The sequence below is a fragment of the Grampus griseus genome (assembly GCF_964374135.1).
Source record: "Grampus griseus genome assembly, chromosome: 9".
Taxonomy (NCBI): Eukaryota; Metazoa; Chordata; class Mammalia; order Artiodactyla; family Delphinidae; genus Grampus; species Grampus griseus.
This window is the reverse complement of record NC_139003.1, coordinates 77688300-77760388: the sequence shown is the minus strand read 5'-3', so window position 1 is coordinate 77760388 and position 72089 is coordinate 77688300.

Genomic DNA, 72089 nt, shown 5'->3' with positions numbered 1-72089 from the left:
TTATCTCTTTTCCTTCGTTCACACCCAAATGATGATTGGAAAGTGGCAACATTTTACATAAGGCTACCTCCTACAGACAAAGAACTATAAACAACAAACCAGTAACTGCAGAGGATACTATTAACATGAATACTTTTGATAAGAACATTTATTTTGGATTAAAGTCTACACTACAGTTGAATGGCTTGACAGAATTTTGTACCAGAGTTTCATATTTTAAAAATGTGGAAAAGACCCATCTCTGCCAGTATAATCTACCTATTACTTAGCATTTTGGTGGGGGGGGGCGGTATGTGCAGTTGGACACCAGTCCTTAACAAACAAGGGCGTGGTTGTTATGCAGATCTAAGTCTGTGGCCCTCTCCAGCAAAAAGAGTTTAAGATTCGGTTATCCTTCTCTTCCTGGTATGGAGTGGAAGACACCCTTACAAATGGATATTTCCTTTATAAATGTAAATTTCTCTTACAAAAGGGTAACTTCTATTAGATTTTCAGAGCTTCTCTTACACCTGTTGTCTCTTAAAAAGAACCAGGGCAAGATAAGCCTTATGCCAAAGAGGCAGTTTCAGAGGGTGACATATTTGTTCCCCTTCAGATATATGCATATATATGTATATATAAGAGTGTGTATACATGAATATATAGATAAAAAATTCTATAGCGCTAATATAAGGTATACTTTGATAAATGTACCCTTTTCTTTTTTAAATAATGAAAGTAGATCGAGATCAGGTCAAGTGCAGCTCCATAGCACTGGTGATCAGAACAGAGCTTTTGATTATCAGATAAGAAAATTAATATATTCTTTCAGAAATGGTCATGATTATGTGACTAGCAGTCATCACCCTGCCTGGATCTAAGTGTCGACAATTCTCGCAGAACGCATTAAATTTATTTTCTAAATCATCTGTCGACATCTGTAAAATGTAGGATGTCTGCCCCTCTAGGAGTGAAGAGACGTCAGCTATAAACTCAGCTTTGTGATGACTCAGTTGTGTGCCTCTGAACACACTACAACCAGTGTCTTATAGATGTGGATCATGAATTACTCAAGCCTGGGGCCATTCCTCTCCAAACATTCAGCACCAATTTTGAATACAGAAGTTGTTCTTTCATGTTTAAGGAAGGAAGTAAGGGAGAGAGGGAGGGAAGGAAGAATTCACATTACTTCATCCTCAGTCCTCTCTGTAAAATTAAGCAGCTGGACTAGACATTCTCTCAAGTTGGTTTTTTTTATTCTGAAATATCACAAGTCTATGAGACAAAAAATTATTTTACTATTTATCACTTTTTTAATTACAGGCATTTCAAAATAGGTATCCTGAGACTGACAATTTATCAGGTTTAACCTCTATTCCCCAGGCTGGAATTAAAACAAACAAACACACAAACAAACAAAAGCCCTCAGGTACTATTTCTCTTAAATACGTTTTAACAAAATACACCCATGTTGCAGAAATTCCAAAATTCCGTATTGGATATGCACAAATTCAATATACTTGTTAGCATGTAAAACTGAACTTTAGGAGTACTATTTCCTAAACTAACAGGTTGTCCGCTACTTTCACATAGTAATTTTTGTTCTTAACAGTCTTTCAAATGCAGGTAATCTAAAGCCAAAATAAACTGATAGTAAGGAGGCAAAATAGAGTACTTAAACCATTTCCATAGCTTATTGACTAAATGGTACACAAGGTTCAACTACTACCTAACATATCTTTTTTAATTAAATAACTACTATCCACGAGACTTATTTTAGATGTCTTTGATTAAGAGAAGAATAATCATTCTGTGATTTTCAGATGCTTTCTAAAATTAAAAAGAATAGCTGAAGTATCTATTTCATTATTTATTTAAACAAAATAATAGTTTGCTGATGCTACATCTGACTCAGGATCTTATTTTTGACTCTCACAGGTCTACTTTGATTTTTTCTTTTTTTTTTTCACTTGTAATTACAAATCAACAAAGACGGATTGCTATGCTAGGTGTCAAGGAGAATGAACCAGATGTGGACATACATCTCCACCCTAGGAGTGGATGGTTTGCTAGAGGTATAAAATGTATTTTAAATTAAAATAGTTTATTATAAAATGTGAGTATGTGTGACAGGGAAAATAAGTTACCGAACTGATTTATGTTTCATGAATTGTTATTCTGATGAAGAATGTGAGATTTGTATTAGCTTTTGAAAAATAGACAGGATACCAAAAGATTAAAAAAAAAAAAAGACAAAAGAATGAACAGCATGAGAAATAACGGATGCTAAATGTTAAATATACATGACAACAAAATAAGGACTCACTATTTTATTTCACAAACTAAATATTTAGTTAAGATAGTCATTGGCTTATATTTCCAGTTCCGTGATATCTCCCTGAAAGTTGCTGTCTACACAAACTCTCCATCCTCTGTATCTAAAGATTATTTTCGCAACCTGAAATATTTAAAACTTCCTTTAGCAGGAAAAAATTCATGAGATATGTTATATCCTGCTGAGATCAAGTGTGACCTCAGACCTTATACGTGGGAAGATATTGTGAATTCTGGAAACAATATACATTGGTTTCAAAAAGCATAACATCAATGAGAAAGTTTTAACGCTAACACATCTATGCTCTGAGAGGAATATAAAACAGTTCTGAGTCAGGCTGAAAGCAAAGTTCCCATCATAATAATAATGCTTTGACTATACAGGGCAAAATCGTGAAATACATAAATAACAAACAGTAAAAGTCTGATACGATAGCCTTGTATTTCTCTAGTACCCTTATTTTCTATTCTCATCACCGGCGTGTTAGTCCAGACCTTATTTTATCTATAAAGAGTCTCTTAGCTGGTCTCCTTGAAAATTATTCCTAGGTTCATCTTCCTAAAATATTAATTCTTGGGTTATTTCATGGTTCAAAAACTTTTAGTGGCTCCCAGTTGCCTGCAGAATAAAATCCAAAGTCTGTATCCTGGCATTTCAAGGCTTTTGTAAACAGTAAAACACGCTTAATGAATATTGGTGAGAAGAAATAAAACTATTAGTGTTGATTTATTAAATAACAAGGGTGTCAGGCACTGGGAGAGATTCTTTATTTACATTTTCTCATTTAATACTCACATGTGTTTTGAATACAGCGCTGTCATTTACCCCACTCCAATATATGAGTATACCAAAGCTGGTAGAGTTAAATAACAACGACTTTTCCCAAATAATAAATTGTGACTCTAAAGTGTGCTCTCTTTCCACCACGAGATAGTGTAAACACTTGTGTGTACAAAATCACAGCCATAATAGAAGAAACTACATGATGAGATCATAGTAAGAATTTAAACTGCTTGTTAAGTGGATGATCAATTGCCTTAGACTGGGGTTTACTGGAAAAAGCACTGGCAGAGGGATCAAGACCATGAGAGAGGTCAGGATTAATAATTTATGTGTCTTTCTCATTTAAATAATAACGAAAATGAGGACAGTGAATGGACCAGGGAGGAAAGTCTGTAGAGAGACAAGAACAGAACTGTCGGCAAACTGCAATTAGTGGGAGGAAGAGAAAGGGGAACCAGTGACGGAGCTAGAGAAGGAGCGAGCCATCAGATACAACCCAGGAATTATAGGGGCCCCCAAAGAAGAAGATGCCCGAGAACCTCAGGACTGTTCCACCTTCCCTGTCTTCAGTCCTGAGCTACAGACCTGGAACAGGAGGTGCTACCTTGGCCCGGGTCACACTTTTTTAATGACCTTGGATCTACCCAGAAAACTACTATTAGCCTGGCTGGTCCCCATAAATGACACTTAAAAGTAATCATTTGAAAAAAAGACTCCCCTGCCCCAGCAAAATACGTATTTAGAAAAGTAATATAAATAATCTCCCTTACTTAAAATCTCATCAAGAGACGAGCCAGGAGGTTTATAAATACTCACGAAAGAAATAAAAAACGGACAGGAGTAAGAGTGAATTGACAAAAGCAAAACAAACAAACTAAATTGACTCTGGGTTCTAGTTTTTAAAATTGTTCCTTCTCTTAATTTGCTCTAATAAAATCATCCTTAAGAACCCATGGAATAGAAAATGCCACATACTAAAGATATATCTATCTATCTATATAGACAGGTAGAGATGAAACATTTTACATCCATTTACATCAATCTATTTGCAACCACAGGAAAATATTTAATATTCCTGGGATGAGTACTGTGAGAGGCTTTATAATTATTTAGAAAATATTTAGACATTATTTCAAGTAAACTTATTTATCCTATCTCTGAAACATTTCACTTTCTGTGAAATAGACATAGGGTCTTACATATTGTTATAACTATGATATATATAACATACATAATTAATTTAAGATATATAAAACAATTTATAAATTATTATTCATATAAAGTATATTGATGAACATTCATAAGCAAAAGTGGCGATTACGGGAACAGACTAATCTGAAACAATACCAAGAATGGCATTAGAAAAGTATTTTCCCATAAAATAACTAGAACATTATTCAGTTTCACTTCCACTTGCTCAGAAGCTGAAGTGACCTTTAAGTTCAATTTCTGGAAAATATCACTGATTAACATACTTTCTGCTGTCACTAGTTATATTGCAGAGAACTGCCGAGAAGGTGAGGCAGCATGGGACAAAGGTGTTCTTCGTGTATTAGATTGCTTATATCTAGATGCAGGAGCTACCCATTTATCTCTGGGCTCTTCTGAAACTTCCTCCTTGAGAGATGCCTCACTTATGGAACTTGATTCCATAAGTGCTGTACTGCAGGTTCCTGCAAGGTCCCCTGAAGCCCAACATTTAGGGAGCAAAAATCCAGGGACCTCTTTGTAGCTGGTTGAGGGCACCAAGTTCAGCACTGGTATAGAATCTAGAAAAAGTCTAGTCCCCTGGGAATGAGACTGCCCTACAAGAGACTGTCACTGGGCCAATTTCCACATCCTCTAGTGGATGGAGAGCAAATCAGGTCACTGTGTTTCCCTTCACTCCTTATAAACGGGACCAACATGGAATATTCTGAAACCACACAATAGTGAGAGCATTTAATAAGAGGTTTCAAGAGCAATAACTGGTTAGCAGAGGTACAGGGACAAGGTGGTGATCAAACAGTGGAAGTAATCTGTGGGCAAGGGGATTAGAATGACAGTAGGCCCACACTGGAGGGCTAGAGAAGTATCTGTGCATTGGGTGAAAAAAGTCAGGGGCAGGGGGATGTGCAAGTTGTTGAACATATCTGTATTGTTTATTTGGGGACAGAGCACTTCATTAAGGAAATACGCAGTGTTATAAATCCAGTAGTAGATAGCTAAGGAACGGTGGGATGCTACAAAATAAACCTGGAAATTTAGATGGGGCCTCAAAGGATTTTATTACTTGCTGTTTAGCCTCTATAAGTAGCTGCTGCTTCTGAGACAGCTGGTATTGAAGGGTTCCTTTGCCCTGGATTCTCCCTCACATCCCTATAGCATGGTCTGTTGCACTGTGCCCCCAAATGATGTCTCTTTAAAAGGTGGTAATAGCCAATCCTAATGTGTCATTCTCTTACCCAGGAATATACCTGAAGGTCACCAAAGGACTTTTTTTTTTTTTTAACATCTTTATTGGAGTATAATTGCTTTACAATGGTGTGTTAGTTTCTGCTTTACAACAAAATGAATGTTATATATATACATACGTTACCGTATCTCTTCCCTCTTGCGTCTCCCTCCCTCCCACCCTCCCTATCCCACCCCTCCAGGCGGTCACAAAGCACCGAGCTGATCTCCCTGTGCTATGCGGCTGCTTCCCACTATCTACCTTGCGTTTGGTAGTGTATATAGGTCCATGCCTCTCTCTCGCTTTGTCACAGCTTACCCTTCCCCCTCCCCATATCGTGAGGTGGATAGACCTAGAGTCTTTCATACAGAGTGAAGTAAGTCAGAAAGAGAGAGACAAATACCGTATGCTAACACATATATATGGAATTTAAGAAAAAAAAATGTCATGAAGAGCCTAGGGGTAAGACAGGAATAAAGGACTTTTTTTGAATGAGGTGAATGTAACTCAGCAGATAAAGAAGAAGGCAGTAGAACAGTGGGTAGGTGGTGTGAGAATCTGACCTATGTGTAATTTGCATCATCTGTGTAAGGATAACAGAAAGATAACACACAGACACTGTAATGTGTCACACAGATTTTGATTGTTAACCTATATTAACCTATTTATTTCTCACAATAACCCTATGAGGTTAGTGCCTTCATGAACCCCCAGTTAAAAGACAGGAGACAGATATAGAAACGTCAAGTAACTTGTCTAAACCACACAGCTCAGCGGTGACAGAGCTAGGATCTGAATCCAAGCTGTCTGCTTTCATAGGGCATAGTCTTTTTTTTTTCATTAATTTTGATTGGAGTATACTTGATTTACAATGTTGTTAGTTTCAGGTGTACAGCAGAGTGAATCAGTTACACATATACATATATCCACTCTTTTTTATATTCTTTTCCTATATAGGTCATTACAGAGTATTGAGTAGAGTTCCTGTGCTATACAGTAGGTCCTTATTAGTCATGTATTTTATATATAGTAGGGTGTGTATGTCATAGTCCTAACCATTGCACCACATTTCCCCCCGCACTTGAAAGCCTCAGTTTAAAGTTACAGTAATCAAAGATTCTTTCAGTTACCAGAGTGACCTCCTTTATAAGTATACAGTGTTGAGCAATGAACACTAGCCCACAGGTGTTGTAGTGGTGTGGTGACATACCTGGGATCCCAGAGAGAAGTCAGGGATGGCAACAATACTCTAAGCATAATCTCCACATAGATAAAAGTAGAGGTTAGGGAAGAAGGTGACATAATGAAAAAGGCTGCAGAGAGAAAAGGCCAAGACTATGAATAGGACCCTTTGTTTTTGGTTTTAAAGAGATTTGATTTGACCCAGGATGCTAATGAGCTCCTTTACAATCATCTACTTCATGATTGCAGCCAAGGTTTCTCAACTGTATTTTGTCAGTGACTCTTACAGTGCCCAGTACATGGCAGGCACTCAACAAATACTTCGTGAATTAAAGAAAAGATGAAAAGGGAATTCAAGATAGGAAGGCATCAAGAATAAGATGAATATGTGTGAAATAACCTTTACAAAAAAGGAATGCACGTGCGACATAACCTTTATGATGAATTACACATCTAAAGTAGTTACAAGAGGAAAAAACAGGTAAGGGATACTGAATAGATTAATTTATATTCATGTATTATAGATGGTGTACTTATTATATACAAGATTAGGTGATATGCATGGAAGTATGAAGAAAGCTGTCAAGGTAGCAACCATTTGATCCTTATTCTTGAGAAACTTAGTCCAACTAAGAGAGAGAGAGTAATAGTTATTGAAACTGAAAAAGATCTTACAAAGAGGAGGGCAGAATTTGAGTGAAAAACACTTTTCCAAGCAAGATTTAGTGGACATAAGTGAGGGTGGCTAGGGGAGTGGGCATTGGTTGGGGGCCAGGAGAAGTGATGGCAGTAAAAGACAAAATTGTCCAAGTGAAAGGAGAAATCACTGCAAAGCCCCGCGAGGAAAGAGTACAGAAATGGTAGGCCCATGTGGTTGATGCTAGTTTGTCCTGTTTATTAATTTGGGGAATTTACGAGACTTAGTTTTGGCTCATCCTAATACATTATCCACTTAAAGCACACTTTTTAACACCACTTGTACACAATAAAGGAAAAACGGGAAAGTCTAAATTGTCATTTCTGATTAACAGAACTAACCAAGGGTTACAAATATATAAAAGAATGATTGGTGGCTATCATGAAGATGATGGTTATGTGTTCGATAAATACTAGGGGAAAGCAGATCTGAATGCAATTCTTATTCTTACTAAGTCTCAAGTGAAAGTGCACAGGATATGAATGACTATTCACTGTACTCTAATAACTTTTGATATATGGATCAAAAGTACCATTTTCTGGAATATGAAAATATGTGATAATGACACAACAAAAGAAGGGCTCCAAACAATCAACACCCAGAGACTGAGGGTAGGGTCAAGTGAGGAATCCTACTATCTCAGCCCAAGCTCTTTGAAGGGTTTTATTGAGTGCACATGGGTAAACATAGCATTCCTCTTCTATGTAAGTTATTTCTGCCAAAAACTTGCCCTTTTTAAATTTATTTATTTTATTTATTTTGGGCTGCATTTGGTCTTCGTTGCTGTGTGCGGGCTTCTCACTGAGGTAGTTTCTCTTTGTTGCAGAGCACCAGCTCTAGGTGCACGGGCTTCAGTAGTTGTGGCTTGCGGACTCAGTTGCTCCACGGCATGTGGGATCTTCCCGGACCAGGGCTTGAACCCGTGGCCCCTGCATCGGCAGGTGGATTCTTAACCACTGTGCCACCAGGGAAGCCCAACTTGCCCTTTTTAAAACCTGAACAATGAACAGTCTCTGCCAAACCTTATCACAGTGTAGTCTCACACAACAATCCCCAGGGCTCTGTGAAATATGAATCAAGCCAAAGAAAGGAAAATGTTATTCTCTCATCTGTATATCCAGTACAAATGCTTTTGAACAGCTACTTTACTGGTGATAAAAGTCTTCATAAGTTGATACAATAATTTATTGATTTATATCAATTTTCCATTTTAAAATTATACGTAACTCATCTTACACTGTTTCATCATGAAAATACTTTTGCAGACAGAATAGTCTGGCTACTTTAACCTTCTACCAACCTGCTCGGAAAGCAACTTACAACACCCTAATTTGATTATGATAAGGAAATATCTGAAGCTACAAGACAGAAGCTATGTGGCCAAAAGAATGAATTTTGAATCAAAACATATGTCAAGGGTAAAGTTAATAGGTATACAATTTCACTATTTAAAAAACTTGTCTTCTGATAAGGAGAGTCAAACCTCAAAATTGATGAGATTTGAGATGATTATTTTCATTTGAAACGATTTTTTAAAAAATACTCGTTATAATTATGTATTCATAAGTCACCAATTACTTGAAAATATGTTGATATGAAATAAAAAAGGAGACAATGGTAGTCCATGCAAAAATGTAGATCACACATATCTCTACTATACAAATTAGGTATGTGCATTTCTAAAGGTTTTGGTCAGAATTTTATATTTCTTCGTTCCTTTTTTTGATTGAGTTAAATTATCACAGGCAGGATCTCTCTTTTCAAAATTGTACTCAATTCTCCTGTGTAACAAAAATGAAAACCTTGTATCTAAGATTCCAATGATATTCCAGAGCATATTAGTTGTATTGATCTGAGTCTTTTTCAGATACTTATTATTATTATTATTATTATTATTATTATTTCAGGAAGTTCAATGGGGTATCACCAAAAAAGAGGCCCTTTAGTCACATATTCTGGGATTGAATTCCATGGCTTTTCCCGAACAAGTTGTTGAAATGTGTTTTTTGTGTGCTATGATTCACAAAGTAAAAACGGTGGGGGGGGGGGGGAAGCAAGTTTAAACTTTTCAACAACTGCCACGGTAGAGCACAAATTCAACAAAAAGTAGTTAAGTGTAAAGCACAGAGTCAGGAAATTGTTAAATAATTATAAATATGAGATAACAGTAAAAAAATGACATCAGCATGTATAAAAGCTTCAATAAGAAAGGTGAAATGACAGGACTTTTGGTCCAACAGTAAGCAAGACAGCTTATTACTAAAAGAGAATAAAACTCAGATTTAAAAAAAATATGCAACGATTTGTAACACAGGGAATAGAAGGAATAATATGTGATTTTTATATATAGAAAGTATATACATAAAGTGAGGGAAAGCATTGAAAACACACACACAGACACACACACAAACACACACACACGTAGAAAGGAAAATGGCAGCCCATATCTACATTTCTAGAACACATCTAAGTCTCAGCTTCTAGGAATTTGAGGGGATGTAGAAGCCTCCTAGGTATATTTTTAATTTTCAAAATAGCAATGGTAAGTGTATTATACATATAACATTTGATAGGAAATAATCTTTAACATACTTAATGTAGTAGATGTCCTTGGGATTCAAAGAGGAGAAACAAGAATACATAGTCATTGAGCCATTTTGGCAAGAATTTTGAAAGCACAATCATCATGTAGAACTGAAGACATCTGGCACAGAGGATGGATCTTGTCAATATCAATAAAATAGCAAAGACTGAAGTAGAAAAAAAGTGTGCCTTCTCTTTTAATATTTAAGATTGATTTATAAGACATGACTGATACATAGCTTTCTTTGCATGAGAACCTCCCACAATGGTGATCTGAAAATTTTTATTAATCCAAGTAATACATTTTATTTTCAAAAATAAGTAATTATGAGAACTAATTCAACATACATGTTTATTATAATGAGAACTACTATATTTAGTATCAACAGAAAAAAAAAAGGTAAAATAGTTGCACCTTGAACTAGGAGAATAAATTGAATGGCATTAACCTTTCTGACCAGAGAATGGTTCACCTTTTATACAGTTTCTCACCATGGTTAATCTATATGCTTTCAAATACAAGTTTTAAAAATAGACTTTATTTTTCAGAACAGTTTTAGATTTACAAAAACATTGAGAAGATAGTACAGAGAGTTCCCCGAGAACCCACATCTAGTTTCCCCTATTATTTTTACATCTTACATTAGTATGGACATTTGTTACAATGAATAAACCAATATTGACTTTTTATTATTAACTAAACTCCATAATTTATTCTGATTTCACTAGTGTTTATCTAATGTCCTTTTTCTTTTCACGGATCCCATCCAGGACACCACATTACATTTAGTTCGTGTCTCTCTGGCTTCTTCTTGCTTCTAATAGTTTCTCAGGCTCACTTTGGTTTTGATGATCTTGATAGGTTTGAGGAGTACTGGTCAAGCATATTGTAGACTGTCCCTCTACTGGAATCTGTCTGATGTTTTTCACATGGTTTTATGGGGGTTATAGGTTTTTGGGAGAGAGATTGAGAGGGACAGTGTTCTTTTCATCCCTCATATCAAGGGCACATATTATCAACATGCTTTAGGACTACTGAGGTTGACCATGATCACCTGGCTGAGACAGTCTCTGCTAGGTTTATTCACTGTAAAGTATTCTCTCCCTCCTTACCATCCTGAGTACTCTTTAGAGGAAGTGACCATGCTCAACTCATTTCAGAAGTAAGGAGTTTTATGTTCCCCTTCCTTGAGGGCAGAGTATCTACATAAATTGTTTTGAAATTCTACTGGATGGGAGATTTGTCTCTTCTCCTTCATTTATTAATTTATTCATCATTTACTTATAGCAGCATGGTCTCGTGGATATTTATTTTATACCTTGGGTTATAATCAATAATACTTTTTTTTTTTTTTTGCTCATATTATTCCAGCTTTGGCCATTGGGAGCTTTTTTAATTGGCTCCTATGACCCTTTGACATACCTCTGTCATTGTGCATATGTGGTGTGGTGAGAGTATGTGGGTGTCTGGAACACTTATTTTTTGGCACAAGATGATCCAGGCTCACATACATTTCCTGCCCCAGTCCTAGAATCAGCTATTTCTCTGAGGATCCCTGGTTCCTTTCACTGGAAAATAATGTTAGAAAATGAGATCTAGGCACTAGCTGTCACATACAAAATTTATTTTTAAAATAAATTTCATGTTTAAGCTAAGAATTAATATATATATTTGTGTGTAGTACATTCATGGATAAATTCTTACTAGCCCTTACTCTATGCTTATCTGTGTTTACTAGTCGTTCAGCAATGATCATGAATTTTATCTGTAATGAAAATCATTACTATAAAAATAAAAGCTCTAAAAGAATGTACACCCCATTTCAACAAGAAAATGCAAATTATTCGGTGGGCCAAAAAGTGCCTTCGGTTTTTTAAGTAAAAATAAAAGACACATTTTTCATTTTCACCAAGAACTTTATTGAACAACGTATTCACCCTTTTGTTCCACTACCTTCTGCCATTTTCCAGGCAACTTCATAATTCCATCTTCCCAAAACTTTTTATCTTTTTGAGCAAAGAACTGTTTCAGGTCCCTTTTACAGTCTTCCAGGGAATTGAAATTTTTTCCATTAAGAAAATTTTGTAAAGACCTAAATAAATGGAAATCTGAAGGTGCAATGTCTGGTGAATATGGCCGACAAGTCAGAACTTCCCAGCCAAGCTGTAACAGTTTTTGTCTGATCATAAAGAAACATGCGGTCTTGCATTCTCCTGATGCAAGATTATGCATTTTCTGTTGACTAATTCTGGATGCTTCTCGTCGAGTGCCGCTTTCAGTTGGTCTAATTGGGAGCAGTACTTGGAATTAATCATTTGGTTTTCCGGAAGGAGCTCACAATAGAGGACTCCCTTCCAATCCCACCATAAACACAACATTGCCTTCTTTGGATGAAGACCAGCCTTTGGTGTAGTTGGTGGTGGTTCATTTCGCTTGTCCCATGATCTCTTCCATTCCACATTGTTGTACAGTATCTCCTTTCCATCACCCGTCACAATTTGTTTTTAAAACAGAATGTTTTCATTACGTTTCAGTAGAGAATCGCATGCAAAAATATGGTCAAGAAGGTTTTTTTCGCTCAACTTATGTGGAACCCAGACATCAAAAAGATTCACATAACCAAGCTGGTGCAAATGATTTTCAATGCTTGATTTGGATATTTTGAGCATGTTGGCTATCTCCAGCATGGTATAACGTTGATTGTTCTCAATTATTGTTTCGATTTGATCACTATTAACTTCAACTGGGCCACCCGACCATGGAGCATTGTCCAGCGAGAAATCTCCAGCACGCAACTTCGCAAACCACTTTTGACACGATCAGTCACAGCTCCTTCTCTATACACTGCACAAATCTTTTTGTGCGTTTCAGTTGCATTTTTACCTTTCTTGAAATGGTAAAGAATAATATGCCAAAAATGTTGCTTTCTTCTTCCGTCTTCAATATTAAAATGGCTATGCAAAATTCACCAATTTTGATAAGTCTTTTTCTAAATGCACGCTGATATCACAGCTGTCACACACAATCTAACAAAATTGTTTTGAATGAAGTTAAAGACAACTAAGTGCTACTAGAGTCATCTTATGGAAAAAAAGGAACAAACCTTTTGGCCTACCCAATGATATCAACTTCTACTGACCTCGTATTTAGTATTACAAGTAAACTGAGAATTCTGAGAGTTCCAAATAGTTATCATTGAAATGAAGTGTTATATTTCAAAATTGAAAGCGTTCCTCCAAGTAAAAATGGTGTTCATTTTTTACCTTAGAAAACACTTCTTTCTTTCGTAGAACAACCATTTCAGATGTAAAAAACAAAGATTTATCTGAAAGCAACAACAGCAAATACCAAAACACAAGAAATGCCTGAATGTCTTATGTATGGACTGCTCTTTATGAGAAGGATAAAAAACAAAAAAAGGAGGAGTAAAAGCCTAACACTGATTTTATACATTCCATCAAAAAAAAAAAAAAAAGCCAACAGATTAGTTAGACATAACTTGAGATGACATCATGAGGCATGGCTTCAGCGGTCAATATAACATGTTTTTAAAAAGGCTTCTATGGGACTATGTAAGCAACTTAAGAGGGTACTTTTCTGTGAACATTGTTTTTAAGCAGTTCATACATGCTGATATTAAATGCATAAACTATACTACTTCTCTGTCTCTTCACTAACATAAATCCAGACAACATCTCTACTGAGCAATTTTATTAGTCTAATTTCTGCTAATATAATGTGCTTGAAACTCTATATATTTAACTCAGTAGGTACCAGCTATATAGGCTCATTTCAGGACCAAATATAACAATATAATCCTTAAAAGCAGTTTAAGATATACAAAAGACCAAGTAAAATGCATAATTAGTATAGGAAAAATAAATTGGACATTTATCTGATGGTAGATTAATAATGTCACATCTATATATCTATACAATTTTATTTATTTTCCATGAAAGTAATAATACTGTATTTCTTTTAAGATGCTCAATAATCTAGACTGTTTGCTTTTTTTATTCGAGTTTGTTCTTTGTAGTTATAGTCCCATTTAATAATGCTTGATTCTATTTAATTAGAAAAATACAGCGAATGTTCCCATTTTTCCTGTGATTTTCTAGTAGAACATACTTAAAAACATAAAATGTTGAAGTTATATTGTTAAATGCCCTATAGAAGAAACAAGGGACATAAAGTATGTCATTTCTAATCTCTGAAGCAGAAGACACCATATGTTTAAAAGGATACCAGATTCAGAGAGACACAAACTCTTCTGTGAACACTTGGTAACTTAATTCTATTTATTTTATACATTTTTATGGGAGGGTAATATTTGTGGCTTATTGAGTATGGCAAAAGAATGAGCAAACTGTCAAAATTTACCAGCAAAAGATTAGCAGGCTAGTTAAAGATATCCTGGTTCATGACTATTAGAAATTATTAAATATCATCATTAACGTGGAAATAAATGATCAAATATTAATGATGATAGATTAAAAGTCACCAAAATCATTTAAAATCTAAACAGTATATCTTATTACATATTGCAACTTTTTCAAGCACTTAACTGTCTTTAATAATTTATATTTGTGAATGTCTAATAATTTAAGTACACCTCATTATTATTACTTAAATTTCAAAATAATTTCAAGTTTCTTCTCAGTGTATTTCTTGTTTGCAGTGAATTTAATTTAGCTTTATGCTTCTTTCTAATTATTATTTAGGTACTTAAAGTTAAGGTGAAATAATGCAGACACAGATGATGCAGATTCTCATTTCTTAATTTAGATCCTTCTAAAAAATACAAGAAATTCAAAAATAAAATGTAACTTTTTGTAATATGCCTCTTTTTACTATGTATTCTTATAAACCCTATTTCACATGATCATTATATTGCTCTATCTTATGCATCATGATAAAACAGCTTCTCAACATTTTTTTCTATGAAAGGGTAAAACTCATATAAAAGAAAAAACTCTCCTTTCTAAAATCTCAGAGAATGTAAAGTATAAAACCAAAGGTCTTTAAGCTGATCTTTGATAGGCAACAAAGAGATTCAAAATCACTCTCTTGGGCTTCCCTGGTGGCGCAGTGGTTGAGAGTCCGCCTGCCGATGCAGGGGACGCGGGTTCGTGCCCCGGTCCGGGAATATCCCACATGCCGCGGAGCAGCTGGGCCCGTGAGCCATGGCCGCTGAGCCTGCGCGTCCGGAGCCTGTGCTCCGCAACGGGAGAGGCCACAACAGTGAGAGGCCTGCGTACCGCAAAGAAAAAAAAAAAATCACTCTCTTAACTGCTTGGTAAGTAATTATACCTCAATATTTGTTAGGTGTCTAAATATGTTTAGCATTGCACTAACCTGAAGGTGTAAAAAGTTAGAGAAGACAAGTCCTTCCTTCAAGGCTCTTACGATCCGGTTAGGAATCATAAACAACAACATAAGAAAGCAAATGACTGAAAACTTAGAACTTGAAAGGCAGGATGAAGATATAAAAATAGAAAGGAATTTTGGCCAAGATTTCCTAGAGTAAGAAAGTATTTTTTAACTAAGTTTTGAGGTAGCAAGTTATGTGATTAACAAGTGTTGCCCATGGTCAGTCATTGTTATTGTTGTTATTACTACTTATTTCACAAATGCGAATGTTTCTTTTTCCTTTAAGGACTATGTTATTGAGTCGAAATATTTACTACTTTACCTAGGTTATCTATATAGCTCCAGGTATATACAGAAAGAATAACTTTTCAAACAGAGCTATGGTTACTCATGTTTATTAAATAAATCATTTATTAATTGATAAGAATGTTCCCCAAAGAACATTTGTCATCAAAGCATTACATCTCCCAGACAGAACAGTAAAGTTCAGTCACGTTTTTTTCTAAAATAATGAAGCTATAACAAACAATCTGAAGACATACTAATATTCATTAAATCAGCACCAACTGGAATGTTTTCCCCTTGAGACTGAGAAGTTGATATTCTTAATACCTGATAAAAATGGGGATGACTTCACCCAGTACTCTGTCTAAGCAGAAAACAAACACTGGGCCACAGAGATACCTACCAATTCCAGAGGACACCTTCAGAGACACTTTCAGGTCTGTGATAAACCTTTTGATAGTTAACAAATACCCATCCAATGGAACGAGAACACAGTATGAGGAATAAGAACTGAGCACCACAAAACATCCTGTCTTAATTTAACTCCAACCCCAAACAACATATTTCCTAGCTTTGGAAAAGAAAAGATGTGAGACTAATTCAGCTTGGTGACTCAAGTTCAAACCTATATTTGATCTGTTACCCTGTCACTGGAAACAGTACATGTGCTTCCTCTGCCTTTGTAATTGTTTATATTCCTGACCTTCCCTGACACCAAAAATAATTCACACTCCCACCCTTACCAGCCCTTCCCCACACACATACACACACACAAAAGAGATTAAAAATACAGTTTAACTTTGTGCATTCTTCCCATGCAAAATTATAAAGCAAATTCATTAACTAAGATGTAACTATAAAGGCAAATTCTGCAAAAAGGCAAAAGATACATAATTATTTCTTTACCTTTTACCCTTAGTTTCTGCTAGTGTTGGTTATAGTTTCCTAATAATTCCAAAACACTTTGCACTGCCAGACATTTTTTCCTTGACCTCCCCTCTCAGAGAGTCAGCAGGAGGGGTAACAGGAGTCAAATTATTACTCCTCCCAAGTGAATGGGCCACAAACTCTTACAAAGGTGAAATAGTGGTGCCAAAATATGAAGTAACTTTGTAGTTATTCAGGTCATGAAGGCAGTAAGTAGACTAAGGAAAACTTCGTTAATCTCAGGAAATTTTCTCAACGCAGCCATGGAGTTACTATTTGAAAAATGTTTCTTTTGTTTTCATTTTTCCTTTATAAACATTATTAAAGCCACTAATAATTCCTATAGGTACAAGAAGACCTTTATAAATATAGATTACTAATATCATGTACATAAGATCCTTGACCTACAGACTTCATGTGACCCATACCCATCCTCAACCCTGGCTCCCATTTAAATTCTCGGGGTTCTTACCCTGTAAATTATAATATACAGATAATGCATCAACTGATCTTAGAAAGGTCCTCCCTTTAAGTGGGGTCATGGAAAGCTGCCTGAAGCCCTTAAAAGGTGACCTGAATCCAGGTAAAACAGTTCCAGTCTCAGCTCTGCCCCTTACTAGCTTATATTTGAACGCATCAGCTAACACACCTTTACATCTCATTATTCTCACCTCGAAAATGAGAATAATTGCTTTGTCTACTCCCGTAACCACCGATACCACTTTTAAGAACTATGATTTTTCTTAAAATTGCAAAAGCCAAAATAGGACAGCACACAGTTCTAACTCTCTGTGTGTCTCTGCTTTTTTTTTTTAATCTAAAAAACAAACAAACAAAATAATGAAACTTCATATCGTGTTGCTGAGAATATTAATCGTGATAATGTACAAAGTACCTAGGATGCAAGAAGTACTTGATAAATGTCCCTTCCCTTTTCCACCAATTTTTCATTTCATAATGGGCAAATTCCATTTGAAATGTTGGCAGTCCAAATCAGTACCATTTTACTGTCTCTCAGCTTCCTCTTGACGCTATTCATATCTCTTCCCACATCACCTTGCTGTATTTCCTGGCCTTTTCTCTTTCAAAGGCCAAGGCCTTTTCCCATCTTCCTGACCTGAACCATCACTTTGTAGCCTACCAACTATGTCCCTCTGGCCAGCTTTAGCTACTCGGCTGAGCCTCAGTGACTCCGAGGCGGGACAGAGTTAAAGCAACTCCTGTCTGGGGCTGCTCACATCCAACCCAGACCCTTCCTGCTCATCCTCTTGGCTCTCTGGCCTCAGAACAGAGCGAGAAGCGACGGCAACACTGGAGTGATGACATGTGATTCTCTCCCTTCCCCACCCTTCACATTTTTCTTTCCACGTGCAGAACCCGGAAGGCTCTGACCGCTCGTGCCCTGGCGGTTGCCATGGTTACACAACAGCAGCACCAGACCCAGGAGGGGTCACCAGACCCAGGAGGGGTCTCGTCTCGTCTCCTTTACCTCCCCCTCAACCCTTTCCATCCTTTAGTGAGCACGCCCCACCCCGCGCCCCCGCAGGGGAGGAGAACCTTTTCGGCTAAATTTGAGACTTTCCGTTCCCGCCCCCTCTTTTTCTCTTGCAGACACCACTGACAAGCTAAGGGAGGATGGGAGGGGCTTTGGTGGGGAAAGAAGAGCTCTCGTAGAGACATTTGCCTTTCATTACGGCTTCGCTCGGGGCTAAACGGCGAAAAGTTCGCCTATTTAACTCCAATCTCCGTAACTCGGAATTGGGGACCTCAGCGGCCCCAGGCGCTGGCTGCGCAGCTCCCGTCCAGTCCCCTCGAGTCCAGCCTGGTGGCGGGAGTGCGGCGCCTCCTCCTCCTGTCAAGTACCCCCCGCGCGCTGGGACGGAAGCAAAGCAACTCAGTCCACGAGGTTGAACTCAAGTCGTGAGGGAAGGAAAATGAGCCGGTGCCGAAAACGGCCCGGGCGCTGCCAGGGCGGCCCATTAACGCGTCAACTCCAGGCGCGTGATGAGGGAGCAGGGGGGAAACACCGGCGGGGTTAAATCCACCCGGTTAAATTCCCAGCAGGAGTCAAATCCGGGCCTTTTCGGAGCGAGCCAAGCCGAGGGTACGGAGGGATGCCCGGCCCCCACAAGAGTACGTTTTGCAGGAGCCGCCTTTCCCAGTCAGCCAGCTCTGAGGCTGGTGTCTGCTTCCAACTTTGCCCTCAGAGTCTGGGAGGATGCACGCTCCCGTCAGACGGAGCGTCGCGGTTCCCTCACAGGGAAAAAGGCGTTGCCCATCCCTCCCCAAAAGCACCACAACACAAATAGCCGCCACGGTATCCCCGTCCCCTCCCCCCAGCCCGTCGGGAAAAGGAGCGAGTGAGGGCGCAGACGCCCTTGGTCAAATCCTCGCCAGACTGTCCTCACCGACGCGTCTGCGAATGAACCTGCAGCCAGAGGAGCCACGGGGCACGTTCAGACGCGCTCGCGGCCGCCGGGGCCCTGGAGGGGGCGAGAGAGAGAGCGAAGTTCCCGGGCGCGTCTCGGGAGGAAAACTTTACGCGGCGCGGAAAGCTCGGGCTGAGGAAGCGGCGGCGGCGAGCGGAGACTGCGCCCGCCGCCACGCTGTCCCCGCGCCGCGCGCCCGGACCGTCAGCGCCTCGGCGCCCAGTTCCCCGTCTGGCCCCCCCGCGTGCCCACTCCCGTCAGCTCCGGAGCGCTCTTTCCGCCCCAGAACGTTGCCTTATCTCCCGGCCGCTCGGCATTCTCACTTCGGACCCACGACCACCCCCAAAATCCAGTCACCCCTACTGGCCACCGCGGTCCTCCCACCGGAGCAGCAGGTGACCCGAAACCAGCCTTACCTGCCGCGAACTCTTCTCGCCCTCTCTCTGTGCCCGCTGTCTTTTCCGGGAGAGAGGAAGGGGATGCAGGCGGTGGGCGTGTGAGGCGGCGACCCGGGACACCGGCGCGACCTCCTCTGAGCGGCAGCCCTGGCTGAGCCGCGGAGCCGCCGGCGGCCCTGACGGAGCGTGGAGGCTGCGGCCGCAGAGGCCAGGCCGGGAGGCAGGGGGCGCTGCTGCCCCCCGAGCGTCCTGCCGGGAGCGGCGCGGAGCCAGGCACCAGCTGGAGCTGTGGGGAGGCGAGGGTGGCGAGGAAAGGCACGCTCGGAGCGGGAGGGCGGCTTTTAAGTTTGTGGTGTGACCGCAGCAGCTGTCCCGGGAGAGACTCAGTCTTTCTAAAAAGGGGATGCTCAGAACGCCGGGGATTACCTCTCCCCTTCCGATCTCCTCCTCCAGCCCTCGGCCCCCCTCCCCTGTGCGCACGCCAGTCCTCCCCAGCGTGCAAAAGTCCATCCCAGTCGGCGCGCGGGCTGTCAGCAGCGTGGATTAAATGTAGCTCCGGCCGCGCTGGGGGATGTTTTTCCGGACAGGGCACTCTGTATGTAAAGGAATTTCTGACGTTTGAGCCCGCGCCCGGGTGGCTTTGGGGCCTGTTTATTCTATACCATAACGTCTCCAAGGACTCCCTGCCGAAAAAACAGGACAAACACTGTCTCAAAAACTCTAAGCCTCAAAAAGAGGAGCTGTGTTCCAGTATGTAAAACCCCGATCCACTGTTACTGGCCTCGAAAGAGCAGGTGTTGAGGATGAGCGACAGAGATCAGCCCTCCACTATGGAGCTGGCACCGAGGAAGGACCAAGCAGGAGGCCAACAGAAAACAAACACACGCACACACACACAAAATGTAAGTCTTTTTTCCTCTCTACCTCATACCAGGCCAGCAGGGTTACGTCACTTATTCCTGTGTTAGATTTCCTTGTAGATTTGTACACACCTTGGTCACGCAATAGAAAACTTGGAAGTGTATGGGGACCAGGGTGGATCCACATTTTGTGGAGCCTGGAACTCACACTATTTGGAGGTGGGATCCTCTTGAAAAAACTAATACAGAAATAGCTTAATTCTACAGATTTTAGAAAAACATACGACATATGAATTCATTGTCTGGCTGACCACAGGGACATGGAAAGGGCTTCTGCAAGGGATGGGTCCTGAACTGGGGCCTTATTGGCTACATGGTAAATCCTTGTATGATTGGAACTCTAGGTCTGTGGTCACACACCTTGCACTTATTAGTCCCAAACATAAAACTAACTTGGGGTGGAGCCATAGAAAAAAGCAGCCATGGGGTCCTGCATTTGTCAGGTTGACTTAAGAGCACAGCTCGTAAGGTCCCAGAGTTCCCTTGGCAAACGACCAGGGGGGTTTCGATTTGGGGGCAGCGAGCAGACAGTGGCAACAATGGAAGAACTGGTCTGGGGGAGGAGACTCTTCATTCAGCCTTCCCTCTGCAGCAGAGAGCTGAGGGCCACCAAAGCTAAATGAGTCATTTTAAGTTACAGATGGCTGGTGGCAGAGCCAGCTCAGGAGAGACTCAAGTTTCCTAACTCTGACCAAGTTTCTTTCCTGTGTCTCATACTGCCCCATCACTGTAACCTTGGTTTTGACTGTCAACCAACCAACCCCATAATTTTCCTCTTTGGATACAGGACAATTTAAAGCCCTGCAGACTATTCCAATCTATAGCCACATTTTTTCTGAATGCTTTATATTCAGTGTTATACCACTCATTTTATAATTAACCACACACTTGATGTGTTTGTTGCATTTAAAACTATTTTTATATTATTTTTATTTGTTTATGCCATTGCCCCCAGTCCAAATTGCAATCTCATTGTGAGGACAAAATACCTCTTTTGTCTCCCAAAGCATAGCTTAGGGTTTTGCACATGGTGCGTTCATGATAAGTACTTTTAGATTTTTACTCTGTTTATTAATTTTCTAATAATTTTGTCAGTTTATTGGCCAGAATATTGTATTTAATTAGAGTTGTGGTTAACTCTGGATTTCCCCTTTTTCCTTCCTGTCTAAAATCCTAGCTTAATATACTCAAGGCAAATGACATCTCCCTTTTGCTACTGTCTCAGCCTTTTCCACAAAGCCCCTGCAGGATTAATCACTCCCTCATGTTTTTCCAAAGCACTTTGATTTCACTACTAAATAAGTCCCTTTCATGTTATATCATAATAAATTATGCATTTGTCTGCATCCCATACAGGCGTATTGCCTGTTTTGTGTTCTTGTTTCCCCAGCTCCTAAAACAGTGCCTATGAATTTGTATTGAACTGATTTGGTTTGAAGTACCCTGACTTCAAATTTAGACTGTATTTACTAGGGTATCCTGAACATACCATGAGAAGAACATCTGGAAACTGGGTTCTGTGCTTTCTTTCCTTTTAATTACTCTGAGCACGCAGCAGGCAGAGTCAACCACACAGCTCAGTTGTGATGAATGGCCTCAGCTGTGTCCAGGGCTTTGTAATCCTCATGATACTTCTCTGAGTGTCTTGCATATGATGGGTGTTTAACAAATATTTGGGGATTAAATGAATTAATGAAAACAGTGGATGTGATAACAATAATTAGTCACTGAATTATTTCTGAAATTTCTGCTAACTCTACAGGATCCCACCAGTATGGTTTTATAATCCTTTTTAAGAGTTTGAAATTTACTGTTACCAAAAGCAATTTGATAATCTGTCCTATAGTGTTGCTTAATACACTATCTGAATCCTTGAAATAACACCCAGTAGGAAAGGTCTATTTTACTTTAAGTTTTGTTAAAATGTAATGTGTATTATACAGTTTAGCTTATCTTCAAGGGTGACTATTCAAGATTCAGTAAATAATCCTTAATTACACTGAAAGAGATGTGTGTATCATCAGTTACCTAATTGTTGCTGCTATGCCTGTTCTGGTCTGAGGGGTAAAAAAGAAAGAAAAAGGAAACAGAAAATACTTTCCAGGTGCTTGGAAACATTGCTGAATGAGTAAACTTGTCTTGAGGGTCCAGGTTCTTCCTCTGTGGCATACCACTCCTCACTCATCTTCATTTAGGGCTCACAGATTGAACGTAAGTCATTCTTACTGTATGGTAGTAGATTTATGTTAGATAATATGAAATACACTGTTTCTCAAAGTATTACATTGTTATACTGAGTGAAGCCAAGGAATAAATTTCTGATTGTAGAATTTCAGGAATCATCAATCTATGTTGGGAGCCATAAAGGAAGGTAGCAGGGATGGGAAAGAGTAGAATAGTTATATTCTAGGCTTTTCCAATTCCACATATAGCTACCTCTGCCCAGAAGACAGGAGAAAGATAATTACTGGGTCCAGAATTTAAATCTAGCAGGATCTCAGAGGATTTGACTACACTTTCTGCAGAAGGTGCTTTTCTGTGCAGTCTTCCATTCACAAAGCATATGGAAATTTGGTGAATTTAAAAGGAAAAAAAAAAAAGACAGATAAAAGAGATCGCAAAGTTCTGTGCACAGAGACAAGAAAATGGAGATGAAACCCAAGCCATTTAGTGTTCACTTCTATAAAACTAATCATACCTTGGTCAGACATAAAACCTCTCTGCCTTATAATAAATACTACCTTATGAATGTTTTCTCACATATTAACATAACAGTACGAACAGATAAAAATGTTGTTATACTCATATGACAAAACTGGGATATATGTTAGTTTATGTCTGATTGAAATAAGTGATGGCATGAGTTGAAAGCAGCCTACCCACCTCCTACTCTTCTATCAGATATTTTCCCCTTATAAACTGCAGATTTTTTTCCCCCATCTGATTCATTTGATCATGACAATTCACTCATCACTTGATCACTAGCTAGTTACATATTAAGATAATTATATCATGTTTAGTAGTGGAAAAGAACACTCCTGACTTCTGTCTTTAATGCAGTATTAATTATACATGCATAGAACTCTCAGAAGTAAATGGATCCCTGTTTCTCATCAAATAAAGACAGAAGATAGTTTAGGTTAGTTAATCGGAATGTGAAATTGTAATGTCTTTGTGTTTTAAACTCTTATAACATCATAAATAATCATAAACTTTCAGAGTTAGGAGAGACCTCAAAGCCCTTCTGGCCCTCATGTTATACATGAGGAAAAGAAGGCCAAGAAGGTGGAGTGATCACCTAGCTCCTTCTGACTCCTGCCTCAATGCCCTCTGCAAAATAGCACCCTGCTATAGAGCCTTTTCTTGAAAAAGAAAAAAGAAAAAGAAAAAAAAAAAAATCAGCTCTTTTTCAAAACCTTTCCAAGCCAGAATCTTAAGGTTATATTTACTTAGCTGGGTTGGGGTGTGGTGAATAATTAAATTCAGCAGGAATGCACTTCAAAATAAAAATAAAAACATAGCCCAACCCCTTTGGCCCAAGTCCTGAGACCTCAGAAGAGAGCACCTCCTTGACTATGAACATGCACTAGAGACTGGAAAGGCTTTTTGTATCTGATATAGGACTCCACAGAGTTATTGCAGAATGGGGGAGTTTAAAATCAAATAAATGACTCTGTTTCTTATTTTTAACAATGTTCTTATAGCAACAAACCATCCCCAAGGAAAGATTTTAAGGAAAAGTAAACAACTTTTCTATATATCATATAAGAGAAAAAATCTTTAAATTTGCTTTTCTTAATACCTCGTACCACCACGCCACCCTTAGAACATGCTTTAGACACAGTGTATTCTTCTAAGAAAATGGGAGAGGGGGAGGGATTCCTATGGTACCTAATTGAGGCAAGCCTTATTTATTTAAGGGTGATGAAACCAAGAAAAATATGCCCTCTTGTGGCTTACTTGTTCTAGTTCACAACTAATCAACAGTGCTCCATTATTTCCTGAAACTCAAACATACCTATATTCCAAGTGGAATTAAACTATTCCTTTGTGCAGTAACTAGAGAGAACAGGTCTGTGCAGACAGCAGGAAGGCATTCCAAGACTTCTGCTTTGTTCAAGGTCATAAGCAGCAGCTTAGCCACAGTGAAATCAGTATCCCTCAAAACGGGGGAAGATTTTCCAAAATAACCCACAGATTCTTACAGATATTATAAAAATACCTTCCAAATAAATGCATTAGATAGAGTTTCTTTCCTAAATAGTGAGGTTTATGTTGGACAAACTTAAACCATCAGTTTCCACAAATAGGAGAAAATTCATGATTTCCTTTCCTACTGTATTTATGCCTCTAAGATTTCTTTAGCTGTGGGATGATGCCTATTTTTCCATTAAAAAAGCAAAATGTGTAATAAAGCAGTTAAGAGAATCCTGATTTTCATTCTCTTCATATTTTTTCTCTCCTTTCCTCTTGTTTCTTCAGAAATAAAAATATCACAAATGTGTTACATCCTATGATTTACAGGTATAATTAATTTCACTACAAAAAAAAAAATGCCCACCACGTTGTCCTAAAACAGCAGAGTGGAGATGGGCTTAATGGGAAATGACCTCTGCTGATCAAGAGAGTGACTTTCATGTAACTGTCATTTAAATAACTTAGTAACTAAGTGAATGTCAAAGGTTCAAAACAGGCCAGAATGCTAAATCCTTAGTCCAACCCTATAATAATAATATTAATAATTATGATTAACACTGTTATTATTTTATATACAAAAAATGACTTAAATCACACATTTTCCATTTGACTGGATCTGCTTGTGTATTAAGTAGGCTGGTGGGCCGTTTCCTAATCTGCAGGCTTACTTTAGCAAGTTGCTGCTGAAATAGACTGAATTGTATCTCACTTACCAGAAGGAATAAATACAGCTTTCCAAAATGCCCAGTTTAACATGGAGCTATTGTTTTTCTAAATTACAAGCTTAAAACAGAATCCTGTAGCTTTAAGTTTATCTAGTTCAATGATCATTCTGACCTTTGAAGCACAGATATACTTTATTGGAATTGTCATTTGCAAGGAAAATTCATTCATAAGATAGTTGAAGGTTTTAAATTTTGTCTATTTAGTGAATAATAATGAACCACTATAATATTATTAACAAATCGCATTCTCTTTATACTTGACATTTCAGTAAAATTATCTTTCCCTATGTCAAGCAAAGTTTTACTTTCCAAAGTTTATTCATGCGTTTGCCAAAAGAGTCTATCAATACATTAAAAGTCTATGATAATATGTGTATTTTAAAAATTATCTCTAATTCTACTATATTTAAAATTTCCAGTTCTAAGAATGGAGCTAATTTTAAAAGACAAAAACATGACCATTTAAAAATGTATCAAGAAATTAGTATTTCTCTAGTTAAGAATAAAAGACAAGTGGTCCACGATAATGAAAGTCATTACTGTAAGTATGATATGAGTGATAGCATGTCTAACATTAAAAATGGTGACCTGCAAATATTAGCTATAAAAACATTGTAAACATGACATTAAAATAGTAAGGTATTAGAGAACAGATAAACAAATAAAACAAATTAGAAGTCCAGAAAATAGACTTAGTTTTATAATTATGTATATAATGAGAATTTTGTTTTCTGGCTCCAAACTTGAGTGGGCAATAAATGCCTTCTTTTCTAAAAATTACTTTTGTTTTCTGGCACTTGAAATACAAAACAAATAGCATACACATGTAGACACAATAAAATGGAACTCACATTGAAGAATATGCCACCCTACCTAAGAATTAGAAAATTACAGCTATCTTTAAAGTTTTCTTTGTGTTCCTCCCTGGTTCCATCCCCTTGCTTACCATGCAGAAATGAACAATATTCTAAATTTAGAGCTTATTTTCTCTGTCTTTTTGCTGCACTTATGTATGTGGCTCTAAACAACATATAATATGATGTATTGTTCTTACTTTATATAAATAGTAACAGCTTCCTAAAGATAGCAATTTTCTGTGACTTTCTTTACTTAGCAGTATCTAAGATTCATCTTCCCTATTATGTATGCTGTTGCTTTGTTCATTTTCATTGCTTTGAATTATATTGTGTGAATACATCATGAGTTGTCCATTCTCATATTGATAGCCAGTTGAGTTTTTTCTAGTATTCTACTATTACAAACAATGCTTCATGAACATGCTTGAATATGTCACTTTATTTTTCTGTTTCTCAGGCCCTTTATGAGCCAGTTATGAACACAGAAACCAATCCAAGCATTTAATTGTCAAGCCAAAGGCATTTAAGATAGGGAACTGGAATATAGGGAAATGGATGAAAAATGTTGGAAGGAGCAGCAAAAGAGAGAAGGAGAGGGTCTGGAAGAATAAAAGGAAAAATGAATGATAATCAGAGATTAGATACTAATGTTCCAAAGCTGCAATCTCTTTTGGGTGTGATCTTCTGGTACATATTGGATCTGCTAAGATGTGCTGCCTTGACCAGGACCGGGCCTCTGAAAGGTGTTATCTCTGCAAAGCTGGAGTTAGAAACACTTTGATCCTGTTATTTTTTCACCTGCAACTACCAGAAACTACCTCAAAAGGACCTGCTTCCTTTTGAGACACAGAAGTGTAAAGCATTTCTGTTTCTCGGCTATTGATCTCCTGCAAATTTTTCTCTTGACTAAATCTAACCAAGGGCCAGATGGCAAAGTAGTATAAAATGGTCTAACGACTTGAGCAGACTTTTCATAAAAGAGGACCAATAACTTCTGTAGCTACGAGGGAAATGCAAATTAAAATCACAATGTGATTCCACTACGTACCTACCAGAATGACCAAAATGAAAGGACAAAAGGCCAATAGTTGCTAAGGATGGAAGGATCAGAACTCTCATACTCTGTGGGTGGAAGTGTAAATTTTTACAACCACATTGGAAAACTCTTTAGCATCATCTACCAAACACTAAATCTATGCATACTCTATGACCAGCAATTCTATGCATAGACTGAACCCAAGAAAAATGTGTAAATATGTTAATCAAAGTAAACGTACAATAATATTCATGGCAAAATTATTTGAATTAATGCCTTACATTGGAAACCATGCAAACTATCCTCAACAATAGGATGGATAATATACTGTGGACAATTCACACAAAGGAAGGCTATACAGCAATAAAAATAAACTGCAACCATAGCAGCAATGTACATTAACTTCAGAAAACCAATTATTAGTGAAAGAAGACAGCCACACATAGTATGATTCATAGTTAATCTTTTTTCATGGAGTTAAACAAGTTGATTTTAAGATTCATATAGAAAATAATCAGGCAAGATGAGGAGAATTGACTATTTATGATCTTGACTCTTACAAACCAATAACAAACAACATCATTTTATCGGTTCAGGTTTACTTCTTTGTCTTTCCTTAATGTTTTACAGCTTTTCTCATATGGTTTTGTACATTTCTTTCTTTTTTTGTTTTTGTTTTTGTTTTTGGCCTCACGCGCGGCTTGCAGGATCTTAGTTCTCCAACCAGGGATTGAACCCGGGGCAGTGAAAGTGCCAAGTCCTAACCAATGGACTGCCAGGGAACTGCCAAGTATATTCCTTAATGTTACTCCTAAATATTTTATATTATTGCTGATATTGTAAATTAAGTTTCCCTTTCATTATATCTTTTAACTGGGTATTGTTAATATATGTAGAAACTATTGCTCTCTACATATTAATTTTATATTTTGCTAATTTTCTGAATTTTTTATTGTTTCCTTAACTTTCATCATGGGTTATCTCAGATTATTCATGAATACTATCATATAATTCTTAATATCTGGTCTATGAAGGTTTGGTGGATATCTGTAATGACGTTTTTCTTCTATAGAAATTTAACCTTTCTATCTCTACTGGGTTAAATATAGGTAAATTGTATTTTCCTAGAATGTTATCTATTTCATTTAGGTTTACAAGTTTACCTGCGTAGAGTTGGGCAAATAGTCACTTAGTTTTTAATTTTTTTTATTTCAATGATTTTTACCAGTTATAATTTATTGTTGTGTTTATGCTTTCTTTCTTTTATGTTTTGATTAGGTGGGCTTGTAATTATCTTCATTTTTGTCAAAAAACAACTTTTTCCTTTATTAATTGGTTGTACTGTTTTCTATTTTAAAATTCATTAATTTTTGCCATGCATTAATTATTTGCTTCCTGCTGTTTTTTTAGGGTTTCCATTTTTTAACTTTTGCTTTGAGAATTTAATTAAATTATTTTCACTCTTTGATTTTTATTAATATAAATACATAAAGCTATATATTTTCTTTTGATTATCACTTTAATTAGAGCCAAGAGTGTCTGATATGCAGTGTTGAATTATCATTATTTTTCAGAAATTCTTCAATTTAATTTCCTATTTCCTCTTTCTCCAATGAATTAATAGAGTTTGTTTTTTTTTTAATTCTAGGATAAAGAGATATCGTCATTGTTGTTGTTGCTTAGTTTTAAATTGTGTTATTTTCTAAAACTATCATATCCATGTAAGATAATGTTGTTTGTAATATTTATACTTTACAGAAATTTGGGGCATTTGAGGGACCAAATATATGGTCAGTTTTCATGATTGTTTTTTGTGCACTTAAGTTGAAGTCACTTTCTCTGTTATTCTATAAATTTTCATATGGTCTATCCTCTACATGATGTTGCTTAATTCTTCTTTAGCCTTAATTTTTTTTTCATCCAGTTGATTTCTGTTGCATTGAGAATGGTAATCGCTTACTTTTAGTGGTTTTCTGTCTATTTCCTCTGCCTTACCTGTAGTTGCTACTTTATAAAGTGAGTTCCTCTGATGTTTGGTCCATAGATAACCATACCATCTCCATCATGTATTGTGGTCTTTAGTATTATAAACTGTCTCCTTTAATGCTTTTTTACCTATTCTACCTTGTTTACCAGGATTACAACCCATGCTTTCTTATTATTTATATTTCCTGATACATTTTTGTGCATCCTTTCACTTTTAGCTTTCTGAATAACATCATTTTAGGTTTATTTCCTTAATTCAGCATGTAGTTGACTTTTACTTTGTAAGTCAGTTTGAAAATGTTTATCTTTTAAGAGATGGATTAAGTTCATTATATTTAATATGATTAATTTATTTTGACAAAACTCATTTTGTGTGTCGTGCGCTATATATATATAATGTTACATATTTGTAGTTTTTTTCTTTATATTGTCTAGCTTTGTTTTGCCTTTCCTTTTTTTTTCTTTTTGATATTTTTATTTTAAATGAGAGTAATTTTCATCAGCTGAAATGTTTTTGATTCTCATCTTCTGCTTTTTTTTCACTAAGTTATATATGGATGTTTTTTGCTAATGTCTGTTCCTTCTGAAAGAACAGATTTTCCTAGACCAACAAAAAACAGGTAATTCTCTATGAGGAGTTTGGGTGTGGATTCTTAAATTTCTTAGTTTCTAAATTCTTTTGGTACAATTAAAGGCAGTTTTATTCATAGATGGCTCCTTTTAATTCAGGGGAAGAGAAGGGTTGGTAAGTCTTCTGACTTTGAATTCTCTTTCCATAGAATGCTTAGTTTCCACCACTTGTTTGTTCTCTCCCACCAGCACCAATGCCCCAAGGAATGCCTCCCTTTCTCCCAGAAGCTATGCCTTGCCTTTCTAAAATTGCTAGTTTTGATCCTGCATTTTTAAGTCCTTTCTTTATAATTCCCCAGGAGTCCATGCTGTGACCTCTTCTCAGTATCTAAGTGTAGAACTCTCTCTCTCAGGGGTCCTTTTATGTCCACGCTGTGACCTCTTCTCAGTATCTAAGTGTAGAACTCTCTCTCAGGGGTCCTGTTATGTCCACGCTGTGACCTCTTCTCAGTATCTAAGTGTAGAACTCTCTCTCTCAGGGGTCCTTTCATGTCCACGCTGTGACCTCTTCTCAGGATCTAAGTGTAGAACTCTCTCTCTCAGGGGTCCTGTTATGTCCACGCTGTGACCTCTTCTCAGTATTTAAGTGTAGAACCCTCTCTCTCAGGAGTCCTTTTATGTTTTCTGCCATTGCTTGGCCCCCACCACCTCCTTGTTTCTGTTCAGTCTCTTCCTCACTCTTGGCCTCCAGACCTGGCCCACTCATTTTTGGATGTTTGTTTCCTTACTTCTATGTAAATTAAGGATCGTGGTATTTTCTGTCTCCTAGTTAACATCTAGGAATGCGTTAAGGGTGGTTTCATGTGCGTTCCTTCTTGTTCTATATGGGTTTTCTAGAGACTGTGAGGAAAGATTCCAGTGTAGGTGGTTGTCATTATTCTACAGAAACCCAGAAGGTTTTCCTTTTTTTCATAAAAACAATTACATTATGGTTTTATACCGATTGAAATTATATAGTATAGATAGAAAGAATTAGGAGAGACCTTTGGAATGATATCCTGGCATAGAGGCAAGAGAGAATGAGGTCTATTACCCACGGTAAAAAGTTACTGTTAATAAGAGCAAGGAGAGTTTGTGGTGAAATGAGACAGGGCAGAGTTCTGTATACTGAGAAGCAGGTTAATGGGCAGAAGATTCGCTGTGAGCTTGTGGAAGTTCTCTTCTTATTTTCATTGAAGTTTAGTTGATCTAAAATATTGTGTTAGTTGTGATGTACAGCAGAGCGTTTCAGTTATATACATATATAAAGAATATATATATTCTTTTTCAGATTCTTTTCCATTATAGGTTATTATAAGGTATTGAATATGGTTACCTATGCTATACAGTAGGACCTTGTTGTCTCTCTATTTTATATATGGTAGTGTATATCTGTTTTTTAAATTAATTTATTGGCTGCATTGGGTCTTCATTGCAGCGCACGGGCTTTCTCTAGTTGCAACAAGCGGGGGCTACTCTTCCTTTCGGTGCGCGGGCTTCTCATTGTAGTGGCTTCTCTTGTTGCAGAGCACAGGTTTAGTTTCTCCACAGCGTGTGGACTCTTCCCAGACCAGGGCTCGAACCCGTGTCGCCTGAAATTGCAGGTGGATTCCTAACCACTGCGCCATCAGGGAAGCCCTGGCAGTGTATATCTGTTAATCCCAAATTCCTAATTTATCCCTCCTTCCTTTCTCCTTTGGTAACCATAAATTTGTTTTCCATGTCTGTAAGTCTGTTTCTGTTTTGTAAATAAGTTTATTTGTATAATAGTTTTTTAGATTCCACATATAAGCTATATCATGTGATATTTTTCTTTCACTTACTTCACTTAGTGTGATAATCTCTACGTCTATCTATGTTGCTGGAAAGAAGTTTTCTTATTGCCTCTCTTCTTAGTAATGTAGGACTAAGACCAGTAGCTGAAGTGAAGATTGGAGTGGGTATAATGAGGAGAGAGTGGAAGTATGCAATAGTTACCAAGAAGAGTGGGAGTGTGCTAGTAAGAAAAACAGCATGGTGTATGTTTTAGCCTAATTTATTTTGGAAATATGAATACGTTCATATAACATTTGTTTTCATAGGCTGATTAAATGAACCAAAACTGTAGTTTTGCCTAACACTTTGAAGACAGAAAGGGATATTTCAAAAAAGACTAAAAGAGGGCTTCCCTGGTGGCACAGTGCTTAAGACTCCGTGCTCTCAATGAAGGGGACCTGGGTTTGATCCCTGGTCAGGGAACTAGATCCCACACACATGCTGCAACTAAGGAGCCCACAAGCCACAACTAAGACCCGGCACAACCAAATAAATAAATAAAACAAATATTTTTTTAAACAAAGACTAAAAAAGTTCTATTGGAGTTCAGAGAAAAGATACAGCCTAAGATTATGCAGAAGAGATTATAAATTAAGCGTATGGATAGACTGTAGTTAAGATAGCTTTTGAGAAAGGTCCTTCCAGGTGGAGCAGAACATAAGCATCTGGAAAGTGCGGGGCTGTAAGTGGGAGAGGCTGCAAAGTGAGGCTGTTTCGTGAGGAAACCATGTGAACAAAGTCCTGATGTGGGAATGTGGGCAGTGTGTTAAGGAGAATATGAAAATGTCCAACTTTCCTGAAATAAGTATCTATAAAACTGGAAAGTAAGAAACGAGAATGAAAACGTAGATATGCAAGATATCAAAGCAGGTTTTGGATGCCCGACTAAGAAAGTTAGGACTTCACAAATTGAACAGGAAAGATACTGGAAAAAAACAAAACAAATCAAACAAACAAATAAAAATCTTTGAGCATAGTGGTGATATCAGTGCTCCTTACATTGAGAAACCTAGTCTGCCAATAGCATGTGTTAGAAGTGGGAAAAATTAGAAGCCAAAAGTCCTTCTGAAAGATAATTACAATATTCCAGGTTAATAAGGATCTGAAATCAAGGAATGACCCATAGAATCAAGGGAAGAAAGTTCAGGTGTGAGAAATAGGTGAAAATTAGATGCCTTATGTAATCTAGATTAAACAGAAAAGGTAGTTTTAAAAATATAACTAATTCATAATACAGAACACTTCTTAAAACCTTTGAGCTCTTGAAAAATAAATTTATATTTTGGCATTGGCGGGGGAAGAAGCTTGGTAGAATAGAATAGACTATTACTTAATTGACCTTTCCTGTGTTAGTCATCTGAGGGCAGTGACTTTTCCAACTTGCTAAAGGCATTTGAAATTATTACTCCAAAGCACTTGAATGAATAGCCCTTTCAAATGACAGCTATAGATCTAATATGGTAAAAAACAGACTGTCAGCCACTTCAAAATAGCCTTCTAGAGTCACTTATTGATTTGGTTAGATTTAGAAGTTAATTTTTCCTAGAAGTAGCCCCCAGACCTAAGCCAGTGCAATGCAACCTAAACCTACCGTGTAGTATATAACATTTCTATGGAGAAGGCATATTTAGCTCTCTCACGATGGTATAAGGAGAGGGCTCCTAGCAGTGATGGGTTCCGGTCCTTTCTCCCTTCCATATGGTTGGTTGTTAATATGATCTGGGACATGAGGCTTTGTGCACAGGGGTGAGGCTAAGAGGAGGCTGGGTCCTGAATAGAGGCTTTTGGAAGTAAGGAGACGATTGGAACCAGGTTCAGCCCCCCAGTCTCACCCAGTATTTTCTTCCTTTAACCATTTTTTTTCACATTCTTTATATGTTTAGAAAGTGGTTTAAGTGACGTGACATAATTACTGGTCATAAGCAGAAAGATAATGGCATGTTTTTATCATTCTCCTTCACCCAAATTCCATAAAAGAGGAGAGGTTTTACAACTTCCTTGGCATTTATTTGCGCAAGATGTTCCAGCAAGGTAGACTAGCAGCTCTCACGTTGAAAAGGAGGCTGCAATGAATGTTTTAACGCAGTACTTTTCAGATAACATATACTTAATAACATCCAATGATTGCTTGCAGAGAAAATAGTTTGCTGAAACCAGCTGTAGAAGAAATCCAAATGGTATTCTTTCAGAATGCAAATGTTTCTTGTGTTACCTGATGTGAAGACTCTACTAAACATTCTGTTCCAAGAAAGGTCTTGAACAAAGTGTATATTCAGTGAAAGTAGAGATCCAGGTGGAAATTCAGAAAAGTTATTTTTATTTTGCCTACCAATTACATTGATTTTTTGCCCAAATGTAGATCCAAGGATTAAGGATTTTTTTTCAGGTGACTTTGTGAAGCAGCAGGCATGTGCATTTATAAATAAAAACACAAGTTAGGGCAATCATGTTAATTTTGTGAAAACATTCAGTAAGTATTTTCTTTAAGCATTAAAAAATTATTTAAGTTGTGGATTGCCTCAATGAAATTCATCTTTACCAGTCTTCGAGTTCTGGAACTAACATGGAGATAGGTCTTTATCTCGGTGATTCACTACAGGAAGGAAAATAATAAGTTGGTCATAGCATCACCATCTGAGTTCGATGAAAATATCTTTGCATCTTTCACTGACCTCAGAATAGAATGAGTATTTTGTCTTTCAAAATTGCAGTTTCATTTATTTAAGTAATATGCTAAATGAATACTAATTTACTCAGATTCAATTTTCAAACTTGCACACACAAATTTATAAAAGAAAGTTTGGTAACTATTAATTACAAAACATCATAAACATTTAATTCACATAATTACATTTACCAAGTAACTACAGCAATTGTAAAACATCACTTAATTTAAAAAATTTAACGTATAGATGTGTCAAAACAAGTTGAGACCCTCCTTGCTTTAATCATTGTATTATGATCATCATAACAACCAAACAAGTATCATATTTGACCATCCATATGATATTGCAAACTTATGATAGAATACTGGCACAAAGAAGTTATAGACCATGCTAAAAAAGTAGTACATTATAATGCCAAACTTTAAAAACAAATTAAACATTTTTTGGAGCTAAATAATAAATTTTTAAATGTTTCAGTTTTTCTTGTTTTCTAGTTCATTCTATGATGGTGAGATTTGGATTTGCCTTAGGTTAGGCCTAATTTTGTTTTTGCTGCTTGCTTATTTGGCATTTTCCAAAATATAAATTCAACATATCCTTTGTACAGGATCAAAAACATTGGAAATCTGAGCCTGGAGAAACAACAGTGGTGACTTTGAGAAGGTGATAACCTCCCCTTATCCTCACCTATTCCATCACGTCTTACCCTACACTGCCACTGGGAAATGTGAGAAGAGAAGGGTGGCAAAGAAAGTAAGTAAGCCAAGGCACTTATAAACTATATCCTTCTCTCTCTCGCTCTCTCTCTCTCTCTCTCTCTCTCACACACACACACACACACGCACACAGCTTTAACCAGCAAAGAAAATCCACACATCATTACAAACACCTAGATACGTTACTTGGAAGAGGGAAATTTTGTTTTGGACTTAGGGAGATCAGTTCATCTGAGGAAAGACAAGTATAAGTTATGTGAACTTGCTAATCGAATATAGTCAAGAGCAATTGGCTCTTTTACACCCCTACCGGTCCTTTTCTCTCCATCAGACTTCCGTATACTCTGTTAGTCTTATTTAACCCCAGATCAACACTATATGTGGTCCACTTTTCAATTTAATAAGTAGTAACAACAAAATATATCAATCAATGAGTGTATAGGGTAGTCTGAACATTACCTTTCTTTAACAGAACGAACTCAAAATATATCTGCTGATGTGATTGATGGCAAAACTGAGCCTGTGAGAATACCACTTATTTTTTGTGCTGTGTAAAAGTGTACTGTATAAAAGTAGATTTTAAGTGTAATACACACACACGTTAAGTACACACATACGTACAACTGGTGTGATGGTACTAAAGCTTTCGGCACATTACAGTCATCATAGTTTACATACACGTTCTGTCTCCTGGGTAGGTGCTAGTTAGGCATTTGTCAATCGGGAGGAGGAGAAGGCCTCTGAAAGAAGGAGGGAGATGAAGCGGGAGAGGCAGACACATCAGAATGCGTTGCCGCTGAGTATATGCGCTGTTTCTCACCAAACAATTATCGAAAAGATTTTATGAGCAAAAAGAGTTCTCATTCTTTATTGATCGTATCTCCATCTTATTTTCCTTATCCCACCTCTCCTTTGACATTTTCTAATGACTTATTCCTTTTTTCCCCAAAATAAAAATTTAATATCAAACTACCAACCAGTACACACTCTAAAACTCACTGTTCAATTCAATATGCTAAGATTTTTTTCAATAGTAAATGCTCAACTACTTTTTGAGCTCTAGGGCTCTAAACATTTTACATGCAGTGTCTACGTACTTAATCCTCATCAAGGTCAACTAAAGTGTGTTTTCTTTCAAACAACAAAAAACTACTCTTTGCTGAGTTTCTCAATCTTTTTCTTAGTTATGAAACCTGGCAAGCTATTTACAATGTATTGAAATTCTCCATTCAAAAATTTGCAAGAATATCAGAACTAGAATGATAACTCTTGAGGTTGCTATAGAAAATTGTGGAACTTTAGGTTTGGCATTTATTGATCCAAACCTGCTTATTTATAGACAGTAAACTGAGAGTCAGAATGGTTTGCCCAAGGTTGCACCATTAGCTAATTGGATGATCTTGAACTAGAATCCATTTTGTGCTAATTCTATCACTACCACAACCTCTTTAGCAAATGCTGATTAATATCTTCATAAACTTTTCTAAAACATACATTTCTACACATAGAAAAATAATCTATTGATTATTTTTGCCTTTATTTCACCTATCAAAACATTGGTTAATAATTATGTGGTCGGGCTTCCCTGGTGGTGCAGTGGTTAAGAATCTGCCTGCCAATGCAGGGGACATGGGTTCGAACCCTGGTCCGGGAAGATCCCACATGCCGTGGAGTAACTAAGCCCGTGTGCCGCAACTACTGAGCCTGCGCTCTAGAGCACGCGAGCCACAACTACTGAGCCCGTGTGCCACAACTACTGAAGTCCACGCACCTAGAGCCCATGCTCCGCAACAAGAGAAGCCACCGCAATGAGAAGCCCACGCACTGCAACAAAGAGTAGCCCCCACTCGCTGCAACTAGAGAAAGCCCGCGCGCAGCAATGAAGACCCAACACAGCCATAAATAAATAAAATAATTAAAATAATAATAATTATTGTTATGTGGTCATAACATATGATTTCTAAAATGAAAATTTATTTTTAAACTACCTTAACTATACAAGATAGGCTTACTCCTCTTTTATTCAGTTTATGCTTTTAGTAAATTCCTCAAATCACTGTCATTTGACACTCCAAAGTAAATTAGAAATCACTCATATGTGCATAAATATTTTAGGATCATTAGGAGTTCACACAGGAAAGGTACAGTGATGAACGATTCCAGGTAACTAGATGCAAAGCGTAAGTCTGAAATGAATAAAATTATCTCATTGACTATACCTTCTTTTACATTAGTAACCAGTTTGAGGAGTTAATTAGAACATCTACAATAGATACAAAAATAAACATTCAATAGGATTAAAGATTATTTTGAAGGAAACCATATTTAGAGATGGAAAATTTTTCTAAAGTAACAGAAGGCAAAAATTTTTTTAAAAAAGCTGCTAATTTAACTTATGCCTAGCGTTACTCCATCTAATTTGTTTGATCTTCCAATACTGTAAGTTATGCATCAACATATGATCCGCAGAGCTATTAGACTTACTGCTCACCGTGGTCTTCAGTAGGATTAGGCCAAAGGATTTTACGAGAGTCACCTCCGCTTTTATTTACTTATTCATTCATCAAATGTTATGTTGAATGCCTACTATGACTCAGACACTACTGCATATGCTAGAGATAAATGGTGAGTTAAAACAATTTCTCAACAATTGGTTTAGTTGAGAGACAGATACTATCAAATTAACTCTCAAATAAATGTAAAATTAGAACTGTGATAAGTGTTGGGAAGCAAGGTTTATGATGCTAAGAAAAATTAAGTACAGGATTCCATGATTCTCTACTGTCCCTTCTCAGAATCTCACGCACAGCAATCATCAGTGCTGTTCAACCAAGGAGGATGAATAGTCTTAAAGCAAGTTTAAGGAATTTCTGAAAAATTGAGCCACTAACATGAGTTTCTAAAAATGGATGAAAATATAAAGAGAAATGGGACCCAATTCTAAACATTTGTTAGACTGTTTCCAGTATCTAATTCTCTGCCGCTGCTAATCTCTTTTGAAGGCCTTTTCGGATTGAATTCACAATTTTCCCTGTGTGTTTTTCTTTGTTGATATCTTTATAGAGAGGATTCACGTAGCCCACACCTTTAGGTGAAGATAGAAAGCCTGAGCATTTACTTTCATGTAACAGATGGATTCTTAACATCAAAACACTTCAAAAGAGCAAAAAGGGTGTTTGCTGGAAAACCCCGAGCCTCAGACCAGCAGTGTGTACCTATTAAACTAGTACTTTTCCTGAAGCAGATTTCAGAGCTAATTGTTTCTTCTTCTGAGAAATATGGTACCTGTGTGGTCTCTTCACTTTTCAGCTTTCTTATGGGCTAAGCTTTAAAAAACAAAGAAAAGTCTGTGAATTGTATGTATGTGCATGTGTTATTGTGTTTGTGTAATTAGACATTTGAAAAATATCCCTCCTTTTAATATCAAAAATTTGTACAGTTGGAGTAAATTAACCTTTGTTCAATGATTTATCAAAGACAACATTTTTGATTTTAAAACTTCAGCTTTGTTAACAAGATTTTCTTCCAAAATCTAATTTATACATTTGTATTATTACTTTCAAAACATTCACTATTTATTATTTGTTCTTAGGTATTTTTCATTTCCATTCAATTTATATCAAATTTATACCATGTGATTGCATTTCAGGCAAAATATCTGTTAAATGAAACTTCATGAAGTAATGGTATGTACAGTGTATTAGGCAGAATCATGACTTGCCTAAATTTTGCCCATAAGAAAGCTTATTTTGTGAACTATTGAAAGAACTGTTTTCTATTCTTGAAAATTTATCCTAGAAGTTATAAATTATCAGTTTATAGCAAAACATATTAGAATACATTTAGAATACATTTACATAGTGTGCTTAATTTATAAACACACATGTAAATAATTTAAAAAGTGTTTTTGTTAGCAATAGTAGCATGGGAAAAGACTTTACAGACTTTTGAATAATTTCTACAAATGCTGAAAGTAACCAAAGAGATATTAAGCTTTAACAGTTGAAATTCCTTTGAAAGTATAGTCTGCTAAATTCCAATATGACATTTTTCACCTCACTTATATGCTAGCAGCTGACCTAAATATTAATTGCAAGAAAAAAATTACTTTCCAATAAGTTTCAGGTAAGGTTTTTTATTTTTATTTTACTTCCAGAGCATGTGTTTGTTTTTTAAACAGTAACCCTTTAAATGCTGTATCTCTAGGGAACTATTTTCTAATTATTCAAAGTATTCAGGCTCCCCTGCATCCGCCACAGTCTGTATTTCTTCACAGATGAATAAAGAATGTTCTTGCCTTTAGTGCTGTGTAATCTTTTAAGAAGGCCAGAGAGGACAGTATTCTGGGGCATTAAACAGAAGATGTTCTCCCTTCAATCATTTAATATAAGCACATGATGTCTATCACCTTTTGACCCATAGTACTTGATTAGTACTAAAACTGCATCCGATACATATGTTTTATTTTTAATTTTCATTTTGTTTTGCACAACATTATGCTCAACTTAATTTAGTTTACATCAGCAACATTTCTAGATGTGGCTCTCTTTGGCTGCCTTTCAGTCTCATGGGCTATATAAAAAAATACATAAATTATTAAGTTTAGCATCATTGAAAACATGTGCATCCATGTAAAAATGTCATACATTCAGTGGCTACCATCTGTGGCTGTGGTAATATAAACCCATAAACGTGCATAATCCTGTATATTGATTCAAATAAACAAAACTTGGTTGGATACGTAACCCTGATATTGTGGTTTGGGTAGGTACCATTTTATTTTGTCAAACATCAAATGGGAAGAGTAATAGAATACACACATTGTTTCAGTTAGTTGGCACTTTCTTCCTCTAACAAACATGATCAGCTCTTTACAGTAAAATCACTGATTCTGCATTGTGGATTGATAGCAACGGGACATTTTTCACATTCCAACATTAATCATCATTGGAAAATATGCTTTAGTTGTATACATTTTATAATAAAATGTTTGTACTGTTTTGTTAATTGTACCTAGGGTGACTTCTCTAGTATCATTTGTTAGGGATGGGAAGAAACAAATGACAAATAAAGAGAAAGATGTTATTTAATTTTAGTCTGGTGAGAATAAGATGATTGTTCCTCTGTTAAATTCTTTCAATTTAACATCTATTTTTTAATAATCATGATTTAAATAGTTATTTCTGCATATAACCCCAAATACAGCATTCTAAGAACTGGTCAGACAATGCACATATACACATTTTCCTATGATTCTTTTTTTTACATATATTTATTTATTTTGGCTGCACCGGGTCTTAGCTGTGGCACGCGGGCTTCTTAGTTTTGGCATGTGGAGTCTTAGTTGCAGCAGGCTTGCAGGATCTAGTTCCCTGACCAGGGACTGAACCCGGGCCCCCTGCATTATAAGCGTGGAGTCTTACCCACTGGACCACCAGGGAAGTCCCTTCTTATGATTCTTTTTTGGCCTGTTCATATGACAATAATTTTGTAATTTTTTCCATGGAAAGAATTAAAAAAATCAGTCTTTTCTCTATCGAGGTTATTAAAATTTGTATGTTATTGATAATTTAGGAAAGATCCTTTTAGCTTTCTAACTTGTTATAGCCAAGGTCATATAAACATTTCGGATTATTGCAGGAAATTCTACGACATGTTTTTTCATATAAAAGCTGTAAGGTTTTAGGACATTTCAGGTTTTCTTTAACAGTGAATAGTAACTATTCTCAATTGTCCTACACTCATTAACTAGAGCTTGAAATGTACCTGTGCAAATCATAGGCCTTGAAGCATAAGCTTCATTAATTTCATATTACATCTACCTCTGTGAAGATCCCATGAAAGAGATGTTATTGTTATTCACATATTAGAAATAAAGACACTGAAGTTTAGAAGCATCAAGAAATTCTCTGCTACTGTCACAGATCAAGTAATATGGAGCATCTTGGATTCAGGGCCAATTTGTTTAATCTGATATGTATCTTTTTATTCTCCCCCAGTTATCTATACTCTTTAGCCATAGTGCTGTGTCTTCTAGTTACTTAGAGGCCTTTAAAACTTAGGCCAAACTAGTATTTATTTTTACTCTGTCTAGATACCACTAGGTGATAGTTGCATATGACTGTTATCAAGCCAGACTAATATATTCAGTCATTCATTCATCAAATATATTTGATACTTACTATATGTTTACATACTCCTAGGCTGTGGAAAGATAAAAATGAGTGAGGGAGATATGGTCCTTGTTCTCACAGATCTTATAGCCTAGTGAAAATAATGTTTGGAGATTACAGACAAATAATTAAATGAGAAATTAAGATATGTGTTCTGGGACACTGAATTCAACAGAGAATTCAGTACACAAGGAAGTCTGATAAGTGGAGAAAAGTTAATATCATAAACAAGAGTAAGACGGAGCCAGTAAAATAGAGGATGGCTGAATGAGAGTGTTCTGACTCCCAGGAACTAATATGTGAGGACTCTTCTGTTGTGGTGGTACTTTGCCCAGAAATGTCCTTTGCCAAGAGGTGCCTAAGCAAATACCCATTTATTTGCCAAGGACCAGTAAAAATATTATCTCTTACGAAGTCTTTTATAACTCTGCCAAGCAATTAGTTACCTTGATATAGGTGTTTCCTCATTTATACATGGAGGAAATGACTGCCTTTGATGAACTTTTAGCACAATGCTTGCCATAAAGCTGTCATTAATTTTTTTTTTTTTTTTTTTTTTTTTTTTTTGCGGTACGGGGGCCTCTCACTGCTGTGGCCTCTCCCGTTGCGGAGCACAGGCTCCGGACGCGCAGGCTCAGCGGCCATGGCTCACGGGCCCAGCCGCTCCGCGGCATGCGGGATCCTCCCGGACCGGGGCACGAGCCTGCGTCCCCCACATCGGCAGGCGGACCCTCAACCACTGCGCCACCAGGGAAGCCCTGTCATTAATTATTGTTGTTATCATTTACTACTACTAATCTGTGGTCTCACCATTTTCAGCAATCAGCGGTATCATTCATAGCATTGTATGCTTTAATAATAATCGTTAGTTAGTTAATTATTTTGCCATTTACAGATTTGTCCACGAAAAAAGAAGCCATTCCTGGGCATGGCTGAGTGCCCAAATAGTGCCACCTGGGTAGGAGTCCCAAAGAAAGACAAATTTTTCACTTACTGTAAAAGGGCATTCAGAGATTCTCCTTTGATTGACTTTCCTGCATGAAAAGTGGAGACTTTGTGAAAAAAAAAAAAATCCTTTAATTGGATAAAAGAAGAGGTCTATAGATTTGGTCTCTAGACTTTTCTGACTGCACACTTTTTTTTTTAATTGAAACGTAAGGTATTTAATTTTTATTGGAGTGTAGTTTATTTACAGTGTAGTGTTAGTTTCTGCTGTACAGCAAAGTGAATCAGTTATACATATATCCACTTTTAAAAATTCTTTTCCCATATAGATCATTACAGAGTATTGAGTAGAATTCCCTGTGCTATACAATATGTCCTTATTAGTTATCTATTTTGTATATAGTAGTGTGTATATGTCAATCCCAATCTCCCAATTTATCCCTTCTCCCTTTGTCCCCCCTGATAAACACAAGTTTGCTTTCTACATCTGTGACTCTACTTCTGTTTTGTAAATAAGTACATTGTACCATTTTTTTAGATTCTATAAGCGATATCATATGATATTTGCCTTTCCCTACCTTACTTCACTTCACTTAGTATGATAATCCCTAGGTCCATCCATGTTGCTGCAAATGTCATTATTTCATTTCTTTTTATGGCTGAGTAATATTCCATTGTATTTATGTATGTACCACATCTTCTTTATCCATTCCTCTGTCAATGGACATTTAGGTGGCTTCCATGTCTTGGCTATTGTAAACAGTGCTGCAATGAACATTGGGGTACATGTATCCTTTTGGATTATGGTTTTTCAGATTATATACCCAGGAGTGAGATTGCTGGATTGTAGTTCTATTTTTAGTTTTTTAAGGACCCTCCATATTGTTCTCCATAGTGGTTGTATCAATTTACATTCCCACCAACAGTATAGAAGTGTTAACTTTTCTCCACACCCTCTCCAGCATTTATTGTTTGCAGACTTTTTGATGATGAGACTGCATACTTCTGAGTAAAAACAATCTGAAAATATCCCAACACATATATATTAATAAATGATATACATTTACTACTGTATTAATACACTATGAAGTATGAATAAAACATTCATAAAATAGGAATTAGGAATAAAATAATTATTAAACATTTTAATGTACTTTTTACTTTTTCATTGGAAGCATACCATTAACTCTCTATGATTTGACTCCATATTTCACACAGTCTTGAAAATTTTGGATACTTTTATGATTCCTTGACATACTGATGAGATCATCATTGGTTTTACTTCATGATTTGCAGTTCAAAGCGTTTATACTTGGTGAAGTTATGTCAGCTCTGCTACCTTTTTTGTATTTCATTTGTGTTTGTAGTAGTGCTATAATCTTCAAAATCAGCTTTAAGGAAATAATTTAATGGTCAATTTACTTTAGACTTACATAAAATTTGGAATACTGTATTTCTGTCATGAACAAGTAGGGTTTAAGGACCCTACTTTAAAGACCAATGTCCTATAATTTTATTTACCATCTGCAGTTAGAGACTGTATTATGAGATTTTAAAGATTTTATCCCTCAGGAGACTTGTTTAAAATATGGGAATTCCCAGGTGCTCACTACCATAGATTTGATTCAATAGGTCCTGGGTGGACCCCATGATGTGCATTTTTAAAATACTCATGAAGTGATTCTGAAATACACTTGAAATAGAGAAGTAGAATATATGGATTCTAGAACTGTCTATGCACTTACTTTGGAAATTCTCCTATATACTTCTTAATCATGATTAATTGTATAACTGTAAGTAGAATAGGGTCCACCTTCACATCTCAAGGGGTATACAGCTTAGAAGGCCACATCCTCTGTAGATCCAGGCTTTCGTGGTGAAGAGCCCTAGGGGAAAGAGGATGTAGTAGTAGCTGCCAGAGGAAAAGAAGGTAGCTTGCTCTATAGAGCCCAGAGAGAAAAAGAAAAGGAGCCCTTTGGGGCATGAAGAGATTTCTACTACTGAATAGCAGAATGCGTTATGAGGGCTTCTTGGCCAATGACCTCAATGAATTAGAGCTCAGAATGGACACTGGTCATATTTTATTCATGCTTGTATTTCAAGTAGTTTATCCATACCTAGTACACGTTAGTTCATGAATACAGGATGACGGATATTCTTATTTGCTCAGCAACATATTGCCAATTCTATAGTTATTCTCTATCATATAATAATTATATGGAAGTTCAGTTAATTTCATAGATCCAATATATCTAGTAAAAGTAATTAGATAGTTAGATGAAAATATCTATTTTTAAATAAGATTCCTAATAGAAGTATACAGAGTCATAATACATGCATCCACACATAGGTATGCACTTGCAGGAAAGCTATTCCAGATGGTAGAAGTCTTTCAATGATGTGAGTAGGAAAAAAATATATCCTTATCATTGGAGAGATAGTAATACTGGTGGGATATTTGCATAATTCTGTAATCAGGCATGCAAAGTATTTCCTATTATACCTAGCGTGTGGTTTAACCATCTCAAAGGAAATTTGTAAAAGAAAAGTAATTATTGTAAAATACTTTGAATTATAAATTATTAATACAGAAATAAAAAACACACTTAAAGTCTCCCACAACTGGCTCATAGGATTTTTTCATCACTATTATCTCAATTTTGTCAATAGGAAATTTTCAAGTCATCAAAACTTAAATATGTTATCTGCTATGTCATTAGCAAGTTATCAGTAATCTCCCTCTCAAATATATTTGTATCTAAATTTAAAGATAAAAACAGTACTTATAAAAAAAATTACTTAATGTCATCTTATTCTTTCAGGTGCTATATTCTTTACATTAACAACTAGTAATATACCCTAGATGTTCTGAGTCAGATCTGGACACCATGTGTTGTGGCCATGTACCTAAACAATTCACTCTTTTAGTAACACTTTGGTTTCTTGGCTATATCAACAAGTCAGCTTAGAAACATTTCAATAAAAATTACATGTGGGTGGCAGAGTTTCAGGGTCAATTTTTTTTTCTCTCCGGTCAAAGTTCTATTCATAAATTTACATTCAGTTTATCATTATGTTATTTCTGGCCACACGTCTCCCAAAGAGAAACAAAAAAAATGTTTATTGGCACCTAGTCTTTCCTCATTTTGATTCACGCTTGTTGAATGGCTCAAGTCAGTCATGTATTATGGGAAGGAAAAAAATGGCTTCTGATTCAAAAAGCCTGAGATTTTATCTCAGCTCTGCACACTGGTTACTGTGTAACTTGGAGCAACTCATTTAACCTCTCTGGATTTTAGCTTTCTTGTGTGTGAAATTAAGATAACAATAATACCTGCCTTATCTGCATTGTCTTATACTTAGAAGGAATTAAAAAGATAGTAGAGATATATATGGGCTTTGTAACATTTAAAGGAGACTACAAATTTAAAATTAATGTTTTACTCTTGCCTGATAAAGAGACAGTGCTGTTTGAAAGACAACTATGGAGATGGTGTTGACACAGAATGAAAGGAGCTCTTTCCTTCTTTGATCCAAGTAGAGCGATCACTTAAACTCAGGGTACAATCAGTTGGTTCAGGTCAGAGGGGCCAAGACCCGATTATGGAGAATCATGTTGCACAAACTGTAGGACAAAGATTTCAACAGAAAACTGGGTCAGGGTGGTGAATAAGTCAGAGCAGCAAACTACACTTCTTTTTTTAAATAAAGGTCAGGGTCAGGCAGAAAAGTGAGGGGAGAGTCCAGAGGGCCTTTGGCCTCAGATCTTTTCAGGAAGACCTACACTTCAATATCATGACCCCAGCAGGGAAACAGTCAAAACTAGCACGGGTCCCATTTAACCATCATTTAGAAGAAATGATGAGTCCTTGTCTAAACTGTCCATTAATTAACCAGGCAGTTTCATCTTGGACAAAAGATGCCCATGTTAGGAAGAGAAGAAAATATTAGTAAAAAGCAACTCAATAAAGAATATGAATTAAATGCAAATTAAATGAAAAAGGAGGTAAAATAGAAATGCAGATAACACTCTGTTGCTTGAAGTAGAAACTGCATCATTTTAATAGTTGAGACTCCAACGTACCCTCACATTACAGCTGAGAAGAACAAGCCTTGAGAGGAATAGATCATATGCTAAAGTCCACATACTGACCAGGATTTGAAAACTTTTATCTGTTGTCAGACCTTGTGTTCTTGAATTCTACATCATACTATCCAAGCTGGTTGTCAAGATGCTCTCATTTGGTGATCACCAATGATAGTTTATGATGTTAGGTGTTCTCAAAATATAAGTAAATATAAAACAGATAGTGCTCACTTCGGCAGCACATATACTAAAATTGGAACGATACAGAGAAGATTAGCATGGCCCCTGCGCAAGGATGACACGCAAATTCGTGAAACGTTCCATGATTTTTTCTCTGATAATTAGTGACCAAAAAAAAACCAGATAGCTAAGTGTGTAACAGCTCAATTCCTCATATTATATCACATAAAACGTATACACAACACATACAAATGTCTCATGTAATATGTCAAATAATGCTATAGGTATCTTCGGAAAAAGCAGGAGGGAAAATCTATATTAAAATAAACTTAGAAATCAGTGTTATGAATAACACACAAAAAAAGTAAAGAAATAATAGCACTGACTTAAATGTCAAATTCCCTTTTTACAAAAACCATATTCTATAATTGTAGAGTTTCAACCTGGATTTTTTTTTATGCCTCTCAAATTCATCGCATGTAGGTTAATAGCCATCAAGCAAGTCTTTCCTGAAGGCATGAAACAGAGGCAAACAAATATAATCATTGCAGATAATAAAACTGCTAAGGTTGCAGTGAGGTTTAGAAATCCCCAATCAAATTTAGCTGTATATTCTCAAGATGTGTACATTTCTAGTCCAATTATCCTAATGTGTGTTCTCATTTATAGACTACACACCCTTAAAACTAAAAAAAACTGAACGTCTTTATCTCTCAAATTTATTTTGCTACCAGTTTCACCCACTGAGAAGCTAAACATTTTCTTGTGTTTATCCTTTCTACAGTGAGTTAACCTTTCATGGAAACTAAGCTCTTTTCTAAGTAGCTAGAGATAAAATTGGAATTTTGTATTTAAATTTCAAATTACTTTAATGGAGAAAAATTATCTAAGGTGGGTGTTTGGAGATAGGTAGAAATTAACCATTCCAACGCAATGCCTGTATTAATAAATAGTCTCTCCTCGCCCCCCTTTCTCCTTTGCTACACACACACACACACACACACACACACACACACACACACACACACGCCGACTAATAGCTAAAGTTAAATTGACCTGTCATTTCCCTTTTTTTCTTTTCCACTGACTTTTTTTGAAAGATAAATTCAGTTGATTCACTTTTCTGTGTATGGAGCAACTGAGCTGTTGTAAAGACATGGGTAGAATTAATTGATGCTTTCAAGGCTGAATTTGAGAAAATGTTTATTTTCCCACCCTTGACCAGTCATGACATAAGTAGCCCTCCTCTCTGCTTCACGGAAGGGAAGGACTTGCCTTGCACTGCATTTTGGTCTCCAGAGGAGCTCCTGCACTGGGAGAACACCATCGGTGAGGAATGTGACCCTAGCCTAGGGGCTGGGAGCTAACTATAAATTTGTACTTCTGCTGCCTCTGCCATGCTGTTCAGGGAAAATTTCCTAATACTACAGTGATAAGTGAGAAAAGGGCTGGTGCAAATGTCATAGTCTCTTAAAAATTATTTATGGGTCAACAGATTTTGGCCTAACTTCTTGATAGCACTCGATAGGGGAAGCTATGCCTTTTACTTCAGAAGCACACTAATGGCCTGGCTTTTCATTTCCATAAAAACCACACAAATTGGACTGTTTAGAAATTACTGAATATTAGAGCGTAAAGGGATAACTTTACCTTTATTTTTACTTTATAGGTGAAGGAACTGAAGTCCAGAAAATTTAAGTAACTTGTCTAAATACCTGCAGTCATCCAGAGGTAGGGGAAACCCTGGAATCCTGGTAGGTGATTGGTGCCGTGTTCTTTACTCTATAGCACAATTCTTCTTCTCAGAGAAATGCTAGGTCACTTTGTAACTTAGAGTACATGGCTTCATGTTTTAGTGGAAACATGGAGTGGGAATGTTATAGCTGAAAGAATCTATAAGTATACAGTTCATCTAGTGGAATTTCTTCTTTTGCAGTTAAGAAAACTGAGGCACAGAAAACTTGCATAAAGCAGCAGCAAAGTTGCCTAAAGTGATGGATGTAGAAGGAGAATATGCACATTTTAACTAATCCCCTATTAGCTATATCATTGTTTAGTAGGTTATTTTATTCACACATTAGCAAAAACTCAGCCATACCTATGCTCATCCCTTCTCCTCTTTGTTCCAGTACTCTATCTTCTCCCCTGCCTCAAATCATTATTTGAGTATTATGGAGAACAGTATTTGTTAGTGTAATGATGATTTCTTAAATAACCCCCAAATTCCCATGTGTTAACACAATTAATTAAGCCTCACATATCAGTCAGCTGGATACAGCTCTTCCCAGTCAGTGGGCAATTTCATTCTGTGTGGATATTTGGGGAATCAGGCTTCTTCTCTCTTGTGGCTCCTTCATCCCCTAAAGTCTGGAATCCTGTGCATCCAGCTGGTAGAAAAGAAAGGGAAAGTGGAGATGACACACCTCTTTTAAATGCTTTGGTCCATAATAAGCACACATCAATTCTTTTGTGTTTCATTAGGACAAACTAACATACATCCCCTTCCATGTGCAAGGAGGACGGGACTGAAATTTTCAGTGATAACTCTGCATGTTTAATGGAAGGACACAGATTTCTATAGACAGCTATCCATTTCTAGCGAAATAGTACATAAGTAAAGTGCTTTAATATTCTTGAGTTTTAGCTTTGCCTACTAATGAGTCATTCCAAATATCACTTCCTAAAGGACACATAGTAGACTTTGGGCTCATATTCAGGCTTTGGACCTTATAATGTAAATTTTCTAAAACAGTTCTGTTTGCTATGGTTTTTGTTTCAGTATAACAGGAACATGTATGAAATGAAATTCATTATTTTATGTTAAAACTAATCAATCTCTACCTATAACTAGCAATTCACATGATGGGCCTCTCATTATACCACAGACAACTGTTATATTTGACTAGTTTCCATACAGAGTCAGTCATGTCTTACTAAATACACAAATTCACATTTTCACTAGAGCATAACAAAAAGGACCCCTCCAACTAATAAATGTAGAACATGAGTTTTTATATTTCCTCAACCTGAAGAGCAAATGACCTTTATGCAAGGCATCTGTCTCCTTTTTAAACATCATAGAAATGATGAAATTGGGCTGATTTTGTTTATTGCCACTTTCATATGTAATGCTGCACCAGGGGTAGGTTGGTCATCATCAGTAGCAGAAGCAGAAATACCTGCATTTGTGTCTGAATCTGCATAAGTCAAACTACTGTCGGTAATAGAGAAGGGAAGTTGAAAAAGTCTCCTGTAACCTCTGCAGATGGGGGTGGGGTAGGTTGTAAAAGCTTGCAGTAGTTGAACTGTAGTATCACAGTTAGTGGAGCAATCTCATCCCAGCATTACTGTAGGGGTAAGGGTAACACTTCACAAGTAGACCTCATGGCTCTGTGCTAGAGAGCTGCACAGCATCCTACCAGAAAATTTTGTGAGTGTAGTCCATGATACGAAGAAGTGTTTGCAAAACACATCCAAAAGTAGTAATTCAGGAGAATGTTTATTTCCGTAAAAATCCAAAGAGATACAGTATACTTTAGAGAAAATAACTCTTTAAATCTCCGCTGATGTTTATTGACTGTTTTCCAAATTTAGAGCAAAAGAAGAATGTAAACAGTACTAATATTGCCTTCCTCTGTTTAGGCAGCTTAGTACTCTGGATCAACATAAAGAGGATATAGCTTCTTCTCATGAAGTCACACTCCTTGGTTTGTAAGCTACTGCAGCATCCTTAACTCTTCTTAATAATATGTTACTGTTTATAACACAAACACCTACACCAGTTTATAGAAATGAAATGGTACAGTAGCTACTAGTCTTGAAATCCTCTGTGCCTACAAGGAACATTAAAGTAAAAGACTATTTTCCTGTAGTTTGTAATCACCTTCCTACTTAGTAATCATTACATTAGTTTTTCAAATTAATCTACTTGATCACACAAAGTAAATTTAGAAATAAATGTAGTTAGTCTAATTCACTGTGTTTCATATTGAACTAGCTAGGTAGAATAACATTTTTCTAGCAATCAGAATTTTTTATGCTAGAAATCAGGACATAATTTTATTTCCTTGGTTTTAATACAATGGCTAAAGAGAGATACTGATTTTCTAAATCATCCACTGTGTATCTACAGGTCAAGCTAATACACTCCACAGTTTCTGGGGCAGAGAATTTTCATATGTGCTCAGAGATAAAGTTTCTCCCTTTATTAACTGAATTTTCTTATTTTTAAAGGTCAAATTCAAAGAGTTGCTTTGTGCAAAGTTTAATGTTTTCCAAGGCTTAAATCACTCAGGTTATAACTTAAGGTATTCCACGATGTTTTTTCAGGTGCCTTTTGGATAATTATTAATAAGAAGAGATGGGACATATGTACTCAGCTAGCAAGGATATTAAGGTATTGATATACTATCTTTATTTCAAGGGAAGAAATGAAATTAGCTCTTTGAGCCTCGAACAAGATAGAGTTAATAAATATTTGTTGAAGGAATGGAGAAAAAAATGGACAGAAGAATAATTTTGGGGAAAACAATAAAAATAAAACCAGTTTGAAACTCCAGTACATAATGGTATTTTAATCTATAACCAATCAGGCCTTTCTCTATGTGCAAATGCACATAAATATATTAATTTTTTATATAAAAATGAATACTGCTATATACTAAGTTTTCACTCAAAAACATATAAAACAATTATTTCCTAATATCTACTTCAAATTGTTTTAAAAATTATATGATATTCCACTTTATGACTGTAAAATAATTATTCTTCCAATTCTGTATTGTAGGACATCAGGTGGTTTCCATTTTTAAATTCATATATAGCATAGTTACCTTTATTACTATAGTTAAAAATTGTATGTGTTCTGATTTTTTTAGTAAATTTTCCTTAAGGTAAATTCTTGAAATTGATGATTCAGAGCACATCTTGTAGCTCTCAAAGGCTTTTTCAATTATTTCTCTTTTTTTTTTCAATTATTTCTTAATTGAAGAAGAACATTATGATGTGGCCCTCTGTTATAGTTTTTCATATGTGGAAATAGCCATGTTCAAGTGGCTCAAAAGGAGGAACGACGTCACTAACTAACATATGGAATTAATCCCCCATCAGGTTACTCCATCAATAATACCCACTTTACTAATGGGGACACTATAGTTTCCCACTCTGTTAATTTCTGATTTGTTTGAATATTTAATATTCATTAAAAAAATAAGGACTTCCCTGGTGGCACAGTGGTTAAGAATCCTCCTGCCTATGCAGGGGACACAGGTTTGAGCCCTGGTTCGGGAAGATTCCACATGCCTCAGAGCGACTAAGTCCGTGCGCCACAACTACTGAGCCTGTGTTCTAGAGCCTGTGAGCCACAACTACTGAAGCCCGTGTGCCTTGAACCTGTGCTCTGCAACAAGAGAAGCCACAGCAATGAGAAGCACGAGCACCGCAAAGAAGAGTAACCCTTGCTCGCTGCAACTAGAGAAAGCCCGCACACAGCAACGAAGACTCAACGCAGCCAAAAATTTTTAAAAGTAAATAAATTAAAAAAAAAAAAACAGTAATAAGAAAATGATTTTCTAATTAGCAAATCATAGATTTTCATGCAAATGCCCTAATACTACTTCACTGTAAAGGAAGTTTTATAATATTAAACATTCTATATATAATGATATTAACCATTATATATAATGATATTAAACATCATATATAAAGATATTAAATATCATATATAATGATATTAAATATTATATACAACAATATTAAACAGTATATATATTTTTTGAATTAGAATTTAAGGGAATTGAGGATTTCCTGGTGTTGAATTATTTAAGGGTCCTCTAACAGTCTTTCACCCTGCAATGCTAATAAATATTGACTGGAATAAAGCCAGCAACACCGGTATTTCCTAAACACCAAGATGCCTATCCTCTATGGCAATATTTTTAAACTCATGCTTCATTTTGATAAATATGAAATCTTACTTCCTTTCTCCCTCACCACAAGATCCTATCCTTATCCACAAACGTTTTGTCCAGCTTCATTTTGAGTAGTTCATATCGTGAAACAATACATTTGTTTCCTATTCCAAATAACAAAATTATATATTGGCTATGCATTTCAAACCACAGAATCTGTAGTGTTTCCTTTTTGAGAATCACTACTCTTGATTTTCCAGTGGAAAAAGAGCAAGTTGTGTTCTTATGATTTGTGACCCTCTTTCCTTTTCTCCTTTCCCTTCCCCTTCCTCTTTCTCTTCCTGAATGGTTCATTCCTATAGCCTTTGGGGAAGAGTGGGGCGGGAGGGTAGTACAGTGAACAAGGTATGAGCTCACCTGGAGGTGCAGCCTGGTGAGGGATGTTGAGAGCCAAAGCAGAATGAGGCAGTCAACCTGCGAAGGGGTACGACATCCCCTGTGTAGGGATGGCTTGCTGTGGGGTTTCAGAGCCCAAGTAGGCTGAGATGTTTATACATGGGGTGAATTAGTATGGGATATTAAAACCTGAATAAGGTGAAGATAGGATTTATCCTAGTGCAAGAGTTGATAAACAAGGTGTCAACATAGGGGCTGGGTAGCTATGGTAATGAGAGGTTGGTTAGTATGCAGGATGAGTCGAATATGTTAATCAGTTAAGAATAATGAGACTTCAGTTTCCCACTGTCAGAGAAGGAAGTTACAAATACGGAAAGAGAGAAAACTAGAATAAACCCTGTGATGTGATTGTAAGTGGGGAGTGAACTCATGGACCTCAGTAAGTATGGATTTAGAAATGATTTCAAATGTAAATATATAATATGTGTATATATAAATATAGTTATAGATATGGAAATTTATATAAGTGTAAGTATGTCAATATTAATGTAGTCAATATATGGGTACAAGTATTTATCTATATACATAAATTCTCATGGGGAGCGCCTTGGAGAAGTAAGCTGTCCAACATTTTCATATCATTGGAAATTGAAGTCTGATAAGGACTGTTTTAGATTTCTCATTTTCTTGTTTATCTGGGTAATTCTCATGGCTCCTTTAAAAGCAGTCCAAGCATCACCCTTTCTGGAAGACTTCTTTGGTATTCTCCAGACTGTCAGCTGTCTATTACCACGCTCCCTGGGCCTACTTCTATCAGAGCATTTCCTGCCCTACCTACTGCGTCCATGTACTCCTTTGATTCCACACCACTGTGTTCCTCCCTCAGTTACTTGCTCACACTGTGCTAACATAGAACAGACAAGCATTAATGTTTGTTCAACACATATATGAAGGTGTATGGAAGAAAGAATAGAGTGCATTGCAGGGGAAAGAACACAAGCTTAGATACTCATGAAATCTTGGTTCACATCTTTATGCTAATTTCCCTGACCTTGAGTTTCCTCATCTTTAAAGTTTCAATAATAATACTTCTCTCATCTTACTCCCAGTATGTGATTTTTATTGGGGGAAACGATGTGGAAGTGTAGGGATATAATGAATAAGTACATGAAATTTACTTCTAAAATGCTAAGTGTTGTGTGAGTAATGAGCTCTATTCTATATGGATGCTGGAATAATAGCTTTCTTATCAAGAGACAGTCAATGAAATAGTGTTCATTTGACTATAGATATATATTCATTCGAGGATTCTTCCTTTCTCCCATTTCTTAGTTTTTAATAAACACTTTTAAAAACTTTATTTATTTATTTTATTTGTTTTGGCTGCGTTGGGTCTTTGTTGCTACGTGCGGGCTTTCTCTAGTTGCAGTGAGCAGGGGCTACTCTTCGGTGTGGTGTGCGGGCTTCTCACTGCAGTGGCTTCTCCTGTTGTAGAGCATGGGCTCTAGGTGTGCGGGCTTCAGTAGTTGTGGCACGTGGGCTCAGTAGTTGTGGCTCGCGGGCTCTAGAGCGCAGGCTCAGTAGTTGTGGTGCACAGGCTTAGTTGCTTCGCAGCATGTGGGATCTTCCCAGACTAGGGCTCGAACCCGTGTCCCCTGCATTGGCAGGTGGATTCTTAACCACTGCACCACCAGAGAAGCCCTAAACACTTTTGAGTATGAAGATTTTTATAAAAAGACAAACGTCTTCCGAGAAAGAAAATGAAACATATGTAGTGAATTACATGTCCTGAAACATGGATTTGTTTTTCTACAATTTATGTTATCCTTATGTGTGTGTGTGTGTGTATATATATATATGTACATATATATATTATATCTCCTTCTATATATGTATATCATATATATAGTTTTTACTGAATTTGGCTATTAACAAATCATATATAGCCATACTGAAAGGGTTTTGTTTTGTTTTGTTTTGTTTTTTGTGGTACGCGGGCCTCTCACTGTTGTGGCCTCTTCTGTTGCGAAGCACAGGCTCCGGACGTGCAGGCTCAGCGGCTATGGCTCACGGGCCCAGCTGCTCCGCGGCACGTGGGATCCTCCCAGACCGGGACATGAACCCGTGTCCCCTGCATCGGCGGGCAGATTTTCAACCACTGTGCCACCAGGGAAGCCCCAGACTGAAAGTTTAAAAGTTTTTCTGTATAACCATGAGCAAGTTTGATTTAGGTAATTATTTAATCTAATTGACAGAAAAATTGTGACAACAACTTTAATTGTCTTCATCTCCTTGGGCTGCCATAGCAAAATACCACTTACTGGGTGGCTTAAACAACAGAAAGATATTTTCTCACAGTCCTGGAGGCTAGAAGTCTGAGATCAAGGTGTTAGCTAGTTGGTGTCTGGTGAAGGCACTCTTTCTGACTTGTAGACAGCCACCTTCTTGCTATGTCCTTACGTGCCCTTTCCTTGCTGTGCGCATGAGGAGAGAGAGCAAGTGAGCTCTCTGGTGTCTCTTCTTAAAAGGATGCTAATCCTACTGGAACAGGGCCACACCCTTATGACCTCATTTAACCTTAATTACTTCCTTAGCAGCCCATCTCCAAATATAGCCACACTGTTATTTGGATCTTTGATATAGAAGTTTTGGTGCGGGACACAAACATTCAGTCCATAATAACAATATTAATAGGAACTCATTTCTTCTTTAGTTGTGTTTATTTTGTTAAGTCTATCAGTTGCATAAATTTGCAGATATTGGATTGAGGAAATCTGATTTGCTGACACCTTTAATGAAATTTATTCTTTACAATCAATATTTATTAACAATTTTCTTTCTAAAAAAATATCTTATATACTCCAATAAGTTGCAATGATATATAAGTTCAAGACTTTTCATTTCATCATTAAAATAATAAGAAAACACTAGAAGCAAGTGAAAGGCCCATTTCAATGTGAATAATTATGTAAATTTTAATGTATGAATATAGTGGAAAAATACATAGCTGTTTCAAGGAATGTAAGAGATCTGCATTACTGATATGGACATATGGTTAATCTATATTTTTATTGCAGACAATATAGTTGAGGAGAGTTATTTGTATAAAGCATAGGATTATGTATATATAGTGGCAATACTAATATATACAAGGAAATGTATGTAAATATAATATATGTCTTAGAAAGAGACTCTAGAATAAAGGAGGAGTTCAGTGGGAGATATTTTGCACTTTAGGCTATACTCTTTTTTAATTTTTAAATTATGTTTACCATGAGTATACATCATTTTTTGAATAATTTTTCAAAATATTTTCTATAACTGGTTAGGATCATTTCGTAGAAGGTGGTGGAAGCCAGTGGGTCCCACAAAGGTTACTGTATTCAGCAGCTTATTTAGCTCTAACACAGAGACCTTGTGTTAAACACATGTTTAATAGCTACAGTTTTTTTCAGGATTTTATGCTGACTTTGTCTGAAAGATATAACTGTGAAGTTATCCTAAGCAATGTGAACTAAAAAATTGTTAAAAAAAAAAAGAGTGCTATTAAAGACAAAGAGAAACATCAGCAATTAATACATTTATGCCGCATCAACATTTATTTTGCAGCCAGGTATATCTTGAATTTTACCAGAGGATGGTGCATCTGCATATTTTAAGCTTTTGATACTAGTATGCATTTCTAAACAAGCAAAAGTGGATTTATGATTTTATCTTGAACACATAATTTCTTAAGATATTAACTGTATTGCCTGGAAAGTTTCACTTGCTATACTCTATAAATACAATACAAATACAAAAGTATACAAATAAGACTATAAAACTTCCACATTGTCCTAATCTTGATTTAAAAGCAGTAGAAATTTTTCTTGAATCACACTTATGGTTTTTCTTTCACCACTTTATCATTAAATTGTCAGAATCTTTGTTTAGCTCCTCCCAATCAAATTTCCATATTTTTCTACAAGTGCATAATTAATACATTTCTCTACAGTATTAAGTCTGTTTAAAATTTCATGGCTTTCATAGGCTTCATTCATTCTCTCTGCTGTAAATATTCTTTACCAGCTTGGATTTATATGACAGTCTATTAAACATAATTTTTTTAAGAGCTGGGATCAAGAGTTCAGTTTCAAAAAATCCTAAGATATAGGCATTCCATCCTTTTTTTTTTAGGTTTGACAAATTAAAATGGCAACTTCATATTGCACTTCGAATGATAATCACTTGGAGTTTTTTCAGCTTCAATCCAGAGATAATTCAGTATCCTTATTTTTATAAAACTAGTTCACATTCTTATTAAATGACACACATTTTATACTTGGTGACCTCTTTCTTTACTTAAATATAGAGTTAAACTATAAATGATATCAAATATTCTTTCAGTTTCTGTGGTTGTGGAAGGACCCCAGATAGCATATTTGCAGGTTTTGTGGTAGTTGTGGTAGCAAAAATGATTTTGAACTCCTAGTTTGCTTTGATGAAACGGTTACATGAAGGGAAAGGCAGTTTTCCAGTTTCAACACTGACAGCCTAAGATACTGATTTTTTTCCCTGTTCATATCCAAGAAAAGTCCTTGAATCATAAGCCAAAGATTTGCATCAAAGTAATTGCATTGTTTAAAGTGAAGGTTAAATATGGTCTCCTTTGTGGTATAGAAATTCTATAGATGGCAAGGGCAGATGTTTTCAAAGTACATGCCATGTGGCCTTTTATTGAGTTTATATTGTGGAAATTTATGGTACTGTAAAGATTTATCTAGACATCAGTGGATAAATGATGGCAAATGAAAAAACCTTGTGGTTCCTTATAAGGCATGTGCATTAAGCACAGTGACCTTTGTGCTCTTTCAAATTATAATAAAATACAATCATAAAAACAGTAATTGAGATACTTTGCTACAGCTTAGTTTTTTGAAAAATGATATTGAGTTAATTGACTCTTTTTATCCTTTGTATTTCACTTTTTACTGCAAAGCATTTATCCTCTTGGAAAATATTTTAAAATTGTAAACGTTCTGTCTAGAAAGTATAGGAATTAGGGCTGAAACTGTTTGAACACAGTAAAAATATCCATATCATTATTGTTTGAAACACTGTCAATTTGTATGACATTTAATTTGAAACATATGTAATATATGTAACGAATATATATAATGTAAAGCCTACAGATAAAAACTTGGTATTCTTTTAGTAGAAAACAAATATATGATGAATTTCATAAATTAAGGCTCTGTTTACCACCTTGCTGTGAAGAAGCTTTTAAAGTAAGACCTCATTATTTATAAGTGCAATTTCTCTCAGGTTCTTTGTGCAATAATACAAAAGTCTTTTATTCGCTTGTGATCAACAATATATTTTTCCAAGGCAAATTACATTAGAAACAAATATTAGCATTGGCAATAGATATATGGATCAAATAGTTTATAAATTAAGATATTGTTCTTGCCTTCCTTTTCATACTAATCCAGTTGCCACAGAGACATAGGAAAACATGCATTTCTAATATTTGTTATTATAATATATGTAATTGGTCATAGACACAATGTTGTACTATACTTTTTATAAATTCTATACAGGAAAGCAACACGGATTTTCACTTAAAATTGTGACTTATTTCTATGTACCTTTGAGTTTTTCTGGTCAAACATTTGTCATGAAAAGTTAGTATGTATCCTGCATATTACAAATTTGTGTCTAATTAATTTCAGTATGTCCAGGGAAAACGAAGAAATACAATTATCCAGATATTTTTCTACACTAAATGTCAGTTTTCTGAATGATGACTTTATTTTCATTTTTTAATCATATGACTGTCATCAACTAAGCAGTGCGTATATTCAAAAATGGAACAAACCAGAGATATCTATATCCATATCTATATCTATATATACATATACATGTATAGACAGAGAGCAATGGAGAGAGAAGTTGGGGAGAGGGAGAAGAAGGGAGAGAAAGAGAAAAAGAGAGAGCCAGAGACAGACAGACATGTAAGATTTAACAAAAAACTACTGGTATACATCAGTATTTGCTTCCAGTGTAGGATCTGGAAATCTCATCAGATAACTGGTGTTGATGCCTTCCAGGCTGCAGAGTTGAAATTCTGTTCTTTCTTCATGCAATCTTTGGATTCTGTTATTTGCTTTGACCACCCACATGTCTTGGAAAATTGTTTTTCAAAAGGCCCTAGTGATAGTTTATTCTTCTTATCTTTAATTTTACCTCCTCTATTCTCCTTATTAGTTTTTTGGTTTTTTGTTTTTGCCATTTTTGTGATTCCATTGTCTATGAGCATGGAGATGAGAGAATTATGAGAAGCGTGAAGAGAGAGGAAGTCATATACCTACTTTGCAACTCATTGCTCTAGGTTAAGAGGCAAATGACAACAAACCAAACCTAGTAAGTGCCTTGTGCCCTATTTGTTTACAACACTGTTAATCCTAGAGGACAACTGAGTTGTCCACTTTATACAAAGCCTTACCTGGCACAGCGCATTGGCCCCAACATACTCTGTAGTGATTCCATAAAGTAAAAACAAAGGAACCCCAGGAATCCCTGGAGGTTTCAATGTTTTTTCATTCAGTTTACTTCCTAAATCAAATAAAATCGCAATTTATCAACTTTTCTCCAAAAACTGCATTTCCTATTTCCATTGTGTTTATTTCTTTTTGAATCCAAGCACTATTCACTATAAGAAAGAGGAGAGTTCAGTCATAAAATTGAGCTCTTCCATGTTTAACAAAAAGAAAATATATGTCACCATAGTTTAGAAATCTTAAAATCACATATAATCGGAAGCCTTCAGAAGATAAACATCTTTTAAAAAATATTGGGTTATGAGATAATCCTTTTGTCTTAGAATGATTTTGCCAACTATTATTTCACTGTCAGAGCACATGAAATACTTAAAAATATATACCTAAAATGCTGCATTATTAAACAAGTGTCTTGATCCATCGCTAATTTTTAAAATGTCCTCCAGTAACTATTTGACTCAATAAAATCACATAAAAATATTTTCCATATTCAAGAACATTCAGTGGGAGTAGGATTTCTACCCCATTGGACCTTATCCACAGAAAGTTATTTTTAATAAAATAATTATTTTTAATAAAAGCATTATTGCTAATCTCTAAATAGCACATTTATTGTTTGGTAACATGTGTCCAACTTTAATGTGAGTATATCTTTAAGTGTCTTTGATAAAAGATCAAAATAAAGTGAGAAAAATTTTATAGTCCTATTTTATCATGCTAGCATTCCAAATGGAACACTGGAAATGATTAAATATAAAATCTCTTCCAATAACCGATTACATATTTATCATATTTAGAATTTTCCCCTCTCCTTAACCAGCATTTCTGATCTAACCTAATTCTACATCATTTGCTTCCTTTATTCCTGCTGATCATTCTTTTCCAACTACCCACTTTGCCAGCATACTTCTTACTTTCTACCCCATCCTTTGGAACCTGGTTTTAAACATAAGCAAGCTTTAGTGTACATTTGCTTTTCAAGAAAAATCTCATCTTAACTGTTTTAAGTAAAACCTAGTTATCTTGAATGACAAAACTCAAGACATCTTCTGTTTCTGTGGTATTGACACACAATCAGTATACTTTGCTCTTCCCACTAGTACTTCCAGATCACTGCACAACAAAACAGCTTTGACTATCCATCTGTATCTCTGCCTGTTAATCAATGGCCTCCTTTTCCTACTCACTGTCTCCAATTCTTCAGTCTGTTTTTTGCCACCATAAGGTTCCTCTGTGTCTCATTCTGCCTTTCTTCACTTAGCTTTTTAGAGCCTTTCCAGAATCACGTGACTCTATGATGATCAGCCATTTCAGCAATGGCATTGCTTGAACCCTAAGAATCTCTTATTTCCTTCACTGACTTTACCAAAATCAGAACCTTGGGCATCTCTGCACTATATTTTCTGTGTTGTTAATTTGGGGCTGCTCTTTGGATTCAGTACATATGCATGGAGTCAATCCTCCACGGATCCTCAATATTGACAATTTATTGAATGACCAACAGTGTTTCAGATCACTTTTATCTTCTGTCATTATGCCCTACCCTTACTAAAGCAATCAACATATCATTTTTCTACACTGTAGAAACTGAGGTCATCTAATGTGAGATGCTTTCGTATCTCTCTTCTTCTCTCGGTATCCATCTTCTAGTTTTTCTTTGAAGATTAAAGCTCCTATTAATGTGCTGAGTCTCTCTGCTGTTTTAATTTGAATTTGAATTTGGCAGGTCTCCTCTCTTCCTTGGCTGTTTGCTCACCAATGCATGCTTAATTCACCTCTACATCAAAATGCCTTCCCTCAAACCTTCTACTTTCTCATGTAGTCGTTAAAGGACTCTCCTTCCTCTCAATGTCAAAGGGCACAAAGGAGTAATCTCTACTTGCCTCTTGAATTTTCTTATCCCAGCTCGGCTTTCCTTTCATGTCCTGTTGCAACAAACTCAACAAGAACAACTTCCTCCTAATAGTGTGCTTTGGTTCCAGCCCTCGAACAATTTGAGCTCAGTTCCTGTGATATTTTACACCTTTTCTTTCCTCTTTGAGGAGTGCTCCTTCCTTGATATATTGGTAGTTGTTCTTATAAATCTTTTTCTAGTTCTCTCACTGTGCCTTTTCTTCATTTGTGGCTTCATAGGTTTTTTCCCCCTTTCTCTGCCCTAACTGTAGACATTCTCAGAATTCTACTTTTCCTTCTTTTTTCTCCAACTCCTTTATTATGTTGTAATATTTACTCCATTTTCTATATCCATCACTTTTGTGTAGATTTGTTCCAGAAAAATTTCCAGGCCAACGGCCCTCCTAAACTCCAGAAACATATTTCAAAGGGCTGCTAGATTTATCCATCCTGGTATGTTTTGAGCATTCAGAGCTCAACCCCAGCAATTCCAAATTAATCATTAACTTTTATGAAGCGGACACTCCATTTTTGTTTTTAAAAGATACTATAAGCTTCTTACATCCCCTTGTGCAGTCTTCACCCTCACCAACTTTGTTCAGGTATTGATATTGAAGTGTAGAGGGAAGAAGGGAAAGATTGTCTGTAATCTTTTTGGATGCGACCTGGTGGGGGAGGCTAGTTTTACCAGTGCAGATGGCTGATATAGAGGAAGATATAAAACAACAACAAGAATAAAGATAACAATAAAAGCTCTTACTTCTACAAAACAGCAGGCTGGTACTTCAAAAATATCATGGTTGTGAAAAGACAAGAGACATTGCAGAACTCTTCCAGACTAAAGGAGACTGAAATGACATGCAACCGAAGGCAATGCAAGAGTCTGAACAGGATCCAGATCAGGGGAAAATGCTATAAATGACATTATTGGGACATCTGTGAACAAAAAAATGAATGAAGAAAGTATATTAGATAATAGTATTTCATCAGTTTCCTTAATTTGAGAATTGTATATTGGTAAATGTTAGAGAATGTTGTTCTTAGTTATAACAAGCTGAAGTTTCTCGAGGTAAAAAGGAATGCTGTCTACAACTTTTCTCTTAAGTGTTTCAGGAAAAAAGTAAAAGCTTCAGCTGACACTTTTCAGGCTTCTGGAAGTAGAGAGGATGTGGTCCAGAGCCCAGTAGGGCCACCTGCCAAGATGAAGGACTTAGTATCTAACACTTATCTGTTATCTTTGTAATGATCCTGGACATGCCCTGTAGATTGTGATAAAGATGACAAAGCTGGAAGCTTTAGAAAAGTGTTGGAAAAGGGCAAAGAAATATAAACCCAAACCTTCCCTGCGAGGAGCCAGAGTAGATTCATATCATGCTATCACTGGAATATTCTCCTTCATCTCTGCTGAGGAAGCAACTGTGAAGCAGAAACTGGAGGATAAGTAAAAGATTGTGCAGAGATGAGTGGTCCTCTTGCAAATGACCACAGCACTGGAACTGATCACTGGCAAACATTTGAGCTATCTCAAATGACAGTTGCTTGAAGGCTGCATCTATGTGACTTAGGCACAGAAAAACCCAGAGAAAGTCTCGAAAGGCTTATAAAGTTAATACTTCTTCCTCTTAATCATGGATAGAGAGAAATAACTATTGAGCATAAAATTTATTTTCAGAGAAATCATGTTAAAAGATCATAAAATAGTTTCTTTTAAAAGACTAAAATTATTAGTAGTTTGTAATTAACATATACACACTACTATATATAAAATAGATAACAAACAAGTACCTACCATATAGCACAGGGAGCTATACTCAATATTTTGTAATAACCTATAAGGGAAAAGAATCTGAAAAATAATATATATGTGTGTGTGTATTCATATATATATATGAATCACTGTGCTGTACACCTGAAACTAATACAACACTGTAAATCAATTTTGTCAATTAGAAAATTAATAAATAACTAAAATGATTTTGACAGTTCTAAGAAATAATGAGGTAAATAGCATTTTTACTTTAATTTTTCCTCTAGAATTTGTAGCTTGGCAAAACAAAATAAGGAGTCTGAAAAAGAAGGAGTTGGGGGAGAGTCCCTTTGTATCACTGCCCGGTGGTTCTCTACCATAGATCTGATCTAGCAGAGACGCCCTCTGTTCGAGCAGCCCTCAGGGGCTCAGATAAACACTGATGCCTAAGGAATTTCTCAGCTGCTTAGGGAGTGAGCTAAGCTTAATAGGCACTGGCACAGGTGTGTATGTCATTAACTTCAGCAAGGTCTTAGACAGACCGCCCATAACTGCCCCAGGCCGGCTCAGCAGCACCTTTGGGCATAGTAAGGAAGACGAAAATAATAGTGGTGGTCAGCGGTGTTATTTTCCCTTCTCTAGAAAAATTCCCTGTCTGGGATCATTGCAATTCTCTTACTATTGGGATAAAATATATATATATATACTTTATAATAACATATATATATGTTATTTCTCTTCCAAATGTGTTTATTAGTGTGAGTTATTTGGTATGTATGAAAATCATTCTTGTCTAGCAGAATTTGACTGTCCTACTAAATGTGTTAGAATTAAGGTATTTTATAAACCAAAGACTGAGTGCTCCTATCTTATTCATCACTTAAAAATTCATTTTCTCCTGAAAACAAATCTAAGTAATAATGAGTGGATATTATTTTTAAAAGATGATTAAGTCTGCTCATTTTGCCATATACCTATGACATCTTAATTTTATGGCTATTTCTCAGAGAAGGAAGGTAATGTTTAGAAGAGGATATATATTCAAAGGAAGGATTTGTTTTGTTTTTCTGATGGAAGCCATCTAAGCAGCTATCAGCTGAGGACGAAGAATCAATTGAAAGGCTTACATGCATGATATGGGTGAAAGAGAAAATAATTTATACTGATAGAAAATTTTTCAGAAGAAAGAGAGCCCATGAATTTGAAGCGCAATTGGAGGAGTTAGCCCAGAATCAGGAAAGACACTTAATAGTGTTCCAGAAGGTGGAAATGGTGACTATGTAGGCACAATTCTATGTGAGACATCTGTTTTCTCTGTGAGTAGCAGGGAGTGCTGTCAGGAGCACTGCAGTCAGTATGAGGAGAGGGGCAGAGAGCAGGTGAGGGAAATGGGAGAGATGGCTGGTCAATTTCTCCTTATTAGAAACATCTTAGATTATGAGTTTCTTTAGTACAACTAAGATTTTGTAAGGTTGCCCCACCCCTTTAGACTTCATGTCATTCCACAATGCTTACCCCAGATTTTCATATATGGCTTCCGACATCCCAGTTTTTATTTGCAGTCGCATGGCGACACCTCTAATTGGCTTTTACATATCAAATTCAAACTGCTACGACCAGATTCATTCATAACATTTCACAAGCTATTTTCTGCTGACACTGTCTGCAACTCAAGAACTCCTTTTTACAGTGTCATCAACTCTATCAGAACACTGTGCTTTTGTTGGTTTAATGATTTAAATATTTTACATTTTTAATGCTTTGTTTTGAATTTTTATAAAAGAAATGTGATGTCACTAGTGTTAAAGACAGTAAGTCTCATTAAATGAATACAATTAAATAAAGTGTAAATAATTAGGTATTTTAAAAGGAGTGAACCTTTGACTGTCAATTGCATTCTAATTTGCCTTAAGCCTATCAACTTAGCAGTTTTGTGTAAAGTACCTCAGATAAAGAGCAGGCACAAAATTCTTGAGTATATAATTAAAAATTGTCTGAAGAAAGAGGTAGGGTTAATGGATTTTTATTTTTGACATAATTTTATATTAACATGCAGTTGCAAAAAATAGCACATAGAAATCCAATGTATTCTTCATCCAGTTTCCCAGAGGTAACATTTTGCAATACTCTACTTCAAAATTAAACCAAGAAATGGACATTGGTTTAGTGCACTGGCAATATTCAAATTTCACCAGTTTTACCTGCACTTATAGCTAGTGGATTTTATAATCCTTTTCTTTAACTAACTAAAAATGGAATCTTCTAAATGAAACTTGTCTATAGAAAGTTTTAAATATTTGACTTGTAGCTCTTTTCAGGAATGCATTATGTATAAAAGAGCATGAAATGGCTGTATTTTGAATTTATTCTAACATCCTCCCACTGAAGACTTTGCCATTGCTGAATTTCTTATTTTGTACATCATATCTGAGCAATCTGCTATTGGCAATAATAGTCAACAACATTAATGTTCTGTATAGATATTGCTTTCAAGAAAATAGTGTACTAATAAGCTATGGGGATATGATAAGTTTAGAGTATATATCTTATTTAATTATTGAATGTAATACTTGATGTATATTTTCTCCATTTTTATGATAATTTTATGCTTATATATTTATCTTTATAAAACATTCTTTATTTTGATGCAAGCCATCTGTAAGTAATGAAATAAACTGCGAAACTCTAGTTTGGAATAGTCTAGGGAGCTATTTGCCAGTCTGAAATAGGAAGTAACAAATGGTGGAGGGTGGAGGGATACAGTTCAGGTAACATTCAAACCTAAATTATTCTTTTCCCAGGCAAAAGCCTGGGTGATCTATACTATCTCTTACATTACTGAAGTGAAGCACTGAGCGGCAAGCCTTCCTTTTTAAGGAATGTAGCAGCAATTTACAGAGTATGTTGAAAATGCTTTTATGGCAGATGGAGACACTGGACCAAAAGTGTGAACTCTGGAAAAATATAAAACCCTGATACAAAAGCATTATGATGCAAAAGCACAATGTTGCAATATGGAATGGTATAAAGTTTAAAAAAGTGTATCGTTGGCCAATGTAGAACCAGAATGACAAGAACAAGCAGATCTGCTGAGACAGAATAGAGATTCAGTGCCTACATTGTGACATACAAAAAAAGAAAAATCCCATAAAGAACAGTGCCCTAAATAAGGACTGGTGGAAATTTAAATATAGCTTTCCAAGCATAGCATCGAATTGTCCATTCAGATATCTATACGCCTATTTTCAAGAAATAGCATCAAGAAAGAAAACATCCTAAAAGCTTTAATAGTTATAATTCTTGGCTTTCTCCAAAAAAGTCTTTTCTCAATACTAGTAAAATACCTTCTTTACTTGTGGTTACTTCTCATTAAGCAAATTGAAATTAATGTAACCTTTGGTTTTACATCTTCAGTACACAAATGAAACTTAAACATTTATCTTACTTAGGACACAGTTAAACCTTAAATGAACTAGAACTTAAAAAGATGGACTGATTAAATAGGTGAGTAATTATCTTTCTTTCATATAGCATGTTTTTCTTTTATAAGAGATAAATGAGTAAAACAAAAATACTATTTTAAAAGCTATAGATTATTTCTCATTATGTCTTCTCTTAGAAAGATTTCTTTACTAAAGTTATAATTAAAATATTTCTCACAGAATAACAAAACATGTATATGCTGTCTAGACTTGTTAACTTGCCTTTGGCTATGTCATAATTTGAAACAACCAGGTGAAATTAGAAGACTAAAAGGTAAAGCAGTAAATCTGCCAGAAACTGGGGTTTGGTAACATAATAGAAAAATGACATAAAAATCTAAGATGAGAACATATGGATAAAAAAACAGTAAAATTGGATTAAGTCTTAATAAATATATCCATTATTTGTCTCCATAACAACATGCAAGATTCAGTGTCAACTTTATCCATGTCATAAATACATTTATTTTTGCTACACCATTTTTAGTTTGGTCATCAAAACTTTATGTAAGAGCCCTCTTCACTTTTACAATTTGTGGTATCTGGTTGGGGAAAGCTTTGCCAATACCATATTTTAAAGACAACAAAGTTAAGATTATTCATGGCCGATTGAATTACACTTCATTCAGATGAGATATCATGTTCAACAAGTGAGAGCAGGAGTGCATTTGGAAATATTTCACACATCAGAGCTGCTCATAAATGCACAGAAGTCTAAAGGGGCCTCTGGGCACTTCGTCCTCCTTCAGTTTTTCTCACAGGAGAATGTGAAGCATTTTCTTCAAATGATTATGTACAGGTACCACTGTAATAAGTGCTCTCCTCATTGTTGAAAAATAAATGGCACACAAATACAGGAAAATGTGTTAAACCTCATTAGTAACTAGGGAAATAAAAATTAAAACTACAAGGAGATACATCTTAGTAGATACATAGGTGCCAGTTGGTAAAACTTACAGTCTGAAAATACAAAGTGTGGTGACGATATGTAATAACGGGAATGCTTATAAAATGAAGATGGGCAAGTATGTTGTTACAAGCACTAGAGAAAACAGATAATGCCTAGTATATTTGCAGATAAGTGTTCCCTATGGTCTTAAATTCTACTCTTAGGTAGACATCCTAGAGAGACTTGTATCTAGTAACCAGGAAACATAACAGTAAAAGTAAAAGAACTACAGCTACCTGCAACAAAATATATGAATCTAAAAAACAAACTAGGGCTTCCCTGGTGGCGCAGTGGTTGAGAGTCCGCCTGTCGATGCAGGGGACACGGGTTCGTGCCCCGGTCCGGGGAGATCCCACATGCCGCGGAGCGGCTGGACCTGTGAGCCATGGCCGCTGAGCCTGCGTGTCCGGAGCCTGTGCTCCGCAACGGGAAAGGCCACAACAGTGAGAGGCCCGCGTACCGCCAAAACAAAAAACAAAAAACAAAACAAAAAAACCCTATTGATGATGTGATGAGAATGACACTTCACCTCTGTGTTCTTTCTCCCCAAAACACATAACCTAAGCCTAATCATGAGAAAAATATCAGGCACATATCAACTGAGGGACATTCTATAAAATAGCTGACCAGTAACTCTGACGACTGTCAAGATCATTAAAAAACGAGGAAAGATGAGAGACTACTATAGCCAAAAGGACCTAAGGAGACGTGATGACTAAACATAATGTGGTATCATAGATGGGTCCTGGAATTGAAAAGAACATTAGGTTAAAACTAATGAAATCTGAATAAAGTATGGCCTTTAGCTAATAATAATGTATCATATAGGCTCATTCATTATTTATTATATAGACTCATTCATTTGAAACAAATTAAACAAATGAACATAGGTCAGACGTTAATAATAGGCTTCTTCTAAATCCCTGCTCCAAACCACTTTCAACCTTGTCCCTTGAAAACATCACACCTTCTTTAACTGGCGATTTTGAAGAGCAATTGTGGATTTACCAATTTTCCATTTAAAATGATCCCATGTACTCAATGAGTGAATATATGTTAGTATGTGGTTTTAGGGAGATCCCAGAAATAACTTCATAACTGAAAGAAACCAAAGTCAAAAATATAATTTTCTTTATTAGGTTCTTAAGAGTCAAGACTCACTTCTCGTGTCCAGAAAAATTCTCTGAAATAACATCCAGAAGAAATTATGGCTTTAGTAAGTTAAATAAAAATTGAATTATCCAAGGGATTGTATAAAGAAAAAAAAGATTAATTCAGTTGGTTTGAAGGCCTAGTGAACTTGGTTAACTCTCTCAGAGTTATAACTTTTTAACATAATTTTTATAATTGAATACAAAGCCAGAGGCGAAAGTAATTTCAAAGGATTATTAACTTGTGATTTAATGACTTAATGCTGTCATGTGTACCTGTTTCTTATAGGCGACGCAGAGGCCCATGTGGGCTTTCATATCAGGGAAGTGGTGAACTCCTTTAGCTTAGGTTTAAGTATAGAGTAGGAATGGAACTAGTTTTGATCTGAGGCTGCTTAGCTTTAGGTAGTATTGTGTTGTGGCTGAGATTACAGGAGTTTTAAATTAGTAGTTGGAGTCAAAATCAATTTACATTATCTTGTCTCTCCTGCTTTGTGGTTATATCTTTTTTTTTTTTTTTGCGGTACGCGGGCCTTTCACTGTTATGGCCTCTCCCGTTGTGGAGAACAGGCTCCGTACGCACAGGCTCAGTGGCCACGTCTCACCGGCCCAGCCGCTCCGCAGCATGTGGGATCCTCCCAGACCGGGGCACGAACCCATGTCCTCTTCATCGGCAGGCAGACTCTCAGCCACTGCGCCACCAGGGAAGCCCGGTTATACCTTTAATACGTAAAAAGCTAAAGGTAGCTAGGAAAACCAGGTTTCAGATATTGCTGAGTGTCTCACCAAACCACTTCACCTTTTAATAAAATATGCATAACTTCTAAGAAATGTATAATCCAATTGAAACTTGAGTAGGCCAAGTATTAATTTTTAAAAATTAATAAACTCTATTTTCTGAGGAGTTTTAGGTTCACAGCAAAATTAAGCAGAAAGTACAGAGAATTCCTCTATATCCCCTGTCCCCAACACATGCCCACACAGTCTTTACCACTCATTATCAACCTTCCCCATGAGAGTGGTACATTTGTTACGAATGATGAATCTACACTGACACATCATTATCAACCAAAGTTCATAATTTACATTGGTGGTTCATAGAGGCAGGACGATCTGATTTATATGTTAGCAGATGTTCTAACTGCTGTGTGTGGAATGAAAGGGAGGAGAGAAAACAGAAATGAGAAATCAGTTTGAAAGTGATTAAAAGTAGTCCAAGCAATACTATATATAGAATGGATAAACAACAAGGTCCTACTGTTTAGCACTATATTCAATATCCTGTGATAAACCAGAATGGAAAATAATATAAAAAAGAATGTATATATGTATAAGTGAATCAGTTTGCTGTACAGTAGAAATTAACACAGTGTAAATTAAGCCTACTTCAATAAAATAAATTAAAAATAAATAAAAGTAGTCCAAGCAAGAGATGGAAGTAGTTGGAGCTGAGCTATTAGCAGCAAAGATAGAAATGTATAGATACAAAATATATTACAAAGAAAGGTAGATGCTAAAACTCCTTAAGGTGCTATAAATGTAGGAAATAAAGGAAGTGTGAGGTGGTAAAAGAAGAAATAAATCAAAAATCACTCTCAGTTGGGGGATTCTGTAAATATGTGAACTATAACAGCATTTACTAAGATGAGGAGGAACAGAGAAGAATCAGATTGATGCCTAATCGAGAGGTTTGTTTTGGATGATTTAACTTTGAGTTTCCCTTAAGGTGTCCCACTCAGCGTATCAAAGGGACTGTTAGTTATATAAATTTTCCTCTCTCAAGTGAGGTCTTCATCAAAGAAGAAAAATTGTAAGTTACCAACATGTAGCTATTATTTAAAGCTATGGGAATAGAATCATTGCCCAGGTAGAGAATTGTCAATAGACATGAGAGGAAGTCAAGACTGTACTTTGAGGAACTCCAACATGTATAATTTGAGAAAAAGAGATTGGGACAGCCAATGAATATCCTGCAAAGTTGGAGGCAAATTCAAAGAGCTTGATATGACACAGAAGAGAATTTCAAGAAGGAGCAAAAGGTCAAACTGTTACATATATTCCCAAGAGTCAAGTATGATGATGATCAAATAATGTCCTTTGAATCTGGCAATCTGTTATAGAAATCATTGGAGACTGTGACCCCAGTGGAGTTATAAAGACTGACGCTAGACAGGGCTGTGGTAAAGAACAAATGAAAGAAGCTGTTAAATGTGTTAAAGAATGAATGAGAAGTTGTTAGAGTCAAGATGTACAGTGTTTTTTTAAACTGTAGTCACCATGCTGTACATTACATCCCCTTGACTTATTTATTTTATACCTGGAACTTTGAAACTTTTGAACCCAATTTTTAAGAGTTTTCTGAGAAAGAGAACAGAAAAATTAAGCAGTATCTGGAGGATGATACAGATAGAAAGGAAGACATATAGTTTGTACTAGAGCTGATAGAGTATGCTGATGGGAGTACACCATTAGAAAGGATGAATTTGAAGATTCTGGGAAATGTCTGAACATATCTCCCGAGAAGTTTGCAAGGGGTGGAGTTTAGAGTAAAAGTGCATGGTCTGGACTTTCTTTGATAGATGGAGAGCTGCTTTCTCTTTGGAAAAACTTGGTACCTGTAGGTTGACTTCTAAATTTCATTTAGGACTTCCCTGGCGGTTCAGTGGTTAAGATTCTGCGTTTCCAATGCTGGGGTCACAGGTTCGATCCCTGGTTGGGGAACTAAGACCCCACATCTTGTGTGGTGCGGGGAAATTAAAAAAGTAAATAAAAAGTAAAACCCATTAAAAAAATAAATTTTTTTAGAATAAAATCCCAGAATTCATGTTTGAAGTTTGAGGCCATTCGCCACAAGCTTGGGTAAGGAAAGGGAGTGTTCAAGGTTGAACATCATTTTCATTGTGAATTCAGGGTGGTGCCCCTGAGGGTGCAAGAGGCTTTCGGGGAGAGGAAGTATCACCTATTTACCTTAGAGCATGGGAATGTACAAGTTTACAAAGACAATATAGTAGGATATCTGTCTGGTATTGTTTGTCTACATGAAATTTATGATAATGAATATAAAGTGAAGTCAATCATCTATGTTTCTTAATTTTTCTCTAGAAATGTTTAAAGGCTAAGATGTAGGCCCAGAGGAGATGGATAAATGAGGACAATCACAGTTGGACTTATGTAATTATGATACAATTAGAAGAAGACAAGGGAACTAAGATTATTTTCAATGTTGTGATTACATTATCATATCATAGAATTCTAAGCTGGCCAAAGAAAAGAGAAGAGGAAGCCGCTGGTAGTGAAAAAAAATAATGGAGCTCAAGGTCACAGATAATCTGAAGAATTGTAGTAGCGAAGAATACTAGAGCAAGTGAACTGCAAGAATAAAATTACTGGGTCAGAGAATAGGATGAAAAATTTGAGTTCACAGATGTGATATAATTTCTGATAATCATGGTTCTGTTGGGTATGATGATGATGGGATTAAATGATTATGGCAGAGAAGGTGATATAACTCTCTATTATCTATTCTTCCTTCATTCCTTTTGATAATATAACTCACATGATTCTTCAGAACACTTGGCAGCCCAGCTAGAAATCTATTTCTCGTCCTCCCTTTTATCTTATTTTTGTCTTGAGAATAAATTTGTGCAAAGGACTATGAGTAGAATTTATGTGGACAACTTCAGGGTAATATCTTTTAGAAAGAAAATT